Consider the following 68,533-nt stretch of genomic DNA (forward strand, 5'->3'; position numbering starts at 1 on the left):
TGTGTTTAACAATGCATGGTATTATGCAGGTACAGAAACGGGATGTTACAAAAAGGAGTGACTTCTCTGAACATCAAGGGATGGCAATTTCACGAATTGAAAAGCCTGAGGATCAATCTATTGTTACGGAAGAATAGGAAGACGAAGCAGCAAAATGGTCCCAGGCATTATCTCTGGAGTATACTGGACGATTTCCATCCACAGCAAATGCATAGATCTTCAGAAGTTAAGGCACTGGAAAATTGCTAACTCTTCTAGTCGCTTTAACCCATTCTGCCTGGCTTTGAACAAGGCTGCAAATCTGAAAACAGGGCTTCCTACACCGGTTTTACAAGTTTAGCAAAACATACGTTCTTTTAATTATTTTTTACCATGGGAAAAATAAAAATCTATGCACTGCAAAGTTAGGACAAAACTAAAACTGAGCAACTGTGATTATTTTGTACGGTTCCTAACTTCTGCAAGGAACAGCTGGTTGATTATCTGGGCGTTAACAATTTTGTACTGAGATTTCTTTGGCTGGAATATTTAGTTTAATTTATATAGAGGTCAGCCTCACTCCCCTTGTTTTCAGAAAACAGTACTGAGCCTAAATCCATCTCTTTCAGAAATCAGCTAAAACACTTCCAGATCAGCTCCCAAGTTTAAGACTATAAAAAGTCACTAAATGAAAACCTATAGTTTAGTTAATTAGCTTCACCTATTTTTTTCCGACTACGTAATTCTTTTTAACTGTTTTGGATAATCTGTCCGGAGGAACAGTGAAGGAAAATCTATTAATTGACAGTAACTCTTTCTCATTGCAATAAATGAACTGAGAATCAGGATGGGGAAGAAAGGTCTTCACTCTAAAATGTCTTCTTCTGAAACTTAATTTGGGTTTTATTATAATGCTAAAAATTATCACTGGAAGTTAAAATAAGGTCTTGGTATCAAGTTGGCATGTGCGTTAGGTAAAAAAAATCCTGGCAGAACTACCTGTAAGAGCCAGAGGAACAAGTGAGAGCATGTGTTACACAAGGCAAATCCCATGGAACATCCACAGCTGACCAAGGATACCAGGAGTCACTACAACTCCACTCTGGGAATAAATTAGCCAACAGGGCTTTTCGAGAGTTGCAAGAAGTCAGCAGAGCAATTTCTTGCTTTCCAGGAGTGATTCTAAAGGCCACCACTACACCAACAAAGGGGAAAGTGCTTAGGCCATGCCTTGCATTTGCACCAGTATCACAAGTACAATCCCATGCATTTTGTATGTTTTCTGCAGTCTGGGAAGGCAGAGGAATACACTGACCACCTTGGGATTTCTCCGCTGAGACTATGGAAGTAAAGCATGGGGGAAATACTTGGTTTCAGTTAGCATTATGCAATTCTTTTGACAAAGAAGGCATGGTAAAGTCAGAAAGTCTCGTCAGTCGTACTCAAATACATATAAACAGACCCATAACGTGCACAATTCACAACAAGAGATAAAGATTCTCACACAGAAAAATAATTATATGGATGGTGTAACTCAAACTTGTGAGATGAGCCACACGACAAAAAAGCGCAAACAAACCAATACTTAGAACATGCCTGAGGATGCACTGAAATGGGTGTGGGAAAGGGGGCTGCCAGTTTAGGCCAAACATGTATCTATCTGGTAAAATTAAACAGTGCAATAAAAGGGTTAACCATTAAAGCCATCTATCCATTAAAAAAGAAGTATCTTTTTCAGCACCACTTATTGAGCAACATTTATCCATAATACAGCAGAACTGCTACAAAGGGTGACATCACCAGGGGACACATTTGACAGACATCAGATACATGGCAAATATAATTTTTTTTAGTTCCTCAAGGACTACATAGCATCAACCTAGAAGGCCTGGCACTCAGCACGTGATGCAGAATGCTAGCGTGCATTCCAATGGATAGCTGACTGAAGAGTCACTGAGTACTTAAACAGAGACCATGACGAGGTTTATTTTTACCTGTAAACATCACCTAAAGCACCTGTCAGTGCCACTGAATGTAAAAGTGGAAAGTGTTAATGAAAATAATAAATTAAAGCTGTCTTTACACATACTCCCTACCCTCTCCCTTGAAAGAAGGAAAATTTTGCACATGCCAAGAAAGTTGCATTGGACAAGGCGGCACGCTGATGAACAGACAACACTGAAACATCAGTAAGACTTGACAGGCTAAATGCTGCGGGGAAGATCATGTGCCCACAAGTATGTTACAAACTCTAAAGGTACAGAACTAATACAGAATCTGTGCAACACCCAAAGCAACAGCTTCCTTTCCACATTATGAAGCTGATGGAATCAGAAAAAACACAAAACCAAAACCCCCAAACCCAAAACAAAGGGGGAACATCTGTTGAAATTAGGAATTTAAAGCCAACGAGGTTGGGTAACTTATACCAAAGAATCTGGAAGGAATTAACTGAAAAAACCCTTTGACAAACTACCATTAATTTCGTATCCCACAAAACAAGTGAACACAGATGACTGAACTACAGCCAAAAAATAAGGCCACATATTCCAAAAAAGTGAAGAATTTGATATGAGCAACTATGAACCAGTTGAAATGTGAGAGCTCTCCTTAGTGAAATGATGGAACCATTATTTGAGATTCCCAATTAGCTACAGAGGTGCTAACAAGCAAGTCAAGTCGGCCAGTGTAGCATGGTGGAAGAAAGGTATTCCCAAAAATACAATCTGGCTTACATAGAGAAGGAAAGTTAAAAAGGTGAATAAAAATAATTGTAAATAACACTTACAGTGTGAAAAAATTGCTGTCATCTTCTCTTCCACTATATCAGGCTACTACATTTGGTCTCCTTTGGAATGAAAAAATGGGGACACATCACAATTAAAACAGGCGCTTCCTCCTGTGACACATCCCACTGGGACCCGCACAAATTCATTCACAGCATTCTCCCATTAAACAGTACTACTTGGTGTAGGATGAAGTCAAGTTACCAAAGAGGGAAGGGAATAAAACATCATTACTTCATGCAAATCAAGTTTAAGTAATTCTAAGTATGAAAATAAAATTAAAACACTATTTTTAAACCAGGGGCTTTGATCTGACAGCAAGAGAGTTGCAGAGAAACGGAAACGCCTGCCACGGGACTGACAAGGAAGGCTTTCACCACACTGCTTGAGAAAATATCATAATCTCCTGTTTTACCTGCACGCCACCTCCCCATTCTTGGTATTGAATGTTGTTCTAATCAGACACTTTAATTCTGAAATGAAGTTTCCCCTCCCTGTTATGAGAAACAGAGCCATACGTCTTGGACTTCTGGCACTCCAAAGTCCAAGTGCGTGATAAACGTGAGAGCCCTCAATTCCGTGTATTTGATAGCGGGGAACGTCTCTTCTCCCGGCCGCTGACTAACATGAAAAGGCTGGCTTCAGTTTTCAGTCGTATCAATTAAATTTATGCTTTGACAGTGAGTTACAAATGAAGGCAACTCAGAACATTATTTCAAGCTTGAAACACAGAGTAGACACATGAATGCACTACAGCAATTAAAATTGGGAAGATTATGAAATACAGCTAAAGATAGGAGCTTGATGCTATATAAGGACACCCTGCTTTTCTTGTTGAGATAACCTGAACACAACATCATGAATTATAGCAACAATTAACATTTTTTAAGAGTTGCTTAACAAGTAATGTCTGAAATCCTGTAGAAAGTAATCCAGGTCCACTACACTTTAAGTATCACAAAGCTTACACAAAAGTGTTTAAAGATTAAAAATATTTTATTTACACTTTTCTTTATACACATTTTATACATTTTTTCCGTTTAAAAACCGAACAGAGTGCATATGCAAGTCTGAGCATACTGTACCCATAGCCAGGGAAAATTACCTTCTGCCAAAAAGACAAGAAAAAAGGCTTTAAAACAGTTAAAAAGAGGAAATTCTTAAATTATTTGGAGAAGTTTATAGCAGCCCTGGGGTAGTCATTAGACATTTAATCCAAATGTACATATGAGGTCATATACATAATTTTCTATAGGAAAAGTATTTCCAATTGCTAGACACAAACACAGCACAATTTGAAAATAACTTTTCCTGGTAACTTATCAAATACTTATCAAATACATTCTTTTCAATACAAACAATCCGATATTGTACACTGAAATCAAGTGGGATACTACAGTGGAATTGCAATCTCCAGCATATAATAATTTATTTTAAAAAGATCTACAAAAATAACAATATATAGGGAAAAAAATATTTAAAATAAAAACATAGCTCACTCTTCCCTTCACCTGTTCCCAGAACTGGCATAAAAGTTAGGTGGGTCCTACTGAGGTAACAAAAGCCCACTAAGTCCTACATAACACTGTATTTTCTAGACTTGCAATAAGGTTTTCTACTAAAGCCATAAATAAAAACTACCATCTGCAAATAGAAGTGGTTTTCCCCTAGCTACCAACTTAATATTACTCCAAAAGGTATTTGAAATTTATCTTTGAAAGTCATTTTTAAAAGACTATATAAACATTAATTCAAATTTGGGAAGTGAAAAAAAAAATTTAGTAAAAGGAAAACCCAGGAAAGCTGTGCTCAAAACAAGTCAGTTTTATGAAGTTTACCCACACAAATGGAAATTTTAAAGTTGCTCACCAACTTTCAAAAATACAGATGCAAAAGTAGTCATCAGTATTTATTTTAAGCAGCTTCAGATTGTTTTACAAACATTAAAATCTCACAATGTTAGCTACAGGACACTGGCAAGCTTTGTTTTAAATAGATTACACGTGCTTTCCAGTTATATTCTCCCCACTCTCCTTCAGTGAGCCCTGACACATGTGATGGACCACACTTATTTAAGTAACTTCACCCTCTGTATTTTTATTAATGGAAGGAGAGCAGGATGGATGTTTTCTTTGATGTCCCCAACCCTATAAACACTTAAGCACAGGTTTAACAACATTTGTGCTTTTATGTTTTCTTTTAAATACCTTACAGGTTTCCGTTTTCTTCATATTGGACTGTTCAGATGTGAATTACACACTTGAAGTGTTACAAGAATCAGGGGCCCAATTCACTAGTTTTTGGAATTTTTTTTTTTGTAAAGAAAAATATATTAAAAAGGCAAAAATACTGCTACAAATGTGACTATTTCTAAAAAGACTTTGTCATATAAACGCTGACACAAGCTTTGAAGTTTAAAGAGCCATTAGTATCTCCCCATAACGCTGACCTTCCTTTTGCAAAAGAATGGACATAATGAGTTAGGCAACGTTTTTCTTTTTAAACCAATTTGAATTTGTACCTGCTGAAAGTTATCCTTTGCTTCCTGAGCGTCAAGTGAAGCTTCATCCCTGATGCAAGTAGTTATCATATTATCAGCATGAAAAAAATGCAGCACTTGGGTTTGTAAGGCAGGAGGTCCTCAAGAAAAATGTCTGCAAATCTCAGAAACCAGAGAAATATTAAAGTCACAAACCCTTAGAGATAGTTATAACAGGACTGCTATCATACTGCAGAAAGTAGGGCATCCACACGTTTCAAAAAAAGTAACACAAAAGCAGGTTGCCAGGTAGCTCCTGTGCTGCCACTCGCCTCTCTCGCTAGCAGTGCTTTCTGAAATGGCAGAGCCTTTGTAAAACCAAGTACTGCCTTCCTCCAGCTGAATCACTGGGGAAAAAAGTTTGAAAAGGTTTTTTTGCCACTCGACGCCTCCCACTATGAAACTACTACCAACACGTTGCAGGGGAAAATGAGCTATTTTTTCCTTATCCAGTACTTTGAAAAAAATTATCCGTCCCCTAAAAACCGATATAGCAGCAGGGGCAATAGGAACTGGCAGTGTCCAACCCCTTCACAGGAGCACTATGCTTTTTGTCTCTTCTGGCTCACTTGAAAACAAAATTTCCTCCTGGAGCTACTTGCTAAATTAAGACACGAAGCTGATACATTTTTGCTATAAATGTGAAAAAAAAAACCCTAGACTGTAACTCACTATGTCCACCTTTTCAAGAAAAGGCAAGTACACTTGCTGCTTAAAAGCAGGTCCTGCTAAATTTTAAATATGTGGATGAGATTAGATTTGCTGGTATTTCATTATGGTTGGGGCGGGAACAGAACACCCCACCCCCTCAACTTAATAAATAATCAAAGATCGTAACTTACCTTTTCCTTGACAAATAAGAGGCATTTAAATGTTTTAAAAACTCATCTTAAATCTGATCATAATGCTCAAAATTTTATAGTAATAGGCAATTCTTATTAGCTACCCTAGTTTTGTTTTTGTTTAAGCACTAAATTAGCTGGAGCTAAACCCTAAAACCAATCACAAAAAGAAACTTTCAATCAGAAAAAAAGAAAAGAAAAATATCCCTCTGATACATGAAGTAACAAAAATAACTGCCTCAAAAGTTCCACTGCAATGGAAAAGAGAATGTAAGCCAATTTCATATTTCATGTTTGAAACAATGAAAGAATGGTAGAAATGTAAATTAACAAAACATTCTCGCATTCCTCTACACGTTCAAAATCCAAGCAATTCCAATCACTCCTAATGCTGAAAGGTTACAGCCAGCTTCTCAATGAAGACACAACGTCAGGGAAGCTGAAACCAACAGTTCAAGTTAGAATTTCACAGAATAATTGCTATTTCAATCCTGAACAAGATCTTTCAGAACTAGGTGCCTGAAGATAAATACGAACTTAAAAAAGGAGCACCTAAAAATGATCTGGTTCTTCACATTTCAAGTAGAAATACTCACCAATTACTTTAGCGGCAGTTGCTTAGCGCACAGAACTTCAGAAGGTGCTTAAATGCAGACTCAAAAGGTTACCTTGAGACACCCCTATCCTTACCATTATTTTTGATAAAGTCTTGGCCATGTCTCTGTACCGCACCTGAATCATGGAAGACCAGATATCGAGAACCACGTCCATTCCCCAGACTGGCCCTGGAGGAAAGTGAAGTACTCCGCACTACACATAGCATGCCCATGAAAGCCTACTCAAACAGCATTAATTTTTGCTGCCCCATAAACTTATTGAGAAACAAGCTGGTGACAAAAAGAATAAAAACAATAAAATATACCTTGTTGTTTCATTGTGCCCCGATATTCCATGTACAGTAGAACCTTTTTATTTGCACACAGCCAGCACCTACGTGAGTCAGTTTGTCTCTGCACCCGTGCAGGGTAATGTACACACAAGTCTCACAGTGAAACTGAGGTTTTAGCATAAACCACACTGGCTTTAAGTTAAGCTGTTAAGGAAGTAAATTAGATTTCTAATTCGGTAAACTAAATTTTGATTTAAAAAAGACTTAAATTTAACCGCAAACTAGTCTGCATCAGAAGGCTGAATATCAATATTTGGTCCACTCACTACTGGTGTAAGTAACTTACCACTACAGCTATGATGGCATACATTCTCTCTTTCTGTTAAAACATACAGAAAGAAAATACTCAATAAATCACTTCTAATTAAAAAATCTGACGACTTGCCATATAGTTCCAAATTCTCACATCTCAACCCAGAACATAATTATTACAAAAATATCAAAATACAGGTATGAGGATTTTAACTTCTATCAATGATTTCAAACTTCGTTTAGGCAAGTAGGTGTTCTTTTTAACATAGGAAATTTAGGGTGATTTTGGTCCTTTTGTAAGTGCATTCTTTTGAACTCCCTGAGTACTGTACATTCCTTTTCTACAGTGATTTCTGACTGGAAGATGCTGAACAAAGTAGTTTTGCATTGCTGCACATAAAGTCAAGTCTATTGCTTTAAGTGAAACACAGCAGCAAAAGATTTTACAAAATATGCAGGTGCACGTTTCAGCATTTTGCCCCTACACATCTGAACTAAGTGTGAGCCTTCAACTTCTCCAAATCTCCCTTTTAGATTCTAGAAGTGGCTAATTTCACATCATTAAAAATAATCAGAATGTAATTACTGTTATTATTTATGTCTTGGCAGATAATTCTTACCAATCTATTGTCAGCAATATCTGCACATTAACACAATGGAGTTATTCAAAGCCCTCTTGCACCACCTCGATTCAGGCACACTAAGGTCAGTAGCTATAGTTGTGTGGGATTTTTTGTAAAAGAAACATAAATGGTGCTAACCATCCAACCACCTAACTCCACATTTTCAAAACACAGTAGTTCATAGCAGTTGATAATTAAAATAATAATAAAAGATCGTACCACATCAATACGAGTATAAACAGAGTACTCGTACTGAAGTACAAGCAAAGTACTGAGAATAAACTGTAGTATATCCAGTTCTGAAAATAACTGTGGGTTGAAACAGTGCTGAACATTTGCTTATTGACATTTTCCATTTACAAAAAAAATAAAAGTGGGCAGCACATTCAAACACAAAAGAAACTCAGGTAAGATGTGTTTACTTTTTAAAAAATAATTTATAAAAGAACAAATTATCAACAGCTCATTATGTAGCATCAATATAAAGAGTTTAAAGTTACTGAATCAATCAGTATATACTAAAGATAAGATGCTTTGATACCAAATGAGGCCTCCAGTTACTTAAGATCTTCAAATTACTTAGCTAATTAAAGGATAGTACTATAACTTAAAATCAACAGATATGGCTGAATCTGTGCACTACTTCAAATATAATATTGTAACTGCACATAAAAAGATGTATTTCAATATAGTTTTTACAGTGTACACGCGTGTGTGTATATATTTGTTACTCGCCAACAAACACAATGCAGACAATAGAAGGCAGCATAGAAACAGTGTTTTGATAACAAAAATGTTTTGTTTTCAATTTAGTAGAAAATCTGTAATTTGCATTTTGGCAGACTTACTGGTACTACTATACAAAACCAGGAAAAAGGTCATGCAAAGGGAATAAGATTATTCTTCAACGTAGAAAAGGGAAAACAAAAACACCTAGTAGATTTGAGAATACTTTGCAATTAATGGGAAAAGCATCCAAAACACCAACATAGAATACAGAAATGGTTTAGCTTTGTTATTTTATACCTGGTTGTACCCTAGCACAGATGAACAGTTTTATTTTGACGCTCAATTAAAAAATAAAAATAAAGTCTTTCTTCTCTTCTTTCCACAAATTCTATGCTGATTTCAGAAGCATAGTGGTATAATGGCCATAAAAAAAAAGGAAGAAAGCACTATGGACATAAAATGTTACCAAAAAAACAAGCACACTCAAAAATATATTTTTCTTTCCCCTACTTACAATTATGTTTGTTAAAAAAACCAAAGCTTTTACAATATCAGACCAACTACCAGCTTTTCTAATAAACTTGGTAAGTACACTCCCTGTACATCTCTTACATGCTTAATCTCTTAAGCATTTAGCAGTTGTTCTTACACACAAGGTAATGTCTCTGAAGGAAATCAACTGATTGTATTTTTTTTGACAAATTAGGTATAGCTTTCTGTATTTCATTGGGTTGTTCATTCTGTTTTAGCTGCAACGTCTAACATGCTCCAAAACGTATTCAGGAAAGTGCAAGCTGCAGACTTGTAAGCCATCCAGCTTGCACGGCATCCTCGGATATTCATCTTCTTTCCATTTGTTTTCCTCTGGATCAAAGGTAAGAATTGAATCACTGTAATGACCATTGTAACAAAGGCCTCCAAGAACCATTATCTGTTTGTCCAGAACAGCTACACCATGACCACTCCTACCAATTGGCATAGAAGCCAATATAGTCCATTGATCAGTATCTGGGTCATAAACCTCTGTAGAAGGACATCCTTGAGATTCAAAGGAGGCCCTCAGGATCACACAGACACCACCAAAGACATAAAGCTTACCATTATAAGAAATCATTTTGTGAAAGCATCTTGCATAATTCATTTTGCATTTGTTCTCCCAACAGTTAGTGACCACTTGAGTTCTCCTTGTTCGCTGCTCTACTGTCCCTTCTTTACTGGGATCAAACACACACACTTGCTTAGAAGTTGAAGATGATGTAATTCCACCAGTGATAAACAACTTGTTACCAAGCACAGTCCCTTCGTGTCCATATTTATTGACTGGATAGGGATCCACAAATTCCCATTTATCTTCAGTAATATCATACCGTTCAGTCGAGTAAAACGTTTCATCCCTGGTTCTCCCAGCCACTGCATAAACATACCTCCCAATAACTCCAACAGCAAACTCAGAACGTGGAACAGACATGTCTGCCATTCGTAACCAAGTGTTCTGTCTTGGGTCATATCTAAACACTTTGGATGAAGCATGAAACTCACCATCTGGCCCCAGCTCTTCCCCACCTAATAGGAACACAAAGTTATTCACAATGGCAAGGCAGTCTGGTCGTAAAGGTACTTGAGGACCCTCTAGTTCCCACCAGACCCTTGGCTTGTGCAAGAGAAGAATTTTACTGTTTACCATACTGTGTCCTATCATTCCTCTAAATACTGCAGTCTGGGGTTTGGCAGAACGAATTTTGTTCGATTTCATTTCCATCAAAGGCTGTTGGTGAACGCTATGAAAGTAATTCATGGCTTGGTCAACCTCATGTCGCAGCTGCCGGGAGTATCGATAAAACTCTGATGTTTTTACCTATGAATACATTTAAAACATATTAAAATTCTGTCCAAGAGAAACAATCCAGAAAACCTAAATGACTATCTGACATTAGAAGATTATTTTTCTTAGTTTCATTCAGGCAATCTTGAGAGCAAATGCATTTGTGCACAGAGGCTTAAGCTAATGTACTGTTATTCAAAATCCACAAGGCAATTTAGTGATTAACAGCAGTGACTAACATTTTCAGCAGAATACTCACATGCAGAATTTAAGCCGGAATTAGGCACAATTGAAATCCCCAAGTCTAAAAATCATTATCCCTTCTCCCCAAAAAAGCCTCTGTTCATCTTCTGCTTAATCCATGAAGTGCCTAAATTAAAAACGTGCTGTTTTCCTGGTTTTGAAAAATATTGTACACACCCATTCTGCATTTACAAAGGTCTACCCTAGTTTTATTTCTGCTGAATTCTCACAACCAAGCCCAAGCAGGTACTCCCAAATGGTAGGGTCTGCTTACAGGGCTATTTAATTGGGGTGGGGTGGGAACGGAAGGTACCCAAACCCCTTCCTTCACAACACATGATTGCACTAACCACTCGTCATGATAGTTACCGTATGGTTTCCCTCCCTCAGTCTCCACATGTTAACAAACACCTTTAACAGAAGAGGAAAAGACCTCAACCTACAATCCCTTGGTTGTGCATTTATCTGGTAAATTGTGGAGGTAGGTTTGAACTTCCACTTCCTAGGTGAGAGTCAGAACCTTCGAATTACCAGACAGGAGTGAAGTGCTCCTTCTTGATACCATCTCAATCTGAAAAGAGCTATCCCTGCTCAGTTTTATTGGATTGGGGGGGGGGGGGGGGGGGGACACGACACGGGAGATTGTAAGAATTTACCTTTCCAGGACCCCTCCTACTGTCTAAGCCAATTTAAGTTCCTGATACTGGTTCTGAGACAACAGCAAAACACATCCCTGTCTTGAACATTTTAATAAATCTAGCTCCAGACAGCCCTCAGGTCACCATGTGATTCTCTTCAAAGAGGCTTCACTCTTCCTGTACAGCCTAGTCTAATGCAGCATTCTGAATTACACTTCTAAAACTAATAAAAATCCGCTAGATATTGCCAAATCCACAAATCCTCTGTCAGATTTCATCGTAAGTCCCACTTTCTTTCACATAAAACCGGATTGCTTTCAAACACCCCGAATGTCTTCAGTTCCCACCAGCTCTCAAAAGAGAAGCAATGTTCTGAAAAAACTTCAGGCCAGTCTGAAATCTCAAAGCGACCACAAGATAACATCAGAAGCTACTATTTTTCAGTATCTGTTCCCTGACCTCCTCCTATTCCCTGTCCCAAGGGACAAAAGCCTGTACCACCACTTACCTAAGGGGTGGTGGTATGAGTTTTCACAAATATCAATTTGGAAACGAATGTTCTTTGTATCTTGTGAATAAATTAGTTGCTTATTCAATAAACATGTACTGCTGAAATTTTGTTGGCTTTCTATCATTTCTCTTCCTTGTACAGTCATTAAGACCTTCTGCTGTCAGATAAACATGTTCAAAAGTCTTTTGAACTGTTATTATTAGATATGATTCACACTGATTTTGAGATTGTTTTACATGCCAGATTTTCCAAAAACCCTGAATACTGACCTATCAGTGCAAAGCACTGTATAGCGCAAGAGTTACACTGATTTGATATTTTTATTTACACTTTTTCTTTCCCCCACTCTATTTTGATAAATTTAACTTATCTTTGCTTCAGAAAAGAGGATGGTCATGTGCAGATTGCATATATTGTTCTCGGGGCAACATCCACCTTCTTTCTACCATTGTTACTGGGGGTGATGATGGAGCAAACAAGTTTACTCAGGTATAGTGCTTATAAAGCACCCACAGTAAGCCCAACTCTTCTGGGGAGTAACAGATGTATTTTCTTACTGCAAATAAAGAATATATCACACAAACACAGGAGATCTGCTCATTTGGCATTTGTTAGAATAAACCATATACCTTGTCTGACTGAAAAGATTGAGCATAAATTCCAGAAAATATGCTAGGGGAGGGGTGTTGGGGAGAATCACAGCACAGAAAAATGGTACAATATATAAAGTCTCAAAGGTTACAAAAGATAAAACAGGAAGTTAAAATAACAAAGAATTGTCAGTGAGTTACTTTATCCTTCAAAGTAACTTTCAAATTCTAAAACAGCATGACCATTTCATGCATTCCCACACTGAAGCTCTCATTTTTGCAATTAAACAACAATGATTTTTGTTCCACCTATATGCATTTCAAGTTTTCTTAGATAATTATGGAAGACAACAGGATCAACATGCTTACAACATGAAGTGTGCCAGCAAAGCCTGGCAGAGCTGGAAAATGTTTTTCTTCCCCCCCCTCAACATTTACAAGTCTGTCTTTAGATCTAGAGATCGAAATGCCAGCCAGAAACCGGAATTAAAATAAGCCTCATATATCCTCACCACTCTGTTCCTTCACATAGCCTAAATCTTACCCCATGAGAGCATGCAAAGGAAACAAAGCCTATCTCTAATTCCAGAGACAGAATTTCAAGATCAGGGAATCAACCTATTAGCAGTTCACTACTGCTTGTCTTAACAAAGGCACTAACATCAAAGCAAAGCCTCAGTCTCTTACCTTAAACCCTAAAGACATCAAGAAGCAAATGCAACTACCAGTTATAAACAACTCTTTAAGACTGAAGTCTGAAATACATATGTAAGACATACAACGCATACGTAAGTCTGTGGGACCTGACAAAAATGCATCTCAGAGTCCTGAAGGAATTGGCTGATGTAGTTGCTAAGCTACTCTCCATGATACTGGAAAAGTCATGGCAGTCAGGCGAAGTCCCTGGTGACTGGAGGAAGTGAAACATTGTGCCCACTTTTAAAAAGGGTAGGAAGGAGGACCCTGGGAACTACCAACCTGTCAGCCTCACCTCAGTGCCTGGGAAGATCATGGAATAGGTCCTCCTAGAAGCTGGGCTAAGGCACATGGAGGACAGGGAAGTGATTTGAGACAGCCAACCTCGTGGCCTTCTACAATGGAGTGACTACATCAGGGCAAAAGCTACGGATGTCATCTGTCTGGGCTTCTGTAAGGCCTTTGACACGGTCCCCCACAACACCCTTCTCTGTAAATGGGAGACGGATTTGACGGGTGGACTGTTTGGCGGATGAATAATTAGTTGGCAGGTCGCAGCCAGAGGGTAGTGGTCAACAGCTCTATGTCCAGATCGAGGCCAGTGACAAGTGGTGTCCTTCAGGGGTCCGTACTGGGACCGGTGCTGTTGAACATTTTCATTAATGACTTAGAGAGGAAAAGTGCACCCTCAGCAAGTTTGCAGATGACACCACGCTGAGTGGTGAGGTCAACACGCCTGAAGGACTGGATACTATCCAGCAGGACCTGGACAAGCTCAAGAAGTGGGCCATGTGAACCTCATGAGGCTCAACAACGCCAAGTGCAAGGTCCTGCACATGGGTCGGGGCTAGCCCTGGTACCAACACAAGCTGGGGGATGAAGGGACTGAAAGCAGCCCTGAGGAGAAGGACTTGGGGGTGTTTGACGATAAGCAGCTCAACATGATCTGTCAGTGTGCATTTGCAGCCCAGAAAGCCAACCATATCCTGGACTGCATCAAAAGCAGTGTGGCCAGCAGGGCAAGAGAGGTGATCCTGCCCCTCTCCTCCGCTCTGGTGAGACCCCACCTGGAGTCCTGCGTCCAGCTCTGGAGCCCTCAGCATGAGAAAGACATGGACCTGTTGGAGTGGGTCCAGAGGAGGCCACAAAAATGATCTGAGGGATGGAACACCTCTCCTGTGAGGAAAGACTGAGCGAGTTGGGGCTGTTCAACCTGGAGAAGAGAAGGGTCTGGGGAGACCTTATTGCGGCCTTTCAGTACTTAAAGGGGGTCTGTAAGAAAGATGGAGAGGGACTTTTTAGAAGGGCCTGTTGCGATAGGACAAAGGGGTCATGGTTTTAAACTAAAAGAGGGTAGATTCAGACTGGCTATAAGGACTAAATTTTTTACAGTGAGGGTGATGAAACAGTGGCACAGGTTGCCCGGAGACATAGTGGAGGCCCTATCCCTGGAAACATTCAAGACCAGGTTGGACAGGGCTCTGAGCAACCTGCTCTAGTTGAAGATGTCCCTGCTCACTGCAGTGGGGTTGGGCTAGATGACCTCTAAAGCTTCCTTCTAACCCAAAGCATTCTATGATTCCGTGAAGTTCATGGAGAAGTGATCTACAAGCACCATCTTGAAAAGGTGAACATACAAATACGTAAGCGCTAGCAATTCTTGCAGTATTCAGACACCATCACACCTCCCCCCCCAAAAATCAAAACAGTGACAGACTAAATTCTGGTAAGAAAAGGTAGTTGGAGCCTTCCTACGCTTTGCTGTTGAGGAAAAATATCAGTGTTTCTAGCCTTCCACCTTTCACTAGCACAACCTCTGCCATACAGGAGCGGTACCTCTCCTGAGGCTCAAATGATGGTCTAACACGAATGTTAGCATATGCCTATATGAAAGTACAGACTGCTTATTCCTCCTTGATGCAAATGAAGACAAAGCAAATGTAGTTTAGTCTGTCCACTTTCACATTCACACACTGTCTGTGTGAAATCTTTCTGAACTGTTTGAAAGCCCTATTCAGCCCATAATAAAGAGAAAGGGCAGCATTAAAATTTAGGTGTTTAGGTATTAAAATACAACTGTAAGTTGTGCATATATTTTAGTTTTAGTAGGTTAAAGAACATTGCCTTCAGCAAGCCTTTTGTGGGAATTGCTATCTGACACCCAAAACACGCTGAAGGGAAGCCCTCAGTGTTCAAAAGTAGGCTTCTGCCATTACCCGTAAGTAGCAACAAGCCGTTGATCAACAAATATCTAAGTGCTTATCAACAGACTGATTTTCCTGTGAAGTTCAAATGGAGAAGCTCTAGAAGGAACATACCCCTAATCACCAACATAATCCATTAGAGAGAACACTCACAAGTTTCTGCAAAACATCCAAAAAAGATGGAAATGTACACTAACCGTGATGAACCTTGAAGTAAAACAAATGTGCCTTAAGAGTACATCATCAACTCTGATTTGATAAAAAAATATAAATACTTCACAGTATTTTCAAAGTTTAAAGAAAGACTATTCTGTTATCTTGCTGAAGGGTCTCAAAGAAAGTTTAAACTGGACTTCCTTACCAACCCCAGTCTTAGTGTAAAAAAGGAATTTAATCCAAGTACTGATGCTTTGTTCATGTGATTTTTTACATTCTTTCCAAGTCTTTCTCTTCAGTTTTCTGCACAAAACCTTCTCACAGAAGTTCTGCTGGGACACAGAGCTAATGTAAGAGCTCACCAAAGAACTCTCATGAGAACTATCTCGTATCTTCTACCAGTTACAGTGGTTCAGTGTTAGACTTTTAGCTACACAGACAGGGAACAGGGTAAACAAAATCAGCTGTGCCATTCCATTAAAAAGAAGATGGAGAACAATTAGAAACATCCACCTCTCTACTCACTCCCTAGGTAGTCAATATCAAAAAAATCAAGACCACCAAAATCACCACCATCCCTCCAGCTATAGTAAACTAGAGCTTTAATTCATTTTATCTTCTTCATTTTGAATCAGTAAAACAGTAAAAACTCGGGGCTTTCCAAATGAATGCAGTTATTTATTATTGCCTATTTTTCAGCTGTATTGCAATGCATGCTTTTCTAGTTGGAGCAGCTATGCGAGTTTCAAAATTTTCCATCTATATTCTGTGAAAAAGTAAAGACAAAAATGTAAGCGGTTAGTTTCTAATCTAAAAAGTGATCCCCCCAGAAGACCAGATGTATCACATGTTATGGTCACCATCTTTTGCCCACCCTTAAAAGAATTAAGCAAATTAAAAAGCTGCAGAAGGAGCAATGAAATGCAAGGTAAATGTTCTGTAACACAAGTTTGACTTCAGTATATAGCTCCCCCCCCCAGTCATTTATAGCTACTGCTCTATTTTTATTTTTGTTACTTGGGCTTTTAGAAAAAAGCTTTCAAAACCACAAAGAAAGGCTACTTTTGAGGTGCTCAAACTAAACATCTATTATTTGTACACTTGGTAACTAAATCTTAACATGTTATTATATGGGGTAGTAAAAAGACACAGAAAAATCTGGATGGCTCATAATGCAACTATCATCTCCAGCCACATAAGCAGAGAACTATTTCAAAGGTTACAAAATTGTGCTAATTTAAGTTTTAGAAAATTGCTGATTCTGAATGTGCAAGTGATGCAACTCAAACTCAACTACTAGGAATACAGAAGCTATGCTACACCTTTTCAATGAATAATGATGGTTTCTGTATCAGACTTCTAGAGAGCAAATTCTTCCTTTCACTTAAAAAAAAAAAAAGATATTTTACTAGAGATTAAGCTGAATCAAAACTAAAGATCCATCAGTCCTACTTACTAGCATCCTTATTATTTTCACATCTACTTAACTCTGGCCATATTCTAAGCACAATTAGAACCCTGTGTTAACATTTTGATAATGTTTGTTGACAACTTATTCCAAATCAAAATTCAGTCAAAAAGTCACATGTATGTCTCTAAAACAGTAGCAAGTAAAATAACTTTGCAACTAAACATCGTTTACATAGCGTTGGACAGGCTGCTATACTTAACCTTCCCTTCTTCTAGCATGTGTTGTTACTTAGTTACATCCCCATGACCAATACGAAAACCTGTCAGTACCAGTATAGGGCTTTGAAGGGCTGTTCTGCAAGTGCTACAAATCACTCACTGCTTTTCAGGCCAACCACATAAAGACAAAACAACATTGCCTCTGTGCAGCAAGGCCAATGCTCTCAAATTGAGTATTTTGCTGTTCCGTTTTTAGAAACTGGCATGGCAAATTATCACAGTCAAGCTGGAATCTGACTCCAATCTAATCTCTAAAACCAGAGTGAAGCCAACAATCTATACGCCAAAATTGAGACGCTCAGCACATAAAGAATACTGGCAGCAAATCTATGCAACTCAGCAATAACCTTTAGACATAAAAATATCAATTGCAGCACCTATTTAAGATAAGAGGGTCCCACTAACTTCATCCACTAGACACTCCCAGTGTCGGAAGATCAAGTCACAGAAAGCAAAGGCAGGAACTGGGAGAATGAAGAACTGCCCACTGCAGGAGAAGATCAGGGTCTTGAACCTGATCTAAGGAACCAGCAGATGCACAAGTCCATGGGACCTGATGAGGTGCATCCATGGGTCCTGAAGGAACTGGTCGATAAAGTTGCTAAGTCACTATCCATCATATCTGAGAAGTTGTGGCAGTCCAGTGAAGTTCCCACTGACTGGAAAAGGGGAAACATACCCCCCGTTCTTAAAATGGGAAAAAAGGAAGACCCGGGCCACTACAGACCAGTCCCAGCTCTGTGCCCAGCAAGATCACGGAGCAGATCCTATGCTAAGGCACACGCAAAATAAGGTGACTGGTGATAGCCAACATAGCTTCACTAAGGGCAAATCGTGCCTGACAAATTTGGTGGCCTTCTACGATGTGGTCACCATGTTGGTGAATAAGGAAAGAGCAACTGATGTCATCTACCTGGACTTGAGCAAACCATTTGACACTGTCCCACACAACATCCTTGTCCCTACATTGGAGAGACATGGATTTGATGGATGGACCACTCGGCGGATAAGGAATTGGCTTTATTGTCGTGCTCAAAGAGTTGCAGTCAAAGGCTCAATGTCCAAATGGAGACCAGTGACAAGTGGTGTTCCTCAGGGGTTGGTTTTGGGAACTGGTGCTGTTTAGCATGTTTGTCAGTGATATGGACAGTGGGATTGAGTGCACCCTCAGCAAGGTTGTTGACAACACCAAGCTGTGTGGGGCGGTCGACACGCTGGAGGGATAAGATGCCATCCTGAGGGACCTTGGCAGGCTTGAGAAGTGGGCCTGCAGGAACCTCATGAGGCTCTACAAGGCCAAGTGCAAGGTCCTGCACGTGGGTCAGGGTAAGCCCTGGTACCAACACAGGCTGGGGGATGAAGGGATTGAGAGCAGCCCTGAGGGGAAGGACTTGGGGGTACTGGTGGATGAAAAGCTCAACATGATCTGTCAGTGTGCACTTGCAGCCCAGGCGGCCAACCACATCTTGGGCTGCATCAAAAGAAGCGTGGCTACCAGGGCAAGAGAGGTGATTCTGCCCCTCTACTCTGCTCTGGTGAGACTCCACCTGGAGTCCTACGTCCAGCTCTGGAGCCCTCAGCACCGGAAAGACATGGATGTGTTGGAGCGGGTCCAGAGGAGGCCACAAAAATGATCTGAGGGCTCGAACACCTCTCCTGTGAAGAAAGGCTGAGAAAGTTGGGGCTGTTCAGCCTGGAGCAGAAGGCTTTGGGGAGACCTTATTGCAGCCTTCCAGTACCTGAAGGGGGCCTACAGGAAAGATGGAGAGGGACTTTTTAGAAGGGCCTGCTGCGATAGGACAAGGGATAATGGCTGTAAACTAAAAGAGGGCAGATTTCGATTAGATACGTGGAAGAAGTTCTTTACTATGAGGGTGGTGGGGCACCGGAACAGGTTGCCCAGAGAGGTTCTGGATGCCCCCTCACTGGAAGTGTTCAAGGCCAGGTTGGATGGGGCTTTGAGCAACCTGGTGTAGTGGACGGTGTCCCTGCCCATGGCAGGGGGCTTGGAACTAGATGATCTTTAAGGTCCCTTCCAACCCAAACCATTCTATGACTCTTACACTAAGCTTCAGCATGCAATGTTGTAGAATCAGACACATATGAATTACTAGATATGGAGGTAAATGAGAAGAAAAAAACCAGAAGTTGAACACATTTATCAAAGGTAAAGTCGCATTGACATAAAACTACAATGACATCTTCTCAGAAGTTACTATTTTCTAGGCACAGGAAAGCACATACTATATAGATAATGTGCTATTTATTCTACCTCTAAAGCAGCTGATGCACCTAGTGATTAGCAAGTTTCTGATTTAAGCTAGAAATTTAACAAACCCTACACACTGGACATCAACAAAAAACCTTTCAATTTTAAGGACAGAGGTTTTGAAACACCACGTCAATCTAAGTAGCACACAGAAACAAATGGAGCTTAAACAGTATATGAGGGGGAAATCATGATATGGTTTTCTACAGTAAAACAGAGATTAAGTCAGTGACCTAGGAGAAAAGCCCTCTAACTTATCTCCAACCTACCTCAAGGCTTACGGAGTCATGGATATCTTTCAAATAAAGGAAAGTGTAACATGGATAGTGGAACTTGTGCTTCTCCCCATACACCTTGCCTTTATTTTCTAACTATTCCCCAAATCCTTACTTCATTTATCTTTTCATTTATTTTTTCGATTACATCTACATCTATTTTAAGGTCTGAGGAACAAAAGGAGCATCTAGTCATACTTCAGAAGCAGTTCTTCCAGGACAGTTCAGAGTAAGCAAACAGCCTGCACCTTCACTCCAAATGTACATCAGCCTCAAGGTATAAATCTAGAGTCGCTCATCAATTCTTTTTTAAAAGGACAAGCCATCCCACTCAGATTATAAACCTCTTAAAAAAAAAAAAAAAGTGATGTAAGAAATAAAATGGCTTAAGAGGCCAAAAGTATCCCTACTGTGACTTGCAAAGTTAAGTTATACAAGTTATTTACATACTAAAATGACAGGCATCTTAGAAATGCATATTAGAAAGATTACATAAGAGTACATATGACAAGCCAGCCACTGTATAGCGAACAGAGAGTTCGCTGAACCGTAAGAGTCAACCTCAGGTTGTATTTGGTACATTCACACAGGCGTTTAGTATGTGCTGGCTTCAGGAAAAGGGTAAATTCCATTTGTGGAGCTCCAAAAAAGCAATTTTACAAATATTTTCCTCCTTCTACACAGAGAAGAGAGTTCTCCTTAGGTTAACTCCAAAACAGTTAACAGACATGCTCTTAATTGAAAAAAAAAAAGTGTCGTCTCTATTTTGATGTTAGCTCCCACTGCAGTTGTCCTTTGTCACTTGTCATGCTGGATTACTCAATGCTCTCTAGCCAGGGCAAAACACAAATACATTCCTAGCTGCAGCAACAAATGACGTACTTATTTAGCTGTGCTTCCATCTGCTGAGTTCTCCCACTCCAGAATCTGCACTGGCTTCACTCCATTCCTACATACAATTAAGGAAAAGGGTATTCACAGATAAAGCTTTTACACGTGGGTATAGAAACTGGGATGCTGAAAACGACTGCTCTCAGGTTGTACCTATCTGGCCATTAGGCAGCTGTCAAGATAAAACACGAGAAGCACTGTACGCAGGATTTATACCACTGGTACCAAAACTAGCTCCAGAAGTTATACCTAAATATAATGCTGAAGACAAACATACACTTTTCACCTGTGCTTACAGAAATTTAACTGAAGACAGCTTGCTGCTTGAACTTGTGTCCCAAAAACTCAAAGAGCCGAAGCAGACTCTTTGACACGAGTCCTTCTCTATTATATTAAACTTAAGAATACTCTGTGAATACTATCAATTTGCCCACTGGAGAGCTTAAATTATTTAATAATAAGGTAAATGCGTTATTAAAAACAAGACACTACACAGTATCTTGCAGAGTTCTGCTCTTACTAGTTGGAAATGTTTTAACCCAATACAAACATTACACTGCTGTTCTAAAAGACGTTTAGGTATTTATTTTGTTTATGTCTATAAGCTAATGTTGGATCATAAATATAATTTATGTATTATTAATTCCTCTATTCAATTCACACATACACAAAAAATCAAAAATATAACAACTCACTAGTCTCTGAAGTAATTAATAACTTTTATAATATAAAATACAAATAAATGTAAGCATTACTGCTTAAGTGATCCAGTAGCCCTTAAAACCACCAAGAATAAAACAACCTTATCTGTATATTCACTATAATACAACCTTACCTGTATATTCACTAGATACCAAAGTAAAAATATGTAAGAAATTAATTTGTAAGAAGACCAACAAAACCACAGGGTCTTAAATCGTACTAATTCACTGAGAAGTGAAAAATACAAAGTTGTATCTCATCATGCAAAACTAACATTGTAAAAACAAACCAGGACAGTTTAAGCAACTCCTAACCTGAACACCCTTACCATTACTAGCCTGTGAGAGAGCTGCTTAAAAAGTTTTGTCATTCTCTGCTGTTGACAAATACCCAGAGATTCTCAGGAACTAGAAAACATTTTTTGTCTATTCTTCAGTGGAACATTAGGAAAAGCAAGTTCTCTTCTAACATCTTAATACGTACAATGATCAGCTGAATTTTAGATCACCTGTTACAAAGATTCCTCTGATATTTTAAGTAAATCATTACATTTCACACCATCAATAACTTTTAATTGTATTATGTGCCTTGTGCAGAACAAAATGTAGGTGGTAACTTTGCAGGATTAGGGCTTACTTCCAACTGCTCTGTAACAGCACAAGCACTGAAGATACAATAACAACAAAAACAACCTGCAGATTTAACAGCAGATGCTAGTTTTCATTTGTAAATAAAAAATATGTACTTAAAACACATAAAATCTACAGTCACTATGTTTTGATAATATTGATAACAATTACCGTGACATAGGCCATACATAGTGTATGCAGCTATAAAATCTCTGGAAAGCAAGAAGCAACTTGTGGAAAACAGTAAGAACGACTGAAATAAAACTTGATATAAGCAATCTTCTTTTAAAACATCCTTTCCGTATGAGGTCACTTAAAAACGTGTATTGTAAACCTACCTGTTCTCCAGCCACTGTACACAGTATTGTCTAACAATCAGATGACAATACTTTTGGATGTTTGTCTTCTACGGGTTTATTAGAAAGATAAATGCTATCTTTTTGTTCCTCCTAATAGGTTTGGGAATCTTACCTATTTAATGGCATGCTGCCCTAGCTAAATGATGAATCCTGTCTATTGCTTTTCAAATGCACCAACCTTCTCAAAAACACTGGATGGTGTCATCAAACAAAACCTGATGTTCTGAATGATGGTGTCCGTATGCCTCCAGCGTCTTCTATCATGGCGCAGCCAGGCCTGAACAGCTTCATACAGCTCTATCTCTGGAAACCTGCTCAGGTAGTCATTATCCAAGTAAGACATGAGCTTCTCAAAGCTCAGATATGAAAGGAAGTCAGGTCTGGACATGAGTGGCACAAAATTCTCTAGCAGAAAGGAGTCCAGTTTTTCCCTGACTCCTTCGATGTTTACACCGAAATCATCCAGAAGTCTCATTATTTCTGCACAGTTTTCTAAGCAGATTTTAGCTAAGAGAAAAGAGCAGCAAAATTTTACCACCTCTATAAGCTGGACATACATGGCAGCCTGAAGGATTTCATGAACAGTGTTCATACTCAGTTCAATAGTTCCATAGTACATGAATTGGAGGACATGACTGAAGCCTGTAGCTGTCAGACCTTTCAAATGGATTTTGTCCTGATCTCGTTCTCGCATATCAGCTGTGAACATAATCCTGAAGTAATCACTCTGGGTGGCAAGCAGTGCTTTATGGGCCTGAAATTGGTGGTCTTCAATGACAAGTGTGACATCAAGAAGCAATCCCTCCTCATACAGTGCTCTGAATCCAGCAGAGACACTGGTGTCATGGATGGAGGAGCTAAACCCTTCCACGTCCCCTGCCATGAATCACCTGGGGGGAAGAAAAAATACATAAATAAAAATAAAAATAGATTGTTATTTCTAATAACATATCACAAGCCCTTCCTGACCAGATAAATCCTAACTGAGATTGCTTTTATTAAGACTTAAAAGTGTTCACCATCCTTTTTGTTTTCTCTTCAGCTGAAAAATCAACTTACGAAACAAAACACAAACGTTAAAATGAGACTATTTTGGGGCAAGAATTATTTTAAGAAAGGGTAATGAACAACTATGTGATACTGCCAAAGTGATTCCTCACTCCAAGCTATTTAGTGGTCAGATAATGAATATGCAATGCTAAAAAGGTTGTCATGGGTTTTCTTCCTGTCCCTCCCCTCAATCTTTCTAAAGAATTTATCTCATGGGAGCAATACACCCACCACTCTTGAATATCAAAGGTTTCAGAAAGGAAGCCAAACTTCCCTGACTTCAGAAACAAGCTCCAGTAGATTTGTACAAGGTATACCCTAAAAAAAAATATAGTCTATTTAAAAATGTCAGTTTACTCCAGTATATATTTCTAGGAAACTGAACATTTTCAGAGATACTATTTAAGTTTGTGTGACTCGCTTCTCCCATAACAACACAGTCCCTTTCCCCTCCCCCTTGTTTCTTACTATAGGGATTAAGTGACAAGATTTTTAAAGTGCAATATACTAAGGCAACAGGAAGCACTGACAACGTTAGGTCACAATAAATAATATTCTGTATACTGGGTTTAGTGATGCTTAATTGCTTATTAAGCATCTGAACATTTGCAGATGGATACTGTTACTTACATACAAGCTATAGTCAAACTGTAAATATGCCAAAAAGAAATTAAAGACTAGCAGAATCCTACCCTGTTAAAATTAAGGAAGATAAATATTCAGTAAAAATCTGTATCAAAAACTACTAAAAATCCAGGAAATTCTCACAATCTTGGTCAACTTCCTTGTGTTTAGGTAGGGTGAAGTTGCACGAGGCAGCTTGAACCAATTTAACAATTTATCACCAAACAACAACAGCGCACTCCATTCTCCCTCTCTGTCATTCTGGGGTCTGAGCTCCTGCTGCCTACTTTGAGACATTTCTGAGGCTCACTGGACTGCTCTAGAAAGCCAATTCAACTTGACAGAAAACTAAACGAAGGCGAAGGTGAGGATGGGATACACACAACGCCACATGACACAAACACCACCACCACCCAGCACACGCAAAACTTCAAAACCAGAGAGCTTTCTGCTCATCAGTAAGCTGACTTCTGCCTTGACACTGCAGGGGGTATGGCACAAGAGCCAACCTGATGCAGAGGGCAGGACATCGCACATGAGCAGGAAAGGGGAAGAAGAGTAACATCTTCCCCTTTTAGCATTAATCAGCTACTAGAATTAGTTCAACCATTTTGTTTCACTTTATCCCACCTTAAATTATACTGTGACATTCATTCAGTTATTTGTACATTTAACTCCAAATTTCCTGTAACAATTAAAGTTAATAATGTTTTGATACTGGTGACCTACATAAAAAGCTAAATAACACCAACATCAACACATAAAAAAACCTGCTAATTGTCAAGGTTATACAACTTTATAGCAGTATATGGACCCAGAAGTGACTCCAGGTTGGCCCGAGTTTCACAACTTCAGAGAGCAGTTACCATGTTACTCCCTCTTCCTCAAGCCCCACATCCTCAGTGCTGCCATTTTAATTGCAATGTATTTTATTAGACTCCATCAACAGATAATCATCGCCTCTCCTTAATTCATCAGCACACATCCTGGAAAATGAAACTAGAGGTACTCTTTGTCTATGCAAAACTAAAATGGTGAGTGCGTGTTTGTAGCCGCACCTCATGGAATCTGCACCGCTCCCACGCTGTTCAAGCCTCCTGACAGGTTCTGTGCACAAGAGAGTTAATGCTGGGAGTGTTCATGAAAATTAAGGGTTAATGCTGGGAGTGTTCATGAAAATTAAGGCCTTAGGACAGAATTCAAATTCCTGAAAGTAAGAGCAGCAGCAAGAGAACAAAGCTGACAATCCAATCGCTTTCTCGCCAGTATCCATGATAGCACATTCCTCTCGATGTCAGTGAAGACAGACAGAAAATGCAAACTGCTCTGGAGCTTCACTTTACAAGTCCTGCGTTCCTGAACACAGCACATGGCTACCAGAAAGAAAAATTACCATTAAATATTTCTCTTTGTTGTTCCTAATTCTCACATAAAAGCAGACAAAGACAGAATTCTTTTACTAACTCTGACCACCTCAAAAAGAAGCAACTGACGAGGAAGCATAAAGCCTGACTTTTCAGGATTTTGCTTTCTAATTGGATTTCTCACATCAAATAAAAAGGTAAATACTAATATTAGCTTTTTTCTTTACTAGGATGTTTGTAACTCCTTCCCCCACCCCCACCCCCCCACCTCCAGTTTTCTGATGTTCAATAATGGTTAAGCTCATGCTTCAGTCTTTCCTGTTTAAGAGATTTAATGATCACTTGCTTTTAAATGGGACACCTGTTTTCATAAAATATACAGCATCTTGAAACAACGGTCTCTCAATTTTTGTTTGAAATTGGCCAAGAGGTTCAAAGGTTACTACGATGCTCAGACAGTACAAAGGTGTAAGTTACATTTCTTTAGGAGATCAACTAAGACCTATGGCTCAGCTTCATTTCCAAGATCAATGGAAAAGATGGGACAGGAAGGTTGCAATTTACAAATCTGTGACATGAACAGAATAACAGAACAATATATTCGGAAAAAAAAAAAGTCAGAAATGAAGCAACACTCCCCAGATGACTGAACCAACACATATTAATCTGAAAATAATGGAATTGCCCATCATACAGGCGGCAATCTCACGGAAGGGATTTCTTCAAAACAGCATATATATTACTGCGAACGTGAACAACATAGAAGAACCACACCAGTAAGCTCCAAACACACACTTCAACTTGACAAAATACAATTACATTATAGCTACTCTGCAAATAAAAGGAGAAAAATTAACTTCTACATAGGACAGATTTAAAAGGCCTCTTTTGCCACCCTCAAAGCAGCAAAAAGGAAAAGTTGGGAAATGAAGACAAGCACAGACAAATGGTAGAGGGTAAATGCACCAACTCCAGATGAGCACCTCCAGGGTTCCTTTTAAGGATCAAAAAAAATACGTAACACACAAACCCCAAAAACCAGCACCAGAGCGACCTGGACAACGGGCTGTAGGTGGCCCTGCTGAGCGAAGCAGTGGGCCAGATGACCCCCAAAAGTCCCTTCCAACCTCAACCAGTCTGTGATTCTGTGATCAAGTTGCTTTTACACAGAGACCACTTTGAATTTTTTTTTTTGCAACCATCCTTTTAATCATGATTAAACAGCAATAAGACAAACACACACAAAAAAAGAGATATAAGCTACTACCCTCGCAATTTTAAATCTATCAAAAATGAGGTGTTAGGAATAACCAAAACAGATTTTTAAAAGCCCCCTTCATTTAGGAAACACCTTTTAGGGTTCTAATTTTCACATCTCCCTAAAACTGGCTATTCTGTAAAAATGTATTAAAACCAGAAGTTAGCCACAAAACTCTACAATGGTAACAAAGTGGTATACAAGCTGAAATTATTATTTCAGAATGTTTTAAAAATGTGGGGGTTTAAGTCACTTAATCCTTCTTTTCATATCCCTGCTATATTATTTTCAGTAAATCTATAGTTTTCAATCTCAAGATATTTTTCCTCCCAGACAGCATTTAACAGATTATTTAAGTAGAGACAAAACCAGTAAGACTTCTCCATAACACCATCTAAAGAAGCTTCAGATTTCTGCAAACTACTAGTCTTCCCGCATTAAATGAGTAAATACTCTTTTTTTGGCACAAACCCATAAACAATAGCAGCAGATACATTTTTCATCACAACAGGTAAATGTATTGGCCAGTGCAAATACACAAGGGGTTTAAAACAGCACAGAGACTGGGAAACTAGATAGTTAATTGCACATTATGATCAACTGGTAAAAATGTTCATTTCTATAGCTAATATCCTCAGTAAAAAGCATACAGCAATGTGGTAGTTCAAATATTTAAAAAGCAATACAAAATACTCTCAGATGAAATAATTTTTCTAAAGTGTAGCTATGCCATTCCTCCCACACACAGCCTTGCAATCTTAAATGCAATTCTATGCACTATTCAAGTGCTGCAGCGTATTTCCCAGAGGACAATACCACAACGGGTTATTTTATATACCTTCAATAAAGATGAAAAATTAAGAGTTAGATTTTCTTCACCCATGCAAATCACAACAGCACACTTAATCCTAACAAAGACATGTAGCCTACAGTGGTCTATAAAAAAAATGGAACAAAAAAATCCAATGTATAAACAATAAAGGGGAAAAAAAAAAAATATAAGTTGACGTTCTGCATTGTTCTCCGCATACTAGAGCTGATCAGTATAATGCAGCACAGGAAGTAAGACTCTGCTGAAAAGCCAAAAGAGAAATATGCTTAGCCTTATTAGCTTTTCCTGACATTTCCTCCTCTTTTAGCACATAATGCATTACAGAGTCTACTCTGCTGTGACTGTAAAAGCACTCACTTGGAACACTGATTTCTCATCTTTATTCCGCAGCTGTAATAGAAGTCTGAAAACCTTGTTCCAGACTGTTTTTTCTTGCTAAACAAGGGGAACCTTCTTCCCTCAGGGTGTCCGAGGCTCTTAGTCACAAGCAGAAGAAATGGAGTCTAAATGCACAGGCTACTGAGAAGCAAGTTATGGAATACCCGCTTTTGGGTCACGCCCTGCTTGATTTAAAAATCTATCCAAAAGGCAGATTTCTACCTTCCTGAAAAAGTGCCCTTTAAATAAGTGTGTTCACATAATATGTAAGCTTATATGCACTTTCTATGGATAGAAATGTATTGTTCTAGGAAAGAATTGACAGTATGAACTCTAGCACACCAGCTGAAAGGCAGATTTCTGCTTTCCCTTACTGCTGTTCCTTAATAACTTCTTTGAGATGCTGAGACAGAACTAGCAAGTTCCTTTGTTTACATATTTTGAAGTACTTGTTCATTCTACCTACCCCATAGAAATTCTGAGAAAGCACTTATGTGAACACAGCTGAACAACAAATTTTCACATAATAAACCAATGTATATACAAGTCACACAAAAAGATTTCACCAGACACACAGAATCATCATTTGGTTACACAAAGTACTAAAACACAGCTTAAATTTCAATAATCTGTTCCATCTATCCCATTCCTTTTATCCATCAAATGCACGCATTTAAATGAAAATTTTAAAGCCATTACATATGCTTTATTTAGTGAGGTGCATAGTAAAGACTGCTTTGCGCAGAATTCTTTGACCTTAACTTTGTTAAAACAAACACTTTCCTGCACAAATAGGACGTTTCTCCATAGCCAAATGTCATACACGTATAAGAAAATATAATGCACGCAGGCATTTGCACATACAAGCAAAACATTCACAACTGCACATATTCATCACTAAAAACTGGGCCTTTGAATGCAGTGTACTGCAATGAGTGAGAATGCGATGAGTGTATAAACACACATTTACACAGCATGAATAATTTAGCCCCCCAATTAAACCTTTGTTTACATGACTTGACACTAAAACCATTAAACTTTGTCCAAATCACCATTTTTAATCGTAATTCCCCACAAACAGCACAGAAGGAATGACATAGAAGAGGGAAAGATCAATAACCCATGGGTACCCAAACTTTGCATTGCTACAACAATTGCAAGTGTAAGAAACAAAGAAACACATCAAGTTCGTATGTGTTTTACCTAAAATCCTTTATAATTAATATGCTGTTTGGGAAACTATTTTAAACACATCGGTAGATTCACACTAAAGACTTTACCCAATCCGTGATGAGAATTCCAAAAATATCGGATTATTTCAGAAGTGAGGAGTTAGGAGCTTATCAATCGCTGCCAGTCAGAGGAACCAGCCTGCCAGAACTGTAAGAAATTAAAACTTGCATACTCTTGAAAACTCTGCACACTGCATGAAGAATTTCTTAGGGGCACGCATCTGACCACGACAGCTCCTCTTAACAATCTCTACCCACGCTGCCATCTCTGAGTGATTTGCATCGGTTCATAACAACAGTGGAACTTTTATAACACATCAGTTGTCTCTGAGGTCATTATGATTATACTGTAAGTACTATCAGAACTAGTTACAACTAAACATACAAAAACTCAGTATGGGCTGTGTCTTAGCTCAGTACGGTTATACGTCACTCTCTAAGTACGCTAAAACCCTGCTGAGCAGCCTTTATCTATCTTCAAAGAGTACAGTACTAGGAGAGAGTGTTCTGTTCCATTTTCTTTTGAAAAACCTCTAATTCAAGTAGATGTGTTCATGCTCTCACATGCACGTAATTGTAATGGATAGGTTTCTCAGCTCATATTACTTTCTGTTCCTAAAAACTTGTACTATAATCCAATTCAGCCTTTCTGCATAGAATAAGCCAAACGTTACAAGCACAAACACAGAAAAGATCAGAACCATTTTGTTTTAAAATACTGTTGAAGAGTATAGTTTTCATATACGTTCAATTTAGATGAATACTAATCGATTATATGTCAGAAACTTCCCATTTTACAACACTAGCCATCAGAGAACAAACTACGTTCCCCATCTCAGCCCTTAAATCAAGCTTTAGGATGACTATCAAAATTATTCTGATGAAAATACATGTTTGACAAGCATTTTAAGACTGCCAGACATATGCATCAGCTGTAGTTACTTGACCAGTTTAACTTCTCCTAACTGAATCTAAACTCAGCTTCTGTCTCATGAACTAACATCAATGAGATATACCTTAGTTTCTCATCATATTAGTCCATTATGCAGATGACATAACTGCACTTCAGAGGCATTAAGATAGTTTAAACCATTTAGCTAAAAGATCATTGCATCACTATACCTGCACAGGAAAACCTGTTCCCGAACACAGAGCAAGCTCAGCTCAACGCTCTTCCAATTACATTTACTGATACCAGAACGGGTGTCCACTACAAAATATTTTTAATATATCTGTAAGAACAACAATTGTATTTGACTAGAAAAATTTTTATCACTAATACCTAAGAGTTCAATGATGGTAGTGTTGAACACTACAGATCTGCCACTCCTCTCAAAGAGGACAGGACTGCTCTATCCCAAGTGCCAACATTCCTTACACATATGCATCTCCATGGCTTCTATAATCATTAACATTTCCAAAAGGAGGAAAAAAATTAACAGAGTGATTTTTCTCATTGTGAAGATACTTATCAAGAACATCACAGTATATTTTATAGAGAAAAGTAGCAAGTTAAGTATTTCTTAGTAGCAAAAAATCTAATCCTATTTTTTTTACTTGTCACGTGTTTTTAACATAATGAAAAGGTAATGAGCTACATGTAGTATTTCAACTAAAACAGTAAAAATAATTTTAATCTAAATTAAGATATTTTAACTACCTCTTACAACTGTATTTTTGTTATTATCTGTATATTTATTCCTTAGTTAATACTTTTAGCATCTTCTGAGAAATGAGATTAATGCGACTGTGCCTTTTGTTCAAGAAACACAGCTTCTGACCTCACTGCCAAATGACAACCTAATTTGTCAGAAAGACAGAAATCTCAAACATGTTAAAATTTCTAGATTTCCCCCGCATTGGCATCTAGATAAAGTAAAAGATCCGGCGTCTCCAGTGTGAGCTCAACAGTTATCTGTTCTGCTTTGCTTGCTGAAAGGCAAATCAACACATGTGTAGATCCAAACCAGCCACAGGGCATAATTACGGAAAGTGAAAGGAGATGAGTGACAGTGGGAAAGTTTATAGGACATGTGGCAGAAATTAAGCACATTAGCTAGGTGTTGGAAGGAAAGAGACAGAAAGGACGTTAGCACATGGTGGTATGCTGAGGAGATCCGAGTGTGAACCGGGGCAATGGGGGTGAAAGAGCTGGGTTGTTATCTTAGGGACCAGTATGCACAATTAACAAGTCAACAGGAAGCCAGACTTCAGTAGCTCTTCCCTTTTATCCAGTAACAGCTTTACGATTCCCCTACTCTTCTCTTAAAGTGGGGGGCCGGGGGGAACCCAAACAAAACCCAAGAACTCTAAATTTTTAAGCGACATTTCAGTATTTACCGAACAGGTCCAAGGCTCCAGCACCGACCGCGGGCGGCAGCCTGCTCGCTCAGCTCGCAGATACACCCTCCTCCCCCGAGGCCGCTGGCCGCGGAACAGCCGCTCTCGGGGTCGGAACTCGGGTGACCTCCTTCAGCTTCTCTGCCCGACAGGCTCAGCACCGCTCCGCCGCGAGCGGGAGCTCAGAGCCCGAGCTCCCCACGGACGGGGCGGGCGGGCTCGGGGTCTGGGACGTGCCGCCGCCCCGCCGCCCCCGCCCCGCAAAGCTTTCACGGCGCCCGCCGGGATCGGCCCGGCCGTGCCCGCCGCCCCGCTGCAGCCTGCCTGCCCCCCGCCGCCGCCCCCACTCCCGGGCATCCGGCCCGCCGCCCCCGCCCGCCGCGGTCCCTGCAGGCCAGGCGGGGGCCCGGGCAGGCAGCGGCGGCAGGGCCCAGGGGCCCCGGCGGCGGCTTCACCTACCTCTGGGCAGCGGCGGCGCTGGAGACGCGGCTCCTCCCGCTGGACCGGCGGAGAGGGGGCCTCCGTGTAACATAAAGCCGGGGGCGGCGGCGGAGGGAGGCGCCGGGGGGCTGAGGAGAGGGGCAATGGCTGAGGCAAAGCGGGGAGGAGGAGGAGGCGGAGGAGGAAGGGGGGATCCTGGGCTCCCTCCTCCCCGCGGTTCGCGCTCAGGGGGAGGTGGGGAGCCGCCCCCCGCCGCGCCGTCCGCCCGGGCACCGGCGCTCCCGGCCCTGCCCGGCCTGGCCTCGCCCCCGGGGTCCCCGCCGCCCTCGCCTGCCCCCCGCCGCTGGCGCCTGTTTACCTTCTGCGCTGCCTCGCAGGGCCGCAGGCGCCATCTTCCCCCGCGACAGGCACCCCGCGCCGGCCGTCACTTCCGCCGCCACCTGCGGGCCCGCCGCCGGGCGGGGGGGGGGGGACCGGGGCAGCAAACCGCGGCCGCCCGCCAGCCCCCGCCCCGCGCCCCCGCGGTGCCGGCCCGGGCAGAGCAGCCTCACCGGAGCCCAGCGCAGGCCGCGGGAAAGCCGCACCGGCGAGCATCGTCTGCGCCCGGCTGGCGAGGCCGACCCTCCGCAAGAGCCCGCGTCCGGCGGCCTCCCGGCCGGGTCCCGCCGCAGGGCACGGCTCCCTCCCTCGGCGCCTCCGCAGCCCGCACTCCTCCCGGGCGGCAGCCAGCTCCCGGCCTCGCCGGCCGGTGTGGCAACCTGGTCACCGGGGCCCAACGGGTCAGGGCCGGCCTTGAGCAATGAACGGGAAGGGTGGCCCGGCGAGGGCTTCACCTCGGCACCAGCCACCTCCTCGCTGCCTCTGCCCTGCCTTCCCCTGGCGAACCAACCCCGACTTCATCGCGAGGGGTGAACTCCACTATGTGGGCTGTCGGTTGGCCACTGCCACCGCCAAACCCTTCATGACACCTCCGGTGTCACTCGCTGCCCGAAGCGGCAGGCCACACGCTGCTGTCCTCTCCCTGCTCGCCGCCATTCCCCTCCCCAAGAGCGTGCCTCCTCCGCGGCTGCCACCCCCAAGCCAAGCGCCTTTCCCGCCCTTCACGGCTCCACACAACCACCGGCTGCCCCACGCTCTGCCCCACACGAGGCGTCCCGCTGCCGCGCTGCCCTCCCACCCTCACAGCCTGCCTGCGCACCACGCTACAGCCGACATGCTGCCATCCCGCCTTCACCCCGACGGCCTGACCCCTCTCTGCCCAGCAAGCCTCACGCCGCCCCACCTCATCCGCTTACGCGGGCAGTAAATGCGCGCCATCGCCCCAGCCACTGTTGGAAAGCTCGTTACTTGAAACACCCAACCTCTGCCAAGACAGCAACAGTTCTGCTGCCAAAGTCCCAAAGCAGAGACGCCCTCTCCCTTATGCATAGGGTACGTCTCCTGCTGCACCAAGCGCGTACCCACTCACACCTCGTGCTTCAGCAAAGAAAAACTGGAGTAGAAAGGAAGCTCCTCACACACAGACATGATACAACCAAACCTCCGTGCATCCTTCTGCCCTCTTTGGACTTTTGACCTTCCGAGGTCAGCGAGGGTGGGAAAAGCAAAGCGGGACTGGTTTGGTTTTACCTGACGGTCATTTTGTCGCTTGCAGTTTGTGACAAGCTGAGACGTAAGATGATCTTCAGGTCTCTCCTACTCCTACACATTGCCACAGAAGAGGACCTCAAACCTAGAAAAAAAAAAAAAAAAAAAAAAAAGAAAGAAAAGCGCCCAACAGCTTTGACATACTTATTCCCAACATTTAAAAGCACAAAGCCCCTGTCCCCGTCTTCACATTGGACAATCTGTCTCTACCAAAAAATCAAAATGTATTAATAAAGCCTCAATTCTAATTTCCTAAATAAAAATGTGAATGTTAAATTTGGGCCCTCGACAATGAGCAGCAGTATCAACATCACCTCAGTTAATATTAATTTACACAGAGATTTGGGCTGACCCCTCTGATTCAGGCATCTGCACAAAGCTGGTTACCAAGCAGCTCCCACTGGCTTAAGTGAGACTACTGCAGTCAATAAAATTCTGGACACACATTTTTGAATTACATGAATATATACTGTTTACCATTTCATTTGAATAATTTTAAACATTTAGTTTACCACATATACATATAATATACTTGACAACTCCTAGAGATGTTTTTATCTACATTCATTAGATATTTGCAGTCTTCAGACTTTTCTGGTTTTTCTTCACACCACAAATGTTCCCAAATACAGTGAGTCAAAGTAACAAGACTATCTCTGAATACGTAAAGTGTATAATCTCATTGTTAAAATAGGAGCAACAGTTTGTGCAGTTTTGAATCTAAGAAGAGTTCTTGGCAAGAACCAAATCCTTTCTAAAGGCTGCTGCAAACGTGACAAAAACTGTTTCTGTAATTTTACACTGCCCTGCATCATAGCAAAATTTAAATGGCTAAGTAACTACAGAGTCTAGTATTTTCAGTTCATTTTCATGAACCACGCCTGGACGTCGAGGCAACTACAACCATGTATTGCATCATGTTCCCACTCTACTTTGTGTATCTCAGTCATAAGCATCTATTACTTTTCCCAGAAGCGAGATATTTTATACAGAATTGAAAGCATCACGTGGCCTGATGAAAGATTAGATAAGAAAATTTATTTTCCAGACCGATGTGCAAGACAAAATACACTTTGTCATTGGCAACACCATTATACATACTGTAAGGTTTCTTACCACATGTTCATATTCGTTTCTTCAAAAGAAGAATGCTGGCAACGTACAATTTGCTTTAGGTATATACAGCAGAACTCACTCCTAGCTCTCGTATCAGGAAAGAACAGAAATAGCAGTATTTGCAGAAGTGGGAGGTTACAAGCATTGCTAAACCAGGCATGCCAGTTTCACACAGATTTCTATCACGGTATTTCAATAACATGGTTGTCTGCTCCAAACCTATTTTTTTGACCCAAGCAGTTAGCCAGGCAAAATCTGAGACCCATCACATTTTCCAGCAGGCAAAACCACTGCTGACGAACGTGCATGTATTTGACATAATTGTTTCCTTACACTGAAACCTGTTTCTCTGACCATAGAAGAAATCCTATTAGTAGCAACAACCTCTACGCTTTTAAGAAGTTTCCATGAAATTGTTAACATAATTTCCCACGGAGGAGGTTTGTAAATTTGGCCTTTAGTCTCTGTTGAACCTCTAAGTTGGCTCTCATCACTGGATAGGGGGTTTTATTAGATTTTTAAGGCATTTATGTTGTACCCAACTCCGAAAACAGCACGCACTTGGCGGGGTTCTTAGCTGTTTGGTACAAAAGATTCAAGTTGTTCATATCTTGGGGCAGGGTCTTTTATCCTAACACGAAACACAGCCTACAACAGACAGTATCGCAAGAAAGGTTAAATTCAAAATCTTATCAGGCTGATGACCAGCAGAGATTACTAGCATACCAAGAGTGACATTTTACTGCTTAAGCAGATAAGCTGATCAGACCTCAAACTAGATGGGCTCATCTCCAGCACACACCAGCACATCTTGCTTCAGTTGCACCCCCGCCTTCCCTTCCGCATCCCACCCACTCGGTGCCCCAACTAAACCTACACTGTCATTCTGTCAGACAGGCATGAAACTCCATCACAGGATGAGTCTCCTTTTTCGGGTGTATCTTTGAACAAAACCAGGTCCCTCTCCCGATCACCCGGCTGAAGCAACGGCAGTATTTCACACGTATGTGGCGCACACAGCGCTAGCAGAGAATCACGACGGGCCCAGCCGCGAAGACAAGCGACACCCGCCTGCCCACAGGAGCCCTCGGAAGCGCGGGCTCCCCAGCCGCGCGTCCCAGCAGCAGTAACCGCGACCTGCGCCTCAGACCACCCGCACGCCCTCCCTCGCCGCGCCTATCACCCAGCGCCGCCCCAGGGCCTCCCCAGGGCCTCCCCTCCGCAGCCCCTCGCCGCCCCCCGCCCGCCACCGTTACCCGGCGCCCGGCGCAACGCGCAGGCGCGACGCGCGCTCCCGCCGCCCCGCCCTCGCGCACGCGCACGCCCTCGCCTCCCTGGCGGCGCCGGCGCACGAGGAGCGACCCTTGCGGCAAGGCCCGGTTGCATCACCCGGCGCGAGGACGACCGTGGGGGGAGGGGGGGGGGGGGTCCTTCTCGGGGCTGCCCCGCGGCGCGCCTGATCCCCTCCCGCCCGGCGGCGGGACTGGCGGCGGCCCCGCGCCCCCCAGCGCGGCGGGTCCCCGAGCCGGGCGTCTGCCCCGCGGCCCGAGGGTGCCGGGCTGCGCGGCGGCGGCCGCGGCGGCTAGCGGAGCCGGGGATCAGGCGGCCGCGCGGGCCTCCTCGCTTCCTCTTCGGGCCAAGATGGCGGGGGATGAGGCGGGAGTGACTCTGGGGCAGCCGCACCTCAGCCGGCAGGACCTGGCCACCTTGGTGAGGCCCGCCCGGGGGATGCGGACAGGTGGCCGACGAGGGGCGGCGGATGGGGGTGGCGGGGCCGGAGCGGCCGCCCGCCCGGACGGACCGGCCCTGGTGGCCGGGCGGTGCTCGGAGGCCGAGGGGATCCGTGCCTCCTTCCAGGCCCCGCCGCGGCCGGTGGGCCCGGGGAGGTGTGAGGGGGCGCGGGGGGCGGCGGAGCTCCGGGGACCGAGGAGCGGGCGGGTTGCGGGGAGGCGGAGGCCACAGGTTAGGCCGGCCGCAGCGGGGCTGGGCGAGGCGCTTCGCTTGCTGGTGAGGTGGGTCCGGCGCTGGGCGGCTGGCGTCCCGGCTGTGCGAGCGAAGCCCTTCGCCTGGCGGCGGCGGCGACGTGCAGCTTCCTCCTCGGGAGGGCCGTTCTGGCGGTGGTGTTAAGGGCCCTTCCTTCTCCGAAGCGGAGCCGTGAATTGGCCTTCTGTTTCCCGAGTGGGACAGATGGGTTGGTTGCCAGCCCTGTGTTGGTTGGTCTACCAGGAACATTTTCTTGACTGCAAAGAAAATCGGCTGCCATGGTAGTCTTGCCTGGTAAATGTCTCGCCTGGGCTGTCTCACGTATTACGTGTACATGCAGGCAAAACCCGTTGACAATCCTGGTGTTGCTCCCCTGTTTTTCAGCAAACTAGAGGAGCTTGTTTGTCTTTACAGCGATAATGTTTGATATTTTGGGGTTTGAGTACAAGAATTCTTTTTGTGTTCTGGCTAAGCATGTTGGCATTCACTAGTGAAGCATGTTAGTAATTTCAGAAAGTTTCTTTACTTGCTTTCGTTGTTGGCCATGGCATTTGCCTGTCGGAAAGCGCACAGGTAGGCCTAGTTGGGAGGTCAGTAGGAATTACCTGTAAGGACTGTTCTGCACTTTTTCAGTTGGCCCTTGAATGCTTGCAGTTGGCTGGAGCTTATAGCTGAACTTAGCCTTATACCAGTCTCGCGGAAAAAATTGCATGCGTGCATAATTGTGTGCACCAGGAACACTTCTCCTGATGACAGGATTTGCATCATGCTTACGTGCTTCTCACCCTACTAGATGGTGCCATCTCCAGGTCACGTTCTCATCGTTCACTTCAGTGTCCGTAGTGGTGTTTGATACTCGAGAAATACAAATGTAATTGCCTCTGTTAGGTGGACAAAACTTGGTTTGTATTGAACGTGAACATTTTATTCATGTTATACTTGATAATGGAATGAGTGAGCTTACATTTTTACACAGATGCGTTTATGATTCTATGATTGTTATATACAGAACCTGCGTGTAACAGCGTAAACAGTATATGATTTCATGTCAGTTAATGTGCGCATGTTGTTTGTATTTTAGCAAAATATTTATATCCTGTCCTGCACTGAGGACTCTTTTGGTGTTGTGGATCTTTGCTTGAGCTGAGCACCTCATCCAGATGAATTCAGTGCAGGATGGAAATTAACCGTAAACAGTTTCAAAAATAGTACAGAGGAACATTTCAGTGGATTTCAACATTTGTCCAGTATTTGGAAAAACAGCTTTTAAAAAAACCAAAACAACTCATTGGGAGTTATTTTTTTAACTATATGGAATGCATTTGTAAGTGTTTTGATTTGCCAGGTACTACCAGTAGATTCATGCAACAGTCTGTTTAGCACAGCAGAATTTTTGTCTGATACCTAAAGTAGCAATAACAGTATTTGAGGAAAAAGTAGCCATTTCAAAAACCAAAATTAAAATATATGGTGCTAATGAGATCTCTGGACCTACTGACTCCAAAGTGTAGTTATAATTGTATACTGACTGCAGTGGAACCTTATGTCAATTAAAGAACTCTTTATTGACAAGCCTGTGTTTTTAAAACATAGATACAGTTCACTATGTAGCCCATGGAAAGTTAATTTGAATTTGCGTGTTATGTGTAATTTAAGTGTGGGAGTAGGTAAGGAGGGGGTTTTTTTTGGCTTTAGAACTTCTTTTAAGAGTTTTTTCTTTTGTTTACTTCCATTTTTAACTCCTTGTAGCCTATACTGATTTCCAGTCAGTGTCTTGATTTGCAACTTATACTGATTTACAGTCAGGATATTGTTTACTTTTTGTCCTATTTCACATACCCAAGACTGTAATGCCTGTCTAGAATTAGTTTAATGAGCTTAGCTGAATTTTCCTGAATAGAACTAGTGGATAATTTTTAAGAAAATACAAATAGTACTCTATAAATATTCAGGTACAAGATGAATAAATTCTAAAATCTCCCTCATACAGGATGTTACCAAGTTGACGCCTCTTTCACCAGAAGTCATCAGCAGACAAGCAACAATTAATATAGGTAAAACCAAACTTCTAAAAAATAGGGGTGCATTAATGTGAGAACTTCCGGTGCTTTTGCAGTAGCATATGATACCTATGTGGAATATTTTTAACAAAGTTTTACTGAAACAGACAATAACATAGGTACAGTGTTTTTATTATAAATTTTATTGAGGTGCAGGAAGGGACTTGTTGAACCCTTTTCACTTGAAAAGTACCAATTTACTGCAAAAGCACTGTTGAATGAAGTGGGAAATAGTTGTTAAAGCAAAGTTTATTTCATCCTTAAATTAAGCATTGAAATGAGTTTCATGAAAATGCAAACATTTGTCCATTGGGAGCTCAGTTTAGGATATTGTTTGTTGAAACAAAAATTATTACAAAACTTATACATGCTTCTGATGGGAGCTGTGGACTTACTGGCTGTGGAGAGTTTGGGGTGATTACGTTTTGATCCTAATGGAACATTGCACAAAATTAAACAATGGTTTATTAACAAACATTTGCTTTTAAAATATAGGTACAATTGGTCATGTAGCCCATGGAAAGTCGACAGTAGTCAAAGCTATATCTGGAGTTCATACTGTCAGATTTAAAAATGAACTGGAAAGAAATATCACAATCAAGCTGGGTTATGCTAATGCAAAGGTGAGTCACTATTGTAAATCTAGCAAATATATTGCTAATATATTTCAGGGTGGATGTAAGCTTATACATAACTAAAGCTTGATGATTTAAACTTTTTCTCAATTTTTAAAAATTACTTACAGATTTACAAGCTGGATGATCCAAGCTGTTCCCGGCCAGAGTGTTACCGATCCTGTGGAAGTAGCACCCCAGATGAGTTCCCTACAGATATTCCTGGCACCAAAGGGAACTTTAAACTAGTCAGGTAACTGCTGTAAAGTCAATGGTATAAATTGTGTTTGCTTCCTTTTACACAACTGAAAATAGTCAGGATTGGGCTGCAAGCTGAATGTATTGTTATGGCAGACCACATGTTCTTAGATGCTTGGCACCCCTGATCTAAGGTATCACCTGAACTGCCTTGGTTTTATTAGTCATGATGCACAGTCCACAGTAGAGCACAACTGTGTCTTCTGTTGGCAGGTATTTGCAGGACTCTGAAGTGAAATTTTTCTGCTATTAATAAAAGTACATTTTAAAGCCACTAGAATGAGAACTAATGTGGACCTCACAAATGCATCTTTAAATTCTGTTTCAGGAAGGTGACCTTTGTTAAACCTTTTCTTCCTAGTTTTCAAAAGTTCTTAAGTTTAAAGAAAAGTTCTCAAAGTTCTTAAAACAAATATATGAAAGCCTGATGCTTAATGTGAGATCAGGCCTCTAACTGGAGGCCAGGTGTTCTTTATTTTACTTTGTTTCTGATAAAGCATAGTGTGGTCATTATGCAAGCATAGTAACCACAACAGTTGCTACATGGGTCTTTACAGTGATAGCTGAAATGAGAGTAGTCACAAAGATTGTTGTACAACAAGATTCCTAGTTTCTGCTTATATATAAAATACATCTAGTGCTGTAATCGCGTATTACCTTGCTTTCCTCGGATTCCCAGTAGAGCACTTGTTCTAACAGTAACCTCAGTTGGAGTGTGACAGTCATGCAGCCATTGTTAAGCTATTGGTTAAAAGCTTTGGATTCTTTATCTTACTGTTCATTTGCTTATAGTAGATTTTTAACATTGTCAGTAAAGCAGCAAATTAGTCCCTTGATTTTTTGGTGTCATGCTACCAGGAAAGAAGGATTCTTCACTGAATAGGTTCAGGCAAGAATGTAGTGAATTGACAATTACAATCTGCACAGTATAATCATGAGGTTGGAACTAAGAGCTGTAACATTGTCTCTGTAGATAAGCCTTTGAAGTGAAGTGCAATTACAACCATGTAATTAAAGATGCATAATTTTCTAAAATTGGAGAACGGGAGACATCTTTTAAAAGAGATAAGAGAAATCCTATGTGGTGCGTTTGTTGGATTTTTTTTGTTTGTTTGCTTTTTTATTCCGGTGCATTTAAATATAGTCTAATTTACAAGTGAATTTGTGAAATACTACAGCAGTACCTAATATGGATATTTGTTATAGAATCTTAAAACTCAGAAAAACTGTCCAGTAACTGTTCAGTAGTCTTTATGTTCTTTTAGAACTTTTTGAAAATAATTTAAAGGTATTACTTCTCAGCATCTGTCTTCAAACAATTGTGTATCTATCTGTTTTAAGGATGCTTTTAGCTTTAGTGTGTGCCTAGCCACTGACATAAATCAGTTAGAGAAATTGTTGATAATTAGCTTTCAGGCTTCTTTTTAACCTTGTTCTACCACAGGCATGTCTCTTTTGTGGATTGTCCTGGCCATGATATTTTGATGGCTACTATGTTGAACGGTGCAGCAGTAATGGATGCAGCTTTACTGTTGATAGGTAATGATTGCTACACAAAAACAGAGCTCTATTTTTTAATGTCATGAAGCAACTTTATATGTGTTTTAAAATTTAGTGGGGTGGGGTGAGCGATTCAAACAAGAGAATGCTTTGAGCTGTGTTTAAGAAAATAAAATGATGTTACAATGAAAATGTACCCGAACAAGCTGGGTTTTTTAAGCATTGCTATACATACTCATTACTCTGGTGGCTGGCCCAATTGATAGAAGATCAGTTAGGTGGATGAAACTTTGTAGTGGTATAATACTGTAAAATTTCTGTTGTTTTATGAAAATAGATTAGCTACAGGTACGTTTTGAGTCTCTCTGAAGCTTCAGTTTGCTTTAAATATGTATGTAGCCTTTGCCATACAGGAGAGTCCACAAACATCAGTACAAACAGTAAACCCAGGTGAATACGGGTAAAATCAAGGTACAGGAGATTTATCTTGATTTAGACAATTTTTGTTCTGATTTGCAACCAACAGGAAGCGAGTAAAACTGGTTTTTGTGTGTCTACAGAACAATTTATTACTCTGCAGTGATAAATAATTATCTTACCTAGACAGAGCATGTCAACAAGCAAGAAAAGCAGCTTCAGATATTGTAGTTTAAACAGTCCGAGTTAACTGATGAACTGTCATTCCTTCTGCCTGTTTCGAAAGTGTGACAGACCAAACTGAGATTAACCACCATAATGGCACATCAGTCTAAAATTGGGTTTTTGGATGGCTGAAATCCAAACCATGCTGATAACTGCCCTATTCGCATACTTGATATATTTATTGTGTGTTACAGTTTGGGGATTTTGGCATTTTTATGGCTTTAGTGGTAAGAAAATGCCATTGAATTTTAAGATATTTCTTGAAAGGTGAATTGTCTGTTATGCTACAGTCAGCACTTAGATGTCTGAAGACCTGAAGGATGGAATAAGTCAAGTAGACACAAGTTAGTATCTTTCAGAATTTTAGATGTGCATTTCTGCTGGGAGCAAGTGAAGTGGGGGGACCGCTCTGGCAACCTCTTGTCTGTCATATATTGTGTGGATGCTACAGCCAGCAGTTCTGGGGAAGAGTAGGTGCTTATTAAATTAGATGCTTCACATGTAGCTTGCTGAGAGGTGACTGTCTTTTTTTTATAAAGGTGCAATGGAAAGTAGATGTCCTAACTGTAGGAGTTTTGTCTATCTTTTTAGTTTCTATATTGCAGTCACTTTTCTTCTTTCAGCTGGTAATGAGTCATGCCCTCAACCCCAGACCTCAGAACATCTAGCTGCTATAGAAATCATGAAACTGAAACACATTTTGATTCTACAGAATAAGATTGATTTGGTGAAGGAGAGCCAGGCTAAAGAACAGTATGAACAGATTCTTGCATTTGTACAAGGTAAGTTTTCAACAACAGAATCCAATTAGTGGTGGAAATTCTTCAGTGTTGGGACATGGATATAGTGGTTTTCTGTATGTTTATAGAAAAGCTTCTTTCACTTAGATGATGCTGGTGTACATAGTCTGTTAATCAGGCTTTGGAACAGGCTGTCTGGGGAGGTGGGGGAGTCATCATCCCTGGAGGTGTTCAAAAAACGTGTAGATGTGGCACTTCGGTACGTGATTTAGCAGGCATGGTGGTGTTGGGTTGACAGTTGGGCTTGATGATCTTAGAGGTCTTTTCCAACCTATGATTCTATGAAAAATAGACCATTGGAGTTGTGCCTCTTATCTGTTTCAGACTGCTTATGTACAATAGTGTTAAGGCTGTTGGTCAGAGCTCTTGATGTAAAAGTAATAGCAATAGCTCTTGTCTAGTGGCTTTCACTGAGTTTGTGGTTTCTTCGTGGTATTGTCGCTTCCTGGATTGTTTCTTTGCTAGAGGTTGTGCTGTGGTTTTAGTGCAGTGCAGGAGAGAATGAAGCTGTACTTGTCAGGGGCACCTTGTAGGTATAAATGTGTTAGTTTCTTTTGTCTAATCACAAAAGATTGGTCTTTCGTCTCTCTCTGCAAGTCCAGTTCAGGCAGTGTTATCCTACTCTGTCCGTAAACTTCTGCCCAACTTTTGTGCTTTGAGTCTCATCTTTCCCAGGAGCTTTCACTGTTTTTGCTACTTATCTGCTTTAGCCGGGGTTTGTGAAAAGCTGCAGAGCTAGATTGTCACCATTGGAAGTAGCCAGTGGGTCTGTTTTGGGTTTTTTTGTTTGTGGTTGTTTTGGTTTGTTTTTTTGTGATTTTTTTTTTTTTTATTTTTTTTATTTAGTTCAGAATTACTGTCTTGCCTAAACTGTTCATAACAGCTATGTCAGAGAGCCTTGGTGTGTAAATTTGGAGTTTGAGAGCTGGAGTTATCACAAGAAACATAGATATAATAAAAACTAATAACATTTAACAAGCCTAGATAACTAAATGCATGCTTCCATAAAATTAGGATTTTTCTAAAATATGTATTTGTATTGCAAAACTTAGAAAACATAGATCATTAAATTGACAGGAATTGTAGTTTGTTAGAAAGAAATTTTACTGTAAAATTAATACTGATGTATCAAATACTGAGATATCTGATCTCTCTGAGGAAATTATCTTAAGAATATCTCTCATCACAATGTAGGAAGTGAATTTGCCCTTAGAGCGGAAGATTGTCTTACACAATATTCAGAGAGCAGCTGTAAAGCTCTTCAGTACACAATTATCCAGCGGCAACGTGAGGGTTCTTTCAGAATGCCTCAAAAAGTAGATCTGGCTAGTTTGAGCTAAAATGTTGAAAGGAAGGCTAAACACTCTGATACTTACTGCTTTGGGAAATGCAGATAAAATGTGCCTTGAGATACATTGGCATTTTTAACAATGGCAGAACACTTGGTCATGTTGCTGTAAGTACTGTATTAAGGCTTGATGTTGAAATTCATTTTGTTTTAGGTACAGTTGCAGAAGGAGCTCCAATAATTCCAATCTCAGCACAGTTGAAATACAACATTGAGGTAGTTTGCGAGTATATAGTGAAGAAAATCCCAGTCCCTTTGCGAGATTTCACATCTGAACCAAGGCTTATTGGTATGTAAATGTTTAGATCTGGGCTTTCATGGCTGGCCATTTACTGCATGTATCTACGCTTAGAATAGCATGTTGCTGAATGCTCTAAAAAGGAGCATTTAAAAGGAGCGTTTAGTGTGCTCTTTTTTTAAAACTTGTGTATTTTCTGAGAGCAGTATTGTTTGTTCATAGTTTCTGTAGTTAAATCTATTTGAGGTAATTACTGGGTTTTGTGTATATTCTATGTGTATGACTACTAAAATGCAATAAAGATGAGAAATTTGTGTCTTAGAAAACATTCTTTCAGTTATTATGAATTTAAATATGATTTAACAGAGTACTGACAAACTGTTGAATTTGAAAATTAAATTATTTCCATGAAACTCTTACAGGTAGCCTGGTTAGATTTTCTGTGTTAGTCTCCTGTATCCAGGATATAATTGTCAAAGTCTCAGTTATTGTCCAACATATTATGAAATTCAGTTCCACTACGATGAATCCATTTGTTTTCCCTGTCTTCCACATAAAACGTGGGAGACCTACAAAACATGTTCAGAATACATAAAAATTGACCATGTTAAAACAACGTTATAGTATTCACTATGACTAGATTAAAACAAGGTTCCAGTATTCACAGTTGACATTGTGAATATTGAAGGGGTTTGGTGATATAGTTGATCATTGCTTTCTTTCTCACATACTGGTCTTTAACTTAATTTATGCTATGCAGAAACAGTTTCAAAAACCATTTATGTATATGAACAACTTAAATGGTTTTGAGAACAAAATCAACTATATACTTAAAAATTTGGAGTAAAATATTCATCTTATTTTAGTGTTCTTCCTGAATTACCTTTTTGTAATTTTTATAAATACGTGTATACCTTTGTAAGAATAGGGAAGCAGTTAAAGTTGCTAAAGAAAGCCACAAATTCTTTAAAAACCTGATCTTAAATATAAACCTGGTTATGGTCTTTTCAGTAATTAGATCTTTTGATGTCAACAAGCCTGGATGTGAAGTTGATGACCTTAAGGGAGGTGTAGCTGGTGGAAGTATTCTAAAGGGTGTTTTAAAGGTAACCTTTTCCCTTCTTGTCTGGATATTTGTAATGGTAATAATGAGTAGAATTTTTCCATACTTAGTAAAAAATTAATCTATATAATTGATTTTTTTTTAATTAGAATACAGTCAGATGGCACTTATCCTTATATGTGTGCCTCATTTTTACTTTCCTGTTTTAAAATACAAGAACAAGAAACACTGATTTTTTTTTTTTTTTAATATTTTTGTTACTGTAGTCCTAACTCTTGCTAATAATGATACTGATTTCATTGCTTACAAAGATTGAGACAGCAATTCTTTTTTTTTGTCCTACTGCTTTTACTCACTGAATTGTTGGGGGGAAGAGGGGAGCAAAAGAACTTAAAAGTACCTCAGAAGTGTGTGTGGGTTCTCATAGGTCCCACTTCCCCTTTAAGTATTGTGTGTATTTTGATTTTTTTTATTTTGCTTGTGGGATACTGTCAATAGATGGAAACTTTGCTCTGCTAGACTGGAAAGCAAGCTGCATATTTGAACATTTATACAACTTGTATTTTCTTTGTCTTGCAGTTTATTGATGCTGATCAGTTACACTGATCAAATGAACTCATCTTTTCTCAATGCTGTAACATTTCTAAATGAAACTAAAATTTTGGAATTACTGCTGATAAAGATCCTTTGCTAAAGCAGTTTTCCAAATTGTGTTGAAAAGGAAGACAGTTGTTATGTTGTCTATAAGATACAGGTCTTGCCTGTCAGCTTTATGTTCCTGTGAAACAACCAGTTAATCACTTTTTCACTTCTGTAATTAGGTGGGCCAGGAAATTGAGGTCCGGCCTGGTATTGTGTCCAAGGACAGTGAAGGAAAACTCATGTGCAAGCCAATCTTTTCCAAAATTGTGTCACTCTTTGCCGAACACAACGATCTACAGTATGCTGCTCCAGGAGGTCTTATAGGTAAGAATATTCTCTTACAAAAATAATTATTTCTTCACGCTTATTGAAAACACTTGGTTTCATTCAACAAGGAATTTCAGTGTAGTAAACAAAAAGGCTCTGACCAATTTCACGTAGTTCATGTATGTAGAGAAAGACAATTTGCATTGATAATTGTACTGGCTTTAACAGTAGAATATTTCTTTGTCTGTTTAAACAGAGCTCAAAGTCTTGCTAACATTCTGAAAGTGCTGCCCAGGTAATAGGGAGTTCCCAATACATTCTCAGTTTGTTGTTTTTCAGATCTTCTTCAAATATTTTAATATGCAAATGTGACAGCTACCTTTCAGTTACTCCTTGTGACTTTCCTTGCTGTGTTGTAGGTGTTGGAACTAAGATTGATCCAACTTTGTGTCGGGCTGACCGAATGGTAGGCCAAGTTCTTGGTGCAGTTGGAGCACTGCCAGAAATATTTACAGAGCTAGAAATTTCCTATTTCTTGCTGAGACGACTATTAGGTGTACGCACTGAAGGAGACAAGAAAGCTGCGAAGGTCTGTACCCCTTTTTTTGTTTGTTCCTGATTTCTCTTTGTGTGGTAAGTTTTGTTAGTATATACACTTTTTGATCTTAGGTAGTCATTTTGTCTCCCTGTTCATATATGCTTGTCACTAACTTACATGCTTAATGACTATTATAGAAGAAAGCTTTTCAGAGGAGTAGGAATTCATATTGGAGTAGTTTGAAGTATTTGTGTCCTGAAGTTAGGTATTCTTCTAAATATACTGGTAATTGTTTTCCTTTGCTATCAGCCTGTTTGTGCAATAATTAGTTCTGTACATGTACTGATCTACTTCCTACTTACATGGTCTTCATAGATTTTCTCTCTGAAGAACTTTTTAAAGCTATTTCTGAAACACTGTAGTTGAAAAGAAACTGAACTTGACACACAGCACAGTCTCGTGTTCCATGGTCTATTTTACACAAATCAAAAAAAAGATCATTGTTTTCCATGTTAGCATTAAAATCTATAAACTGCTTCATTTAACAGTAAGTTGAGTGCTTCAGCATTCTCTTTATCTTGTGAAATGAATTATTTTTTGATGAGTAATTTCAATGTATGTAGGCATAAGGGAAATGAGAATATCCAGATTACTTAAAAGAATGGTAGAACACTCCAGTTTGTGGCAATATCTTAGACTGTTTCTGCTTTTAATACAGTATGTGCAATTATCAGTATATTTTATAGAAAATGTAGAGAAATTTCAAGGCAGTATATCATGCCAAGAACCTGCAGCACTACATGCACAACATATTTATGAATTTGTCCTTTCACATATAAACTTTATCCACTGACACTTGTGCATGGTTTGTGGGGGGGGATATTTAGAGTCTTTGCATTTCTCAGCTATATCTTTTTTTTTTTGTGGCAGGTAGGTAACAGAAGCTACTCAATATTTTCTGTAGTATTTTTTAAAAATATTAAAGCTTATGTTTCAGAGTTTTGTATATCTGTCTTCAGGTGCAAAAATTGTCGAAGAATGAAGTTTTAATGGTAAATATAGGATCCTTATCTACTGGAGGGAGAGTCAGTGCAGTAAAAGCTGATTTGGGGAAGATCGTGCTAACTAACCCAGTATGCACAGAAGTGGGAGAAAAAATTGCCCTGAGTCGAAGAGTTGAGAAACACTGGCGGTAAGTTGGGGCTAAATTGGTAGAGTACCTGGTTGTTATATTGTTAATAAAAACATACATGGGTCTGATTTTGTTCTAGAATAGGTAAGCGTATATCTGTTTGTAAAATTCCTCTGGATTCTCCTAGCACATTGACACCATTATTGTGGAATGCTTCATTTCATTACTAGCCTCTTTTTTTAAAGAAGCATTCTAATTGGGTAGATACTTACCAGTTAACAGACAAGGAAACATCTGAGGTTCATGGTTTGTTGCCAAAACTGCTCTGCTGTAAATTGAGCTAACAGTAGGCAGTCTTGGCAGAGTGGTTGGGAAATTCTAGCAGTCTTAAGCCAAAGCCTGTCTTTATACACACCTAAGTCAAGGGTGTTCTACCTGTGGAGCTGTATGTGACTTCTAGTGCAACCTTGAAGTAATAGCAGGGGAATGGAGGAGGGACATTCTAAGGTTCGAGTATCTTATGTACTGTAAGCAGAGAGTAAAGAAAAAAGTATCAACTGGATTGACCCATTCAAATTACAAATATAAAACGTCTGACTGCACAGAGGCATCTGGAGGAAGAAAACGATGAGCAGAATTGGTTGGTGATCCATTTTAATCTTAGTGCCATACTTGTTTTTAAATGATTGTGCACACTGTACCTGTTATGTGTTCCATGAATATCGTAGGAACATAAGTGTATTTACATTCATTGACACTGCACAGCTTTTGTAGTATAAGGGAACATAGCCATTTTTACAAGAAGTCTCTACTGTAGGAAAAAGTACCAAGCTTTAAAAATTCATGGGTGCATGTTTCTTTCTCGGATCAACAAGAAAGTGTAGACTGGAATTTGGTGCTAGCTGACAAATTAGGGAAGAGATTATTCCCTGAAAAAAACAGGGAAAAAGATAACGTGTCCTGAATGGGGAGGGGGGGGGGAAGACAGGACCCAAATTAAGTGAGGGAAAGCAGAAGGAATAGGAGAAACTATTGGAAACAATGCTTTTTTTTGAGCTATAGACTGATAGCCTGTGCAAATTCTAATGTGAGTTTTGTTGCTTCTGTAGCTTACTTCCCACTTGAAAAACATGACCAAATTTTGTGAAAAAGCCCACTTATCTCTGGACTACAGAGTGGGCAAGTAGTAGCAGCCTGCTATAAAGATCCTGTTATTAAAAAGTTGCTTTCTGTGCTGTATTAAAAGGACAAAGAGACAACATAAGGAAACTGGAAGTTGAGAAAAGGGAAAGGAGGGAACTGGGAAGAGCAGCATAATGAAACCCAGCTGGAGTAAAGATAGTGTATGGTTGGTACTGCGAAAAGAAACTTGCAGCCTGAGGCAACAGAGTGCTGAAAAGATGGAATAAAGTGAGAAAGCAAGAGACAAAAAGGAGCTATAACATAGAAAGTAAATATATAGAGGTTAAACAGCAAATGGCCGAGCAAGCAGGACGCACTAGTGATTCCAAGGAACAGCGAATTCGAAGGTGGACTAGTTATAACCTATGGATGAGGTCCTAAAAAGTGGGAAGTGCTGGGCTAATATAGTTCAGTTCCTTTTCAGGTGTCCAGAGACAGGCTTTACTGCTTCACAAATTAAATTGAGATGCACATGTGATTTCTGTGTATCTCCTTGCCAGAAATTGGAAATGTTTTAGACAGTTGTATTACTAACATGTACTGCCTGCTGACTGTGGAAATGGACATAATCTTAATTTCCTTTTAAAAAAGCATGTATTTCTGAGGCAACAGTGGCCTATAAAAGGGGCTTAAATTTTACTGAATACAAATAATAAAACTTACCTGAGAGTTATTACATATATAGGTTACATATTCATTGAGAGTTACAGCTCTGTTTATAATCCTACTGTCATCTTGTCTGAATTTTCACATTTTTATTTCTATTTGAAAGTAATGCACCACTTCAGGCATATGTGAAAGAGATCAAGCTGTGAATAGATGTACCGTCCATCAGTACAATATAAGTTACAACACTTTCAGATATTTAGTTTACTGTTCAAAGGTACATCCTTAGCTGATTACAAACATACAAATGTTCTCTGCCCCTCATCCTTTTTTATTCCGTGTTTCCACTAACCAGTCATAGATCTTGTAGGGTGTTTTGAGTGGGAGACAAGTGGAGAAGATTCAAAATGTGAGAACTGAAGGCATAAGAATAACAGAAGGCTGTTACTTTATCCAGGATACTTCTGACTACTATTAAAAGTAATATAAACTGTTTTTCTTTTTGCAGTTTAATTGGATGGGGTCAAATCAGGAGAGGAGTGACAATCAAGCCAACTGTGGATGATGACTGAAGAACAAAAGAGAGTGCTTCATTTTTAAAGATGAAGTGCCTGTTTCTGTTTTGGAGGGGGTATATTTTCACAGTGGAATTGGAAGCTGTGCAAACAGTATCTTTGAATTCTATGACTGTCCTTGTACATTTTATTGAATTTTACCCTCTTAGTAAAATACTAGTCACTATCACCATTAAAAGTGTAAAAGAATTGGCGTAGAAGTGGGTTTAGCTATCCACATTTTAGTAGAAATTAATTGTACATGTCTCATGGCATGTCTAATTTATGTTATTTTGTGTTTCAGACATATCTGTTTAATTCAGTCAAGCCGGCCCCAGTGTAACACACAAACCATAAATCTGGTATTGAAATAAAATACTGCTTATTTTCATTAATTCATACAATTTTTCTGAGTAACAAAAGACTGCAGTGATTGTTCAACCAGCAGAAGAACTAAAAGCAAAAAACAAACTTCTTGAACACTAGTACCCTTTCTGCACAACATCTTGTTTTGTTTAGACAGCTGTTTACAGCAAAAACTTTCTTCCTTAGTTTGTATGGTTCTGACTTTAGGATTCCAGCCATATTACACTTTGTAATTAGGATGGTAATGTTGACTGACTTGAATTTGTCACTTCCAATATTACAGTGAGTTTTGGTTAAACCCCCAGTGAAGAACTACAAGTAGACTGGATCTGAACTGACAGTACTGGTTTTGACCTTATTTTAGAATGGATTTATGAAAAGAATGTGATTAATATGAAATGTAACTGTTTGTAATCGTGGAACTCTGTGTGGGTGACCTAGGAGCTCTTTATACCGTAGGAGTAAACTGTTTATCTCAAAACTATGTTGAGCAAATATTAGCTATGATCTTGAACTATAGAGTATCTGGAAAAGGCTGTAGCAGGGAATGATTAGGGGGGGTGGAATTCAGAATGAGATGAGGAAAAAGGTGTAAAACCACTTTTGCTAAGCTAGCCTGAATTGCACTCCTTTGGAGAAAACATACTATAGGGTGCTAATAATTTCATCCATTGAGCTTTGACTTCTTCATTTGTACTAATGTACATAGTTCTAGGTATTTTATATATTAGACTATTTAGCAAGTCACATTACTTTCCATGTTTTCATACAAAGTACTGTGTTCATTTTCAAAGCCTGGTTTCACTTTTATGTAATATCTTCAAGGGCATTCTAAGGGTAAATACCGTTTCACTCCTCAAAATGGACTTCGATGAAGCAGCTTGAGTTTTGTCCTGATTTGGCATTGTATTTTGTGTTCCCTTACTCCTGGTACCTTCCTGTACTCAGTTTCTCTGTTTGTGAAGTACTTCTACCTCACATGGTGTTGAGAGTAAATACATTAGCTTTTGTATAGTGCTTCTCCTTTTTAAAAGAGAGTCAGCTGTAGTTCCTCCTGATTCTCCTAGTACTTGACCAGTATTCAGTCTTAAATGTGTCTGTTTCAAAGACTGCATCTTCCACGCTTTGGAAGCTCATTTCTGTAACTTTGAATTGTAGGAATTTGGATAAACTTCTGTCTTAGCTAGCTTGGGAGCACGAGGGTGAGCACAAAAGAGAAAGTAATTTTCTGCAGAGTGCTAGGATGGCACCACCACCAGGGTGAAATCTAGTCCAAAGAGTTCTTTGTAAATGCACTGAATGTGTGGGTCTAATGATAAAAAAATGCTGAAATGCTTCTGACAAATTGGTTAAGCACCCATAGGCATTTTTAGGTATCCAGATATGTAGGTTAGGCCTCAATATCTTGATCTGAAATTCAAAAAACAGAAGTGCCATAAACTTTACAAAACCTTGATGTACTCCTTCACTTGGGTAGGTAATAAATGCAAAGTACTAGTATTGTCTCAGTGCTAGGATTAGTAGCCAGCCTTACATCCTTCTCACTAAATAACCGTAGGTCATTACTTAATTTAGGTCTAAAACATGCTGTAGTTGAGACCAGATTTCTTAGGTAGGTATATGTTATCAGTAACATTAAGAAATGTGTTATGAAATTTTGTCTTGTTCCTTGTGAAATACAAAGCAATATTTTGATTTTCCGATGGCATGCACAGGAGCTGGTGGGAACTAGAGAGAGAACAGAGGCAATGAAATGCCAGGGCAGTGAATTTTGCCTCTGGCCCATTCTTGCATCAGCTGGCTTTCACAAGGGCTGTTCCAGGCTGGGCTAGGTGGTTTTAGCAGCTGCAGGCCTCTCCCAAGGCAGTTTCTTTTATTCTGAACTGTTCTCCGTGTCCTTCTGATGGTGGGCTTCGGTTCGTTATTTGTGGGTGTATGCTGTGTGGTGCAGAGAAGAGTTGCCTGCGGGTGGGGTGGTTGCAGAGTAGTGTGTCTGGCCGACGACATAAACAGCCTGCTGTATGTCCTGTCACATTGTGGCGGTGGCGTGAAGGCGTGAAGTGCAAAGTGCTTTTTTGCCACCAAAATGTTACATTTCCTCTAACTGGAAAACTTTGACTGTGCTGGCATGGGTAAAGAAGAACGGGAACATTTTGAGACTTGAATGCAAGAAGCACATGACCCTGCAGCACGAGAGCCAAGTACGGACAGTGTAAGTGTAAATATATTATGTGTGGATGTGCCTGTATCCACCCACTCTGCATTCACTGAATTGTGATGCTGAGATGTAGACGAATGAGAGGAGAGGAAGAGGTGCCATGTAAAGCTAAGGGGGTGGAAAACTACTTGGATTTTCTTGGCCGGGATGAAAATAGTGACAGATTGCGAGCTTTCTGACTTTACCAAGGATTTGAGTGGTTGTTTTATTTTTTACCCTTCATAGTTCAAATGTAGCTACCTCAACTTAGGTGCGCAGTTGCCTTTCACATGGTTTGGCTAGCCAGGGCACAAGTGTGGAATTGGCAGCTGTCTGCCACATTCTGGAGCGGCAGCTGGATATAGCGGGGCATCTGAGATGGCACCAGTACCTACACTGAGGTAACTGAATCTCTTCCAGTTATCTGTCAGAACCTGGTTTTAGGAGGGTTCTAGAACAGTGGTCTCCATATTGAAGAAAATATATCACCTCAATAAATATTTTGCAAAAGACTTCTGGTGTCTAAGAAACCTGTGCAAGTTAACTGAACTATTACCTGTTTTGTTTTTATAACCTGTGATTAGTTCTATATTCAAACTAATAAGAGACACTGACTGTTGTGTCATGCCAAGGTTTGGTAACACTTTTTGCTGGTTAGCTCAAGTGAAACAAGCTGCTTAAGAAACTGAGTTCTCCATTATGTTGTTCCTTATCACAAATACTGTGCTGCCAGGACAGTTAATATTCAAGTTGGTTACCTAGTTTAAGTACAAGAAATTAGATCCTAAGGAAGCAAAGGTAGACAAAACTTCCAAGTAGTTCTTCACCTTAACTTCTCGTAAATGCCAAAGCAATGACTGCTCCTTCGCTTGATTTTATGCATGGAAATGAGGTTATTCTTAATAAAAGTGGATACTGGTTTCCTGTTGTCCCTGATGAACCTGAAGTCAAGTTTAAAACAAAGTGGAAGCTCTGAGAGGAAAGAGTGGTTGTTCTCCAGGGGCTGCGTGCAGCCCCTGAGCTAGAGTTGCTCTCCAGCACTGCCGTGTATCTGAGCCTTTGGGGGCTAGAGGTTGTCCAGAAGCAGTTCTTCCACTCAAGACAGTCCTCTGGGAGGTTTTTTAATGTTTCTGCTTCCCATCCAGATGAGTGTGAAAACCTTATTAATGGAGCAAAGTATTTCTTAAGAGAGCAGAAACATCCTATTCCAGATACCAAGGGTCACATCTCTCACAGGGAGGACTTGCACCTCTCTAATGCATGCGCACAGAATGCTGAAGCCCTTGTCACTCAGGTACCACGGGTGGATTTTAATCCTCTGTGTGTACGCGCTTCATGGCACGGGACCTGCAACAGCTGTTGGGACACAATGGGGATTTGGAGGAACGGTGTTCAGAACTGTGATTCTAGTTAGCTCCAAGTGGAAATTCAACTTACTCCAAAGCGGAATACACAGCCATAGGAGAGCTTGCTCAGTTTATTCCTCTTTCTGTTCTCCCTGCCCTCCCTCCCAGCAGTTCTCTCTGTGAAAATGAAGGGTAAAAGTGATCCCTTTACTGCCCACTTGTTTGTACAGAAGGTCTCACTGTCTTACAGACTAGCGTGGAGTTGCTAACGGTGACAAAAGATGTACAGGTGTTTTCCCAGTGCCCTGTTCCAAGTTCTCTGCTGCTGCATAACAGGCAAGAGAATCACCTGCTAAAAAAACACATTTACTGGAATCTTCAAAATGGAGGTCAGTCACCTTAGTGACTGCTGCAGAAACACTAACCTGCTAAAATAGGGAAATGTCGGATTAATGGCAGCTGTGGTGTGGGCTGCTGTTGAAGCTGGGACCTGTCCTGCTCCCGGGTGCTTGTTCCTCACACCTGTTGTGACAGCTCCAGTGCTTGTACAGATGGGCAGCAAATCGGATGAGGGAATGGGTTTGAGAAACTTTTTTTTTTTTTTAAGAAATGAGAGAAGCAGATGAAAGAAAGTCTTTTCTGTTGGCAGCTTGGATTTAAAATACAAGGTTTCATGTGATGGGGAATATGGGAAATTCTATTTTGCTTTCCCTGGGTAGAAAATAACCTGTCCTGTCGCTGGGCACTACTGAAAAGAGTCTGGCCCCATCATCCTGACACCCACCCTTCAGATATTTGTAAGTATATATTAGGTCCCCTCGCAGCCTTCTCTTCTTCAGGCTGAACAAGCCCAGCTAAAACCTTTATGTTTCCTCAGATACCAAATGTAACTTAAGGCTTTATACATACAACTTTGCACTCTATCTCCATTAAACTAGTACTACACCCCAGCCTGTGTGCACGTATCTGTTCTATAGTGATAAAAACTGCTAACAACCAGAAAATATCATTAAAGCTACTTTGTTATAGTTTCACATTTCTTATGATCCCTTCTATCGATAGATCTATTAAGTCACACCAATAACACAGTCTGAGCCAGGATATTATAACTGTAGTATAGTAATTCCAGGTAGTAAAAATGCAAGGGAATGATGGGCAAAATAAACAGAAATAATCTCTCTTTTTCCTTCCCCCAAATTCTAGTGGCTTCCACTGCTTAATTATTTTGATGAATTACTCTGGTGAGCTGATTAAAGAGAGGAGGCACACCTGGGAGTATTTGTGGAGTACCTGCATTTTGGTTGGTTGTATAACAAGGAGGGTTACACAAAGAGAGCGTTTCCCAGAGCTGTGGTGGTGCTGCTGCTGCTGACAGGTTGGTCATCAAAGCCGTGGTTTCACAAAAATGTGAGGAGAAAGCATCCTCATCTTAATTTCATACTGAAGTTTTCTCTAAGGCATTAGTACCTACATATTTACATTACTTATGCTATTGCGTATAAGTAACGCTACCTCACTGGAAAAAAGATCCATGAATGGCTGTGCAGAAACTAAAGAGTAATTGTGTGACGCAGGAAAGAGCTAAAGCAAAGAGCTTGTATTTGTGCGTGATGCTTATTGATGTTCATTCTTTGAAGAAACAGCTGTAGAGCACTGAGAAAGATATAAACTCTTAAAAGGACAGGTAGGCTTAGACTCAACAAAAATGTAGGATGATGTTTTATTTTGTTGCATTGCATACCTTAAGAGATTTTAGGAAATTTTGATTTTTAATCATACTTGTAAAGGCAAAAAGACATTGCTTCTTTAACCACCTTGGCTCTAATGTGGAGGACTAGTTCCTAAAGGTAAGTTTAAGCTGTATGTAATCCCCAGAACCCTGTGGTTATATACTGATGTATGAAGTTTGTTGTTGTAGGAGTTAAATATAACTAATGGTGGAGCATGTAGCTGTTTGGGTGAGAGGACGGTTTCACAGTTCATTGTTCAAGGAAGAGCACTCTCCCAGTGTCTTATGGGGAACTCAAACTAGCTAAAACAAAATAGGGTGGGGGAAAAAATGGGGGTGATTAGCAGTTCTGCTAGTTTAACAGTCATTGCCTTAGCTTCTGCCTCACTCCGTTTTCCTGCTGAGGCACCGAGGGGTTTTGAACAGCGTAACAAGGAAGGAGGTCTGACCTGTCGTCCAGTATTTTGTACTGGCTCCGGCTGAACTACGGCATTGTTAAAGGATACAGTGCTGGCTGAAGACACTGCGGTGCCAGGCTGCATTACTTCAATATTTAAGAAGGCAGATTTTATTACAGATAAGTAGATATCTTGTGCAATGGTACAAAGTTAAGGCGCTGTGTCAGTAATTATTCCTGAGACTTCAGTATTTATTTAGGAAATGCCATTTCCAACCAAACCTCAAATTTTGTTCTGAAGGGGTGACGCATGAATTTTCAATCAACATCTTTGCTGATTTTGTTCCAGTATATACGAAATCTAAAAGCATTTTAAAATTATTTTGTTGCACCAGTTTTGGAGCACTTTCCAAAGTTTCTTCCAGCTCACTGCTAAAAAAGGGGTTTCTGCTGTTTTTCGATGCCGAGTCATCTTGGCGATGGCCTCAGTATTGCCTACGTGAAAGATTTAAACTTCTGGCCGCCCTGTCTGTTCACGTGCTGGCGAACATCGGTGGTACCGGCAGCGCAGTGCCCCGGCTGCGCGCACCCCTGCTGTCCTGGGACGCTTCCTGCTGCAAGGCCAGGGCTAAACACTTACAAAGTGTCAGACTGCTGCCTTCCCATACTACTTCTTCTACTACTATTGCACAAGCTGCTGTTTTCCAGGCCCTGTCACCTCCTGACCACGCGATGGCGCTTGTGCATGCATGATACATTCAGTTGCCTTTTTGCTGCAGTCCCTGGACTCCATGTGCGCCGCTTGTCATTCTTCAGTTCTCTCATTGCCGTAATTATTTTGGCACAGCTGGCTTCATAGCTGATGTTCACGTGCCATGATGCTAAAATGACAAATGTGCTCTGGCTTCGTGTTGCTGCTCTTGTTTCTGTAAAGCTACATCTGTATGTGCACATCTCATTTCCTATACGTCTCCAGTCTATCTTACTGGCATAGTAGAAGTGTTTGTTTTGCATCTTTACAGACTAAAGCCAGGTAGAATAAACATTTTTTGAGTTTTTTTGGTAAGCAGTGAATATTTCAGCTGTGACAGTCAAAAACTATACATAAGGGATACAAGTATGTAAATAAGTTCTCCTCCTTTCTGACCTTGAAAGGATTAAAATCCAAACAAAGTCACATAACATGGGCAGTGTGCAAGGAAGAAAGAGTAGACATGAGAATTTTGGTGCCAAGGAACAGGCATCTTCTCAAAGGAATTACCTCAAACATTTAAATAACTACATATTCTTCAATATCCTTTATAAAATACAGGGAACTAGAACACCATACTCAAGCATGGGTGAAAATTATAAAAATATTTTAGTTGAAATAATGTTTATATGATACTTGTGTTGAAGAAGGCTTCATTAAGAAATTGCAGGGTATGCATTTATAAAACACCAACTTTTCAGTTCAAGCAGTTGCTTTATAAAACTAGTATACTTTTCTAAATATTTCAGTATGTTTGCAAAAAAAACCCACCAGATTCACAAATTAAGTCTCGTGTTCCACAATCCTAAGGATTCAAATGAATCGGGCCACCACCTCTCCTCTACTGCCTCTTTGTGGACATTTGTTAAGGAATCTAAGGCACTAGACAGGATTATGTTATTTAGAAGTCCTCTTGCCCTGCCAAATATTACACAGTTCTGTTTAGTTATTTCTGTGTATTTAGTTTACAGCGAAGACCCGAAAAGATTTTCTCCTATAAATGTGCTTTAAGGTTTTCTGATTCATTTTTCTTCCTGTTTTTGCTTAATCATATATTAGACTATGTAATCTATGATGAATCTCAAAATATTTCATTTGCAATGTAGTCCTAACTACTACACATATAGGACTGGCAGTCTCAGCTTTTGCAAGTTTTCATTCAAGAAGCGTTTCTTACCTCGGGGACTAGCATTGGGCACACGGAAGTAGAATACTTTATCTTTCATACTTTTTCCTGGCTATAGCTAAAATGCCGTTGATAACATAAAGTTTAGCAAAGTGTTTTTCTTTCTTTAAATTGTCTCCCATTTACTCCTTTGGCAGTAATTGTACACAACTTAATCCTTTGTAAATCTAACATGGAGCCATACTTTTCACTAAAAAAAGGTACGAGAGCGTAGTTAGTCCTTCCACAGCAATCACAAGCATTCACGTATTCTCCGTACGGTTTTGGCTTCTTGCCTATCTGTCCGATAACACGTGTGTTAAACATGCTGAGACAGCCGACACTGGCACAGCACTGCAAACCACGTACCTGTACGCTTTAAGCACATAAATTGCCCTGTTAACACCAGTGGGACCATTATGCACTTAAAGGTAAGCTTGTGCTTTAAGCATTTGCAAACGCTGATCTTAAATGACTTCCATTTTCCTGAAGGTCTAATTCTTCCTTCACGTTACTTGCTACTTCGCGCTGTTGCTATTCTACTAATTTGTGTGTTCATGCTGGGAATTTATTTTTGCAGTTAAAACTTCACATTTGTCTTCGAAAGGCTTCTGAGCTTTACGGGAAGGTGTCTGTTTTGACTCGTAATGTCACAGAGAAGTGGACTCCTGGTACTTACCAGTGCAACCTGGCAGCTCACAGACTGCTGAAGAGCTGCTCCACATATCAGCACATCACAAACTCCTATAAATTTAAGTATCACAGAATCACAGAATGGTAGGGGTTGGAAGGGACCTCTGTGGGTCATCTAGTCCAACCCCGCTGCCGAGGCAGGGTCACCTACAGCAGGCTGCACAGGACCTTGTCCAGGCGGGTCTTGAGTATCTCCAGAGAAGGAGACTCCACAACCTCCCTGGGCAGCCTGTTCCAGGGCTCCATCACCCTCAGAGGGAAGAAGTTCTTCCTCCACATTTCAGGTCAGGACAGGGAGAGATGAGGGGCTTCTTCAGAGAACCCTTTCCTTTTAGGAGTTTAAATTCATGTTTTGCTTCTTACTTTTGCTCCATTCTTAATTTGAGTCCCATTGGTCCAGTCCTACATGACATTTTGAGTCATAACATGTATTTTTATGTAAAGATCAGAAAAAAGATTGCTCATATCTGTGCCAGAGGAACTAAATTTTCAGTTTTACATAGGACCTTTGACCCGAGGGTTTCAAAGTAGCCTTGTGGTTCACCCAGAGCACAGTTAATGTGGCTACGGAAGTGTTTTGCTGGAAAGAGAGCAAATACAACCCTAAAAATCAGCGTTGTCTTTAAAGCTACTCCAGCAGCAAATTTGGTTCCTGTTAAAATCTCACTGAAAAGAGGGTTTGTCCCTCAATGTAATGGTTTGTTTTGTAATGCCCTGCTGTCTTGTTAAACTATTTATTAGAGAAACAGGGAGGGGCTGGCACAGTCCTATTTCAAAACACAATGCTTATGTAGTCATTGAAGCAGCTAGCCCTCAGGGCCATTTACAACTTTTTAGCCAAGGAGAGAAAATACAAATACCTTTTAACTGTTTAAATCTTCTCTAGCCTTTATTTCTCAAGATCTATCAGTACCGACTTCCAGTAACACACCGGGCTGAATATTTACTAGTCCTTCCACCTTTACTACATGTGCGCACCAACAAGTCTGGAGGGGATACCTTTGATTCATGGACAAATAAAGCAAATGAAATGTGAATTTACAAAATTATAGGGTAAATATTGGAAAATTTTTTGTTTTACCTTTCCCCACAGAAAACAATGAGTTTGAACCAAGAGGATGTTACTTGAAATTGTAGAATAAATAATTAACCTCCCTACTCAATTAAAAATTCCTTTAAGCTTGCGCAGCACGTAATAAGGAAGTGCTAGAAACAAAATCGCCTGTGAAACCCTACCTTTAACAACTAAGTATTAAGAAGTCTGCTGAATATTTCTAAACCAAGACATTTCAAAGATTTTAATGCAGCCAAATAACTTTGTCAGTTCTCCAGAGGATGCCAGAAATCCCCTGCTCAACAAAAGGACCACCCTGCTGCTTAAATGTAAGATACTTTTTTTCCCTTTATTTTTTCAATTTAAAAAAAAACAACCCACACTTCTTTTAATTTTGTTTTCTTTTTTTTTTTTTTTTTTTTTAACAAGGGCAAATAATCTGCATTTTTATCTCAGGCAGCTGAAAAAACTGTCTGGAATCTTCCCAAAAAATCTCAGTTTGAGGCCAACACCCCTTATGGAAAATTTCAGACTTGTGAAAGCTGGCAACGTTTTATGAGCAACTAAAAACCTGTATAATGCAAAATGTCAGACAGATTCAAAATAAGTGACGCAACACTGCACACTGGTAGTATTTTTAAATAGAGAGGTTATCCAAGACAAGACACACAACCGTAGAGAATTTTCACCAATTTAAACCTATTAGGTCAATTCAAACCCACTGAAACCACCTTAAGAAAGACTGGAAATATCTGGACACTCTTCTGATCTTTCTCTACAACTATCTCGCGTAGCACAGCACAGGCAACCTGAACACAAGCCTTTTGCATTCCTCTTCTGGGGCCACACAGCCAGGAGGTTCTTTACACTGGACAGAGTTCTCCAAGATGCATGATAATATCTAAATAAAAACTACATCAGTCATCAGCCTGGTACATCTGAACAGATTTTTTTAAATTACTGTTTTTGTAAGCAGGAACTATTAGTAGCAACTCTGTCTGAGTCCATTTTTCAGATCCCAAGCAACACTGACAAATAAGATATTCTCATACCATGTTTCACTGTTCAGCCAGTTATTTCCCACTCCTTTCCTACTCAATATCCCAGCCTTATCACGATGAACTTCCTCCAGATGAGCATGTTACCATGATTCTTTCATAGATTTTCCTCTGATACCTTATTTTTCACAATTACACAGATCCCAGGAATGTCTACATTGGGACTTTGGAAAATTATGTTTTATAATGCCATAAAAACCTACTTTGAAACACTTTTGGTTATTTGATAAGCATTTTAATGGCAAATTCTTCAAAAGAATTTTGTGTACTAATACACAATTGTTCAGGCCAATCTTTGTTTCATTACTTCATTCATTTCCTCATCAAAAGAAAGTATTTCTTACAGCTTCATTCATCTTCCTTTGCACTCAAGCCTTTGGCTCCCTAGCATTTTGGCTGCCCGTATGCACAGGCAGTTCAGTGAGCATCACAACTTTGGTTGTCTGAATTTGTCCTAAATTTAGAGACTGATAGACATACTCAAATTTAGCCACGCTGCTGAATAAAACAGGAAGGTATTTCTGGTCCTAGAGGCGATTATCAGGCTATACCACAGGGTGCCTTTGGCACTTTTGTCCCTAAGCTCCATGGGTTGAAGCGAGTTGGTGGCTTCATGCTGCATGTGTTGGTATGAGCTGTAATGTGCTCGTCTTGGTGGTCCAGCTATTCGTTCTGACAAACATCAGGCCAGATGCTACCCAAAACCCAGGCACTGTGACAGCCTGGTCACCTTTCCAGCCCAGTCTGTGCCTTCCAAACCTGGGTTCCCAGAAGCTACATGAATTTTCCCATCAACACCAAGCCAGTTCTCTCTTCAGGGAGCCCCCTGAAGACCAGAGGTGATTGCAAAAGTGTGGGGAGATGGGTCAATGCCCTCTCACAGCTTGCCCAGGAAGGTGATGGGCAGCACATCAAGCCGCAGCATTCAGCTGGTGCTCTAGCTCCACGGTGAGGATCCTGCCCGGTGGGAGGTGGTCATGCAGCGAACCCAGAAGGACTGCTAGCTGCTGAAGCTAGGGGATATGGCAGGTGACTGTCCTGGAGTTCCATGCTGATTTTATCCTGCCTTTAATGAAGCAGACTACCAGAGCCACCAGGATAACAAAGAAGCCTCTACTTGTGAGCAGCCTGTGACCCATTTAGTGCCAATCAAAATCAATCACGCTGTTTGACCCATGCCTTGGGAGAGGAATCCAAGGTTATAAAGCACTTGCCCTTTGGTGCCTGTGGATCACATATGCATGGTGACATCTGGGCCGTTTTATAGGCTTGTGGTCCCCTGTCCACAAGAAAGATTGACCATACACGCCTCTCGTTCCCCATCCAGCAAGAATGCCAAGCCCTGACTCCTCATAACATCACACCTTGGAGTATCCTGTGTCTTTTTAGTCTGACTGCATCTGTCCTATGCTGCGATTTCTCTGAATTTGATGATGTTGGTCCCTTGGCCATGATATGATTCAACACTTCATACTGTGGATAAAACATCCTCTCAATTCCAGATGACTTAAGCGGTCTTGACTTTTCTGTAGCCAGTTTCAAGGGGCTTCATCCATTGAGATGTTCTGCAAGGCCACATGCCTCTGTCACAGCAGACAGCAGTAACCAGCGCTGTTTGGGAGGTTCCAGCAACTGTTTTTTTGCCAGGATTTTTGCCCCACGTGGAAGGAGTTAAAGAACCTGCTCTTCAGACCCATTTTGGGCATGGTGGCTGGGATGAAACAATCTCTGATGCACTTCCTTCTGTCGGTCACAGCCCATTCTTCACTGGATGTTTCCAGGTCCTGCATGGAAACACTTGAGGTCATCTAGTCTGAGACATTTTTGGTGAAGGACCAAGTGGTTGCCAGAAGATGATGAAGGGCTGGTGATGGCAACCTGGTGGCAATATTGTCATGGTGGCAATATTGTCATGGTGGCCACCGAAAGACGCTTTCCTAAAGCAGTCAGCAGATAAAAACAGGAATAGGGTCTCAGTCTGCCAGTAAACGGCTTGGCAATATTTAGAAATATTGATCCTGTAATACCCGAGACTGGAGAGAGGGGAGAAACAGGCACTGCTGGCCAAGTGCAAGCATCCGAGCATGGACACCAGAGGACTCTACACAATTAGGTGTCTCCACAGGTTCGTATTAGATAATTTACATTAGTTTAAGTTACAAACACAAATTGATGCCTGGACAATTCTTTACAAATTCTGAACAGCCCTATGGAGACTACAAAAAGGGACAAGATTTTACTGTCTACAACACAGCAACTAGGCTTGGGCATGTCTTGACAGAGCAAAAGGAGTAACTTGAAACTATTCTTAAATAGAAAATATCAGAATGCTAGAAAATACAACTCGAAGAAATTCTAGATTCTTCTAGATATCTGTACTTCCTTCCACTTCTGACGGAGCAGGGGAGAATTGCCTCAGATGGCCCATCACAAGTGTCTTTATGGTGTAAGCCATTAAATTTCACTCACTCTTTTGTGGACCAAGGGATTTCGACTTGTGCAAAAATGGCAGAAAGCCACCCAATCTTGAGCTGAAGACATTAAGGGGAGGAGAACGCATCCTGTCCCTTGTGTTTTGCAGTAGACCTTTTTGTCCCATGTGTATACCAGACTCTTTTTGAGATGTCTTGTGATTGCGTCCCTTTAATCTCTTACAAACTCTCTGCTTTCCAGGATTCAGTAATATCTTCTAGGTATGTGATTTGCATTAATTAATCCTAGATACATAATCTTGCATTTGGACACATTAAGACGTAACTTATTTAAGTGGATCCATTTACAAAGTAATCAAGTCCATGTGATTGTTCTGCATTATTTTATTTTCCTCATCATCTGCACCTACTCACTCCAGCATCTTTGTCGCTGCCGCAAATAAAATCAGTGGCAATACCATGATGACTTCTAGACCACGATGGAAGCGTTGCACCGTAACTAAGGTTCCACCTCTGTGAACAAGCCAACTGTTTATTTTTGTAATGCTACTTAATTCTTCAGATCTGTCAGTCCATCAGCTTTTAAGCCATTTAATATATTGTATTGAAACAAAGTGAGACTCACTGGTGGGTAGTACGAAGCACATTACCGATGTCTACTCCATCTACACAGTTAATTTTGTGGTGAAGATTGTCACCTACTCAAGTAATGAAGCTCAGCGTGTTCGTCAAGATCTTTTCTCCTTAAGCCACGCTTACTGGTAATAGTTATATTCCTGCCCTTTTACCCTTTATCAAAGAAACCGTGTGTTTTCTTTTCCATTATTTTGCTGAGGACTGTCTTTAACATGATCGGCTGGTTCATTAGTACCTGACTCATCCTGCTCAGACAAATGGGAACCGGCCCTGATATGCTTTCTGAAATAGCTCAGGTCTTTTTAGATTTTACATTTATTATTGCAAATGGACCAACCACCTCACTCACTCTGCTGACAAACATAGGCAGGAGCATATTTTGAGGCACAGTACCCTACATTTGCACAGTACTCTACATTTTCCCCATACTTGTACTTCTCACTAGGCATTTTCTACTGATTACTGTCCAGAAATAGCTTATGAGGTCTAACAGACTTTTGGTCTGACAGCCGTTCCTTTGTTACGCTTACTTTTAAGACTCCAGGGTTATCTGGACCTGCAGATCAAATAGTATCAATAGAATGACCACTTATCCCTCACACTTCCTTCACTTTGGGACAGATTTTTACAAGGATTTCTTTTCAGTGTAACTGTCCCAAATACACTATGCATGAAAAATGCTCCTAGTACAGTTGTAGCTTACACTGCAAAACACCAATTTGGTTGACATGCTTTATGCCACACTCCTTTCTCCCTGAGTAAATTAATTCCAGTAAAGTAACTGACCTTGCTGGCAAACCTATTCCAGCAAAAGTTCACAATTTAAACCTTGCAGAGTTGCTTGTAGACTGAAAACTGCTTTAATTAATCTTCAAACACACACATCTTGCTGTTTTTGTCACATGGAAAACAGAAACTTATTCCACCACCTCTTCTTCATCTGTGGATGGAAATACACATTTGCGAAAACCTGTTGCTGTTAACATACTACAAAGTTTTTTATCCTCTATAATCCTTGTCAGGGGCAGTTTTAGTAGCAATACAAGCAGTACACTAAACAAGAATACTAAATACTCAGGTGTCTGGGTTCTTTTGAAAACCGTATCTTTTTAAAATGCATGTAATCTTTGATACGTATGATGGGCTACTTGGATGAATAGCTGAGATGTTACTAGTAAAGGTAATTCATTTTTCCTGGACATCACAAACGGTTTAGAGGACAACAGCATTACAAGCACTACCTCAGAACCATATCTGCAAGTTTTTGTATTTAACTTCACCAAACTCCTGTTTCTCATGTAGTTAGTTTCAAAGGTGGACCACAGCCAGCTAAAATGAAAAAATGTTATTGCAACTTTTCAGTAAGTTAGCAGCTGCTACAGTTATGAAGTAAACCTTTTTACCACTGTTACAAGCAACCTTGTTAATCCTCCTTAGTCATTCCTTTTTAATCAAATGATTGCAGGTAAATACTGGTGCCTGTGCAATATGAAAACCAACTAAAATAGAAAAAGTTATGGAAGACTTCAGATCCTTGGATAAGACAACAGTATTTTCTTTTTATAGACAAGTTTAAAATAGAAGCTGGAAGACAGATAAATTATTTGTAGAATTTCCATGGAAATGTATTAACAGAAGACTATTCTAGAAAAAATTAGAACAACACCCCCCACACACTTCCTTTCCTACCCAGCCTCTAATTTCCCTTCATCACTGTGGCTGCATAGGAAAAACATGAACAGATCACTTCATTAGGCTCAGTGTGTTCACTATACGGTGAAGTCACCTTGATTCAACTCAAAATGACCACTCATCACCAGTTGATGGGTTTGTCGAGGCTGAAAAATTGCTACTGTTAAAGCAAACACAATACTGTAACTGGACGATAAAATAATTCAATTTCATTGTAGATCAAGAAGCAAACACACCTTTACCTAAAGGCCTTCAAACCAGTCAACATAAAGCTGATGACCCTCAATCTTCTAAGCTAGGGCTATTAGCAATAGAGGAGCTAGAGCTTGAGGAAACTGGCAGTGTTACTTGGCACACTGGTGTTTGCTAAGAATGTTGCCAATACCTGGAAAGGGTTCTAAATAAGAAACAAAATAAACAGGAAGAAAATGTCACTGAAAATTGCTCTTCACTAATTTTTACAGTTTATTCACATGTAAATTATCAGTGAGATGGATGCAAACATTAATAGCCATACTGATATTTCTTGACTTCAAGCTCACACTAACTCTTTTTAAGATGACCTAGATGGAACCAGATTGTAACACTGTAATAGCCAATGTGATAATTAAGTGTCCAAGTAAGAAGTTACCAACACCTATCTTCAGAACTAACTCCATGGCTGCTACGTACAAGTAGAATTTTAAGATGACATTCAGCAAAAGCCACCATTTGCTTTTGTGAGGGCAAAGTCAGATAACAGCACAGTACCTACTGCTGAGTGATGCTAACACAAGCTCTAGGGAAAAATATAAAGAAACACTGCATCGCAGGTAAAATTAGAGTCAGAATGTAAGGGCTCTGCTCACAGGACTGTGAACAACTGACCTATAAACAATTATTTGCAAGCTATATTCTGTCTCTGGTGTATCAAATCTAACCCAAACTAACCACTAATGAACGTCAGAAATCCTAGGACTTACAATGTATTTCTACCACCTGCCTACTCCATTCCAAAAAGTGCAAGTTACTAAAACATTTGTGCAAATAAGTTAACTTATGTTGTTACAAAGTGGTGCAAGCATACCTATTGTATCTGCAGTTCTGCAGTGCCTTCTGCCCTTGGACAACTCCGTTAGCTGCGAGAGCAGTAAGGGCTGTGAATATCACTTGTAAACATGGTTCCCTCTCCAGCAGCCCCACCGATGGCAGTTACCCTGTTCCTGATCATACCAGGTTGTTTGTGACCTACTGGAAGCCATAGTGGCTGGGGACAACCTTTAGGTGATGGCTGCATCAGGACAAAATGTCTCTCCAATGACTCAAAAGCTGCTGCTATTTGACTCCTGAGTAGTAAAGAACAAGGGGATAAAGGTGAAATGGTTATACACAGACAGGGTGAATGGCCAACCAGTGAAGAAGATTCAGGTCTTCACAAAACATCCAGTCATTTGCCTTTCAATGGCATCACAGCTTTTCTGAGGTCTCTCCCTGCAATGACCTATCACTTGGATATGCTGAATCTTTGAGGGTAATGTGCCCTGTAGGCTGGACTTCCATTCCCTACGTGAATGACAGATTGATTAAAATGTCTTGGAACCAAAGACCTTATAGGATATCCTGATGTACATTATAATTTCCTATGCATTTTGTTGAAAAAAACAGCTTAAAAATCATGGAATTATCCAAGTCGGAAAGCAGCTCTGTAGATTGTCTAGTCCAACCCTCGTGCTCAGTGCAGGGTCAGCTACAGCAGGTTGCTCAAGGCTGTGTCCAGCTGAGTTCTGAGTATCTCCAAAGATGAAGATTTCATAATCTCTCTGGAAAATCTGTTCTACTATTTGAAGAAATCCACAGGAATCTTTTTTTTTCTCACATTTAAATTAATTGCTCATGTTTGTGCCATCACCTCGTCCTTTCAGTCAACACCACTGAGAAGCAGCCAACTCTGCCATCTTTACTTGCCCCATCAGGTATTTATGCACATGGGTAAGATCCCTCTGAGCCTTCGCCAGGCTGAGCAGTCTCATCCTGTCCTTCTATGTCACATGTTCCAGGCCCTTAATCATTTTAATGGCCTGGCTCCTATGAAAGCATTGTACGATAGAAGCTATTAGAGACATGTTCCAACCAAGGATGTATCAATGTATAACTCAAACCAACAATGACCATTTTTTATTTTTCTGTATTAGACCCACCCTGCTGTTGATTATGAATCTACCATCACCTTTCTCTGCTCTTCTTCTTTTGGCCTCTTCCATCCTGACAAGAATATTTACTTAAGACTACTGTATATTAAGACCACACGTATGGTCAAGCTCAGCAATTCTTTTCAAGGTAAGTATTTCAGGACCCTCTCCTGCAATACAGGTCTGGGCTAATACTACAACCTTCATGGAATTAAATAAAATGAATTAATTTTTGAAGTATTATGGTTCCTCTTCCATTCTCAGTATCATGGCTAAAATTTGCACGGTGCGGTATACAGGTTTACCATATGCTATACCGAAATAAACTACAGGCATTGTCCAAATTAGTTTTCAAGCCTGTGTGTTAAGATAGAAGAGACCAGTGCATAAAATTAACGCTGAGTCAAAGCTGAACCCAAAGGCTCTTTTGCAACATAAACACTGCACACATGCCGTTGGCGGCCAGATAAGTCACATTTGCACCATTTGATAAGTGCAACAGTCAATTTCCTTCCAGTTCACTTAAATGGTAAGAACAGCACACGGGGCAGCCTCCTCAAGCCCCGACCCCACCATCACGCACCAACTCCAACCAAACTGAATGTACCTCCTCATCTCCATGAGGCTGCTTGCGGTACGTAATTTCTGATGCCTCGAACACTTTACGGTGCGTCTTTCACGGATCAATAGCAATTCTTTTCTTAAAAAAAAAAAAAAAATCTGATTAACTCTCAGGACAAGGATGAGAAAACACTGCTACCCTGGGC

At 40.5% G+C, this 68,533-nt stretch overlaps 2 protein-coding genes across 6 annotated transcripts; one reads left to right on the forward strand and one right to left on the reverse strand.

Annotated features, from left to right (window-relative positions):
- Positions 1 to 3,770: 3,770 nt before the first annotated feature.
- KLHL15 (kelch like family member 15) lies at positions 3,771 to 35,824 on the reverse strand. Of its 5 annotated transcripts, none has more exons than XM_075429779.1 (5): positions 35,533 to 35,824; positions 34,656 to 34,736; positions 33,522 to 33,624; positions 22,552 to 23,263; positions 3,771 to 10,554 (listed from the first exon to the last, which is right to left on the reverse strand). In XM_075429779.1, exons 4-5 carry the CDS (start codon positions 23,254 to 23,256, stop codon positions 9,445 to 9,447), a joined length of 1,815 nt encoding a protein of 604 aa, XP_075285894.1. In that variant the 5' UTR covers positions 23,257 to 23,263; positions 33,522 to 33,624; positions 34,656 to 34,736; positions 35,533 to 35,824; the 3' UTR covers positions 3,771 to 9,444. The 5 variants fall into 5 exon arrangements, with proteins under 5 accessions (XP_075285894.1, XP_075285883.1, XP_075285904.1 ...); XM_075429768.1 differs by having other exon boundaries at positions 34,656 to 34,742; XM_075429789.1 differs by lacking the exon at positions 34,656 to 34,736.
- A 432-nt stretch (positions 35,825 to 36,256) lies between these two features.
- EIF2S3 (eukaryotic translation initiation factor 2 subunit gamma) lies at positions 36,257 to 50,477 on the forward strand. The gene is made up of 12 exons (XM_075429840.1): positions 36,257 to 36,365; positions 38,629 to 38,692; positions 39,194 to 39,321; positions 39,444 to 39,565; positions 41,015 to 41,109; positions 42,336 to 42,494; positions 44,015 to 44,149; positions 45,110 to 45,204; positions 45,983 to 46,127; positions 46,490 to 46,659; positions 47,628 to 47,800; positions 50,037 to 50,477. The coding sequence occupies exons 1-12, from the start codon at positions 36,297 to 36,299 to the stop codon at positions 50,098 to 50,100; spliced, it is 1,419 nt and encodes a 472-aa protein (XP_075285955.1). The 5' UTR covers positions 36,257 to 36,296; the 3' UTR covers positions 50,101 to 50,477.
- The last annotated feature ends 18,056 nt before the right edge of the window (positions 50,478 to 68,533 follow it).

This window comes from Opisthocomus hoazin, chromosome 1, assembly GCF_030867145.1.
Source record: "Opisthocomus hoazin isolate bOpiHoa1 chromosome 1, bOpiHoa1.hap1, whole genome shotgun sequence".
Lineage (NCBI taxonomy): Eukaryota > Metazoa > Chordata > Aves > Opisthocomiformes > Opisthocomidae > Opisthocomus > Opisthocomus hoazin.

Coding starts and splice junctions, on each gene's coding strand:
- KLHL15 (XM_075429789.1), bottom strand. CDS start 23,256: ATGGCAGGGGACGTGGAAGGGTTTAGCTCCTCCATCCATGACACCAGT. Junction 10,555..22,551: donor CATCCAGTGTTTTTGAGAAG/GTTGGTGCATTT, acceptor ATGTATTCATAG/GTAAAAACATCAGAGTTTTA.
- EIF2S3 (XM_075429840.1), top strand. CDS start 36,297: ATGGCGGGGGATGAGGCGGGAGTGACTCTGGGGCAGCCGCACCTCAGC. Junction 38,693..39,193: donor ACAAGCAACAATTAATATAG/GTAAAACCAAAC, acceptor TTTAAAATATAG/GTACAATTGGTCATGTAGCC. Junction 39,322..39,443: donor TGGGTTATGCTAATGCAAAG/GTGAGTCACTAT, acceptor AATTACTTACAG/ATTTACAAGCTGGATGATCC.